Consider the following 53,743-nt stretch of genomic DNA (forward strand, 5'->3'; position numbering starts at 1 on the left):
AGGACACTTCGCAGGACATAGCGATGTTAAATTCGCCAGTTGCTAGCATACAAAAAAGAACTAACGTGCAATTAGTCATGGTTCTAAATTCTCTAGAACCCAACCAGTTTGGCACTAGTGCATTTTCCGACAGGGTTGATACTTGACCGCATGCTATGCGACGTACGCACATATGTATGTACATACATTTTTGTATTATTATTCACTAGATTATCAAAAGAGAAGGGACTGGTGGAGCTAAAATTGTAGAAACGGCCATTGTGTTAGCAACGGCGCACGCGCTCTTCACTCATTAAATGGACAATTAAACAATAAGAGTGAGTAGCAGGCAGCAATAAAAATTTATGTCAAATGAAGAATAGGTATTGAGAGAAAATTTTTTGTTTGTTATGCATGTTTTTGTTCACGTAGTTTAAGTAAGTACAAGTTATGACTGGCACAAATACAGTTGGATCTCCGCAGAGATACTCGGAACCAATAGGAAGACATAGCTATATTTTTCAGACTGACTTTCATATGTGCTATACAAAGAATTGTTCACTTCAATATCAAGCGCAATTACCGGAACCAGAACTCTTCTAGCTTGACGTAAAGCCGAGGCTCTCCGCCTTTACCCGGTGGCATTAAAAGTAGTGGTTCTTGTTGTTGCCTGTCTTCTGATTCCGAGGCACATTGGCATCGGAGAAAATCAAATCGCAAAGAAGGGAGTATCGGACCCAATTCCTTCTGTGGCATAAAAAAGAAACGGGGCTTGAGGATATATATATTTAGGCATATATGTATAAGGAAACTAAGAGCTTATTTAAAACAAATTTAAATTTCACCATCGGAATAGTTACCAGGCCGGCTCATATTGGAACGGTGCAAAGACGCATAACTAAAGCAGGGGTCAAACAATTGTACATTTTGGCAGACGCAATGTGATGTTGTCTAAAAAATTTTTATCGAGAGTGAGTTCAGCTCAATAGAAAATTTCAAAACTGCCAAATTGTACAAATATACAAATCGTGTGATCCCTGCTTAAGACGGCTTAAAAACCACAAAAAACACAAAAATACTTTTAAGGCGCAATGGGCGCGCCGGGTATTTGCTAGTCAATAAGTTATACTTTGGACCAAATAGGTAATTGAAATGTCAATTCCTCTTCCTTTCAGAGTGGTTTGAATAGAGAATTTAGCCGGAAATTGGATGGTTTCGTACACTACTTCGTATTTACTAGTTTATGGGGTCACTGATAACAAATCTTCAGTCGGGTTTCAAAAATCCAACATGGCAGATGTAATAAGGCGGTAATTTTTTTTAAAATGTATTAAATTCGATCGAAACCTGTTACTCGTGGGTAATTGAAGTCGCTAAATATGAATCTAATCATAAATTTTTAAAATTCAAAATGGCAGATCTAATATGGCGGAATAATTTTTAGAAATTTATTGAATTCGCTGGAAATTTGTTACTCTGGCATTTCTGAAAAATGAAAATAATTGAATGGATGTCGCAAAACCCCGTAAAAAGAGTATATTTTATCTTAAAAACAACACTTCACAGAATAAGATTTAATGAATTCCGAATCGAAACTCTGCGGAACTAGGTATTTAGTTTTTTTTTTTTATTTAAATATTAAAATGAAATAAGTTCAAGTGCAACTTTTCACGTCGAATTTACAGAGCTATATAAAATTCATTTAGTAAATTTTAGAAATTATGAAATAACTTTTAATTACCAGTAATAAATTCTCTGCAGGAAAAAAAATTATTCCAATATACGCATTGTTACACTTTTAATAAATAATCGAGTTCGCAAAAAAAAAAAACATTTCGTTACATAAAAAATGTTAATTAATTCATTAATTTTAATTACATCATTATTTAGTTATTTTTGATCACTTTTACTACTTTTTATTATTAAAGAAGATAAAAATATAGTATTTGTTGTACCTGAAACCTTTTAGTTTTAATAAAATTTTATGAAAAATGCGTTTAAATTTATTTTCGAAAGCTTGGCATATTTTTGTATTTATTTTGGCTTTTAATTAATAATCAAAAAATTTAACACTAATTATTGGCAATCTAAGGTTGCTAAATAAAAATGTNAATTCATTTTATTTTTTGACTGCCAAAGTAGTGGTTTTGGTCCATAGTTGAACTAGTATTTTTCTGTATATTTTGAACTACTATAAGACTGGTATATTTCTGACCAAAATCTGACAATTTTCATCTCGTAGGACATCCCCAAGTTTAAAAAAATACCAGTTGATTGCATGGAAAAAAGATAGTTGGCTGACTAGTTGGGCATGCGGCTCATATACATAAGTTGTGAGGTAGTTTACAACTAGTTCATTTGGCTACAGGGATATACATACTTCCGGCTTTATGGATAGAAACTGGCTGTAGAAACTGATATAAATAAATGAATAGAATTTCGAGAAGACTAAATAGAAATAATGAACTGAGCTATGAGCAAGCTACAGAAACAGTAGCACAGCTATTACCTAATTATTGTTAATCACAATTTCCACGGCAACCACACAAATCAAATGCCCTTGTTAGTTTTCAATTCCTAATTGACATTTCTAATGAGTAGCATTGCTGCTACTGAAGTTTGGTTGCCATTCATTACAGAGTGCTTGTTCATATATCGGGACTTGTTTAGATTTACAGAAACCACACATACGCACATATATATGTAAGTACACAATACCTTTTATTTATAAAAAAGCATTTAATGACTAGCTGTACTTTTGTATTTGTTGCTATCACTCCACCTCTGCAAAACAATTTAGGGGATAAAAAAAAAGCAAAAAAGTTTAAAATTAGCAAAACATACGCAAAGCCAGTAAAAATAGTAGAGTGCGTATCAAGTATAAGACGCAAACTATAAGCTATGAAGACTACATAAATATCACAATGAATACCCGGAAGGAAAAGTGCGACTTAAATTTATAGGTATGACTGGCAAATACCCGGCGTGCTTCACTGCGCCTTAAAAGTGTGTGGTTTGAGACCCGTATTGTAATTTTTCGTTTATTTTATCAATTTAATGGCATACGATTTTTCAAACAGGTGGCAACTTTCCTTAAAAACATTTTCTACAACGATGTTTCCTAAACCTCTTCAATTTGATACCCACATTGCAATATTTAATTTATCTTATAATTGAATTAAACTAAAATTTTCAATAAGGTGGCAGCCTTCCACAAAAATATTTTTAGCTGTAAGACTTCTTAAACCACTTTCTTTTGACAGCCATATTGCAATATTTATTATATTTATTTTATTATGTCAATTTACTTAAATTGAAATTTTCGAACAGGTGGCAACTCGCTCATGTTTTTCCCTCTGTATTTTAAGCTAGACTTCTGGCAATACATTGGTGAAAACTGTTTTCGATTCCATGCATTGGTTTCCGAGTGATGCGCGTACAAACCGACAGACCAAAAATCTAAAAATTGTTGATTTGGATTTCGTTGCTCTAATAACTACCCCCTACATTAATTTTTCTTTAATATCTATAGATAATGTACAGTCATCGGCCTGTTACGTTTTTTTTATATGTATAGTAAAGATGAAGATAGGGGAAGAAAGATCAAAATAAAGGCAATTATTAAGAAAAGGATATACATACATAGATAGATAGAGACACTGATGCTCAATCTGAGAACTATTTCGTGATTTTAGACATTTTCGGGATTCTCGGAAATTATCGATGTAATAATCGATATTTTTATCGTTTTTTTCGATATTTTTATCGAATTTGTTATCAATATTTTTATCGAAAGTACTATTGACATTTTTATAGATTTTAATATCAATATTTTTGTCGATTTTGTTATCGATATTCCTATCGACATTTTTATCGATATTTTCATCGGCCTTTTTATCGATGTTACTATCGATTCCGTTATGGGCAGAGTATAAATGTAAAAATAAAGATAAAGGAAAACAGAATGGCAAGAATGTAATTAGAAAGAATAGGGTAGAGGTAGGGATCTATATAGGAAAAAGAAAAAAATTATTACATTAAGCAAAAGCATATCGTCGATGTTTTTGCAAAACCGCCCAAATCGCCGTTGTGGCAAAATGAGATTTGGTAACTCTGAACTCCAAGCATCGAGATTAACACATTCAAATCGTAAAATCGTTATTAAAACAACAGATTTGTAAAATATTAGCTAGAGAAAATGCCGCCAAACAAGGCAAATCCTTCAAATAAAAACCGTTATTTCGCTCTCCTGTAAAATTTGAGTGCCGTAAGATAGCCGGTTTTGCAATTGGTATATACATATTGGTTATGAGATAAACAACATGTGTAACGTAAGATTCATTTCTCCAGCGTGGTCCAGGCGCACTTACTTTTTTTCGTTTTGGAGGAACCCTACAATTATTTTCAACTAGTTATTATTATGTATTATTATTATTTTTTTAACTGGAAAAGAAGAATCGATTTTCACAAAAATCTCCATTTTATGTGCACTTTGCATAAAAAAAATTTAGTATATGTAAAGATATAAAAATCAAAATTCGGGCTGAACAGATCTCTTCTAAATCTCATCAACTTTCATAAAGAAAAAATAATCAAATCGGCTGAGAATGTAAAGAATTTGGAAACATTATTTTAAATTTTTTCTCACTGCGCGCCACTTAGGTAAAGTAATCTGCTTCTGGTGAGAGCAACACATTCAAACCAACAGACGTTCGCGATGAGCTCAGAGTTATTCTCTGCCAAGGTTAAGGACTTCAATTTTCCTACAGGGAGTGTAGTACGCTAACAAGTGGCGAGCCGAATACCTGGTCGTGCGAAATACATAACTGCGGCAGTCTGAGCAATTGCTTGCCTCCGGTCACCTGCCTCATAAAACTGTTTACTAGCTTTACATATTTGCATGAGAAGTGACTAAAAAGAGTATACAAAATTCACATTCACACAAACACCACTACATATTAATGACCTAATAAATAAAGAAGTGTGCACTAAAAAAAAAAATGGAAAAAATAAAAGCTTGTATGTATTAACACTGATTCTTTTTAAATTGTTTACACATTTATTTATTTTGCTTCGTTTGCGCGCGGTGTGGATTTCGCTTTTAGCATAGTGGACGCAGTTTGTTGCTGCTGTTTATTTATGTTGTTGCCTACATGTTTTTATTTGGCAATGCTTTTATTTTTTGTTGTTATGTGTCAAATAGTTTTATACAAACTTGCCGTATATATATGTATGTATGTTCATAAGTATACTACTATACATATGTATTTAGGAGAAATGTAAAACGAGATATTAATAAAAAAAATAGGTGGATACAAACCATTCTTTGCACACATTCTTATGCATGTATGCAAGTATGCTTATTAGGGTGGTCCAAAATAAGTAAAGTCAGAATTTGAATGTCCTCACCCCTAGGAACAAAAAAAATATACTCATATTTCATCATTTTTAAATCGAAAAAATATTTAGAGGTCGCTCAAAGTTTTCCATGTTTTTTATATGGTAAAAACAAATATTTTCGGATCTCAAAATAAAAATGTGGTATATTTTTTCGATATAGAACAGCCACAGGGCGTGAGAGCTTAAAAAATCCGAATTTACGTTTTCACATGCATTTTTGGGCCACCCTAGTGCTCTTAGCTGTGTATGTATGTGATTAGCTGTGAGTGTTTATTTATTTACACAGTGAACAAGTTACCGCTGGCTATTCACTGATTCTCTTTTTATTGGTAATAAAAAAAACCAAATTAGAGCAACTTTGTATAGCAACGAATTCATAGCGGTAAAATAGTATGTAGAAGGTGATTTTTTAGCCAGCTTTGTTTGTAAATATGTATGTATGTATGTTTGTATTTATGGAATAGAAATGATACAAACCACTTGACAATATGACAATAAAATACATTTTTAGGAAACGAAAAAAGAGTTGTAAAATAATGCAGTGGCGATGAGTAGTAGATGGAAGCAAAAAAGGAAAAGAAAGTAAGCAAGCGAAGAGAAAAACAATGATTAACAGCTATAAACACTTAAATTTATGCAAAATGATTTCGTTCTTCTTTGTTCATTTTTTATGTGGATAATAAATGATCATTAACACGTTCGTGGCACGTGAATGCTACTGCATTCTGAAGTGAAATTTAAAAGATACAAATATTAATGATATTTTAAATTTATAGAATTATTTTATTACGAATTTTGGATTACCCTGACTACTCCCGTAGAATTTTCGATTTTGATTTTTTGCTAATTCTTTTTTTACCGTCCGCGAACGTGTTAAATATCTAGAAATCTTGCTGAAAAAATTCCGCGCAACAAATAGTGTGGCCAAGTGGGCGCTTTGGCTCAATTAGCATGCAATTGATAAATTGTGACAAATGTGTGGCAAAGCGGTGTGGGTGACGGAGGAAAGGTTTTTATATTTTCTCTTTTCTTGATTGATTTTGAAGTAAAAATTAAAAAGATGAAAGTAAATGAACAGCTTAAGTAGAGCAAAGAAGCAACTGAACGAAATTGATTTGTAAATGTGTTGACACTATTTACTACTTGTGAATGTATGTATGTACGAATATGCAGGTATGTGGGTAATTGAATTTGTATGCATTTCAAGCAGAATTGATTGTTTATTGAAGATTTCTCGATACTCATTAGAGGCAGGAATTTGTCAATACACTCATATATATGTATATATGTATGTACATACGTGAGGTGAAAGATGTTTTGAAAGCGTTTAAGATTGAAAGCGGTGGTGTTGTGTTATTGTACTTACTCACATATTTAGTTATGTAGGTGTGTATGTTTGTACCTATGAATTTGATGAATAAATTGTGTCATGCTATGTATAATGACGATGCGAAAAACTTGACTGAAAGTCGAAGCAGCAACTGCCAAAAATTATGAAAGGTACAGAATGAGCAGTGCTAGGAAATGTTTGGAAGCCGGAAAGTGAGCTGAGTTTTTGGATGATTTGTGTGAATCGACTCTTACTTGTGTATGTAGAATGGAAATTTAAAGTAGGAACAGATATGAAAATAAATGAGGATTGATATAAAAGTAAAGAAAAAAATATGATCGATTTTATATGCCTATATTATTAAGTTAAATTTGATAAATTTGTTGATCAGCGTTCTAGTGTTATAGCCAGTAGTATTTGTGCAGAAGCAGCATATGATTTTATGAAAAACTCCATTAAATGCTCATGCATCGCAAAGAAAATCTTCGAACCTCGGAAAATGCACTTTGCCACATAGAATTTCGCTGTATAAATTTTACTAATCATGGAACGCATATTGAGGACGAAAAAGTTAAAAAAAAGTAAAATTTTAGCTTTCACCTAGTTTTAAATTTGATCAATAGCTCTACAAAGAATTGTTTCTTTAATTTTACTGCGTTTAAGTATTTCTATCAGTGAATGTATTTAGAAAATAGATATGCAATAAAAATATGGTGATAGAAAAGATGAAGAGAATGCATAACCCTGCAAGCCATACGTTCAGATTAATCTGAAAAAATGAACTCAAATCCCGTTTTAAATAAAATGCACTGCGCACACGTCAACTTTTTTACGAAATTTCGAAAAAAAAATCGGTCAAGTACTGATAATATTGCTGCACTGTAAAGAAAAATTTTTGAATTTTCATCAAGAAATCACATAGAACTTTCGCACATAGAAAATTAGGCCAAAAAGAAAATATTCCGGAATTCGGAGCATTTTCCTTATACGGTTTAAGATTCTGGGTATTTTGGTTTGTAGGGAAGTTACATTGTGAAAAAGTATTTAGCATTTGAGAATTTATATGAAATCAGACAAACCAACTTTAATGTTGAATGTTGATGAAAATCAGTGAGAGCAAAACAGAAGTTAAAGTTATGCGCAAAATAATAGTTGCAAAATTCCTAATGGTATTGTTCGCAACTAATGTTTATTTTTTTATTTTTTAATAATTCTCATTGAAAATAAAGTTTTTTCCATAACAGAAACCACATACAAAAATAGTTCAAATAAGTTGATCAAAAAATTCAAAAAATTTTAATCGAAATTTTGTACTTTTTATTCAGAATTTTATGAAAATTTTCGAGTACACAGTTTTGTAGTACATTTTGTTTTAGTGCACGTATCAAGTCGCTTAAAATTATCGTTGATTTTTTACAGTTTTTTTTTGCCGAGGATGTTGCTTATTTTCTGCCATCCATATAACTCATTACCGAAATTTCTTTTTTTCTTTTTTTTTTTAACAAGGCTTTGGAACTTGTTATTGTGGTTTCTGTTATGGATTAATTTCTATTTTACTTTGATGTTATTAAAAATAAATAAATACACATAAGCTGCAAAGAAAACCATTTGGAATTTTGGGTCTATCATTTTGTCCATAAGTGTATTTCGCGTAAAAAAAAAAATATTTATGACTCACAAGAGGCGAAGTCGGCATAAAAAAGCTAATTTTTTGCATTGGACTAGTTATGAAATGACACAGAACATAAACTTATAGGCTTGAGCATGTGTTGAGCATGTGTTGGGGCTAAGTTAATTCTCAAACGTGCAAAGAAGATTCTCTTTCACTTTTTCTGCAATGTCATCTACTTGAAAGTTGTAAATTTTTACGAGGTTTGCAAATCATTTCGAAAGATTGGAGATAATTTTTTTGTTTTAACTTTTGTTTTGCACTTAAAAAAGTTTAAAATCGCACAACACAAAACCATTGTAGGCGCTGTGAAAACGCATGGAAATTTAAGTATTTTGGCAAAACCACATAGTGAAGTAAAAGGGAAAATGCGAGTATTTTTGGTTTAAGGTATGAGCTAGGCATGCTACACATATACATATGTATGTATATGTATGATAATGACCGCAATAAAATAACAAAAAAAAAATCATAATAAATATGAAGCAAAATTAACATGCCCTCAACTAAGGCAGAGTGTTAATTGTTGACAAATATTGCACTCATGCGCTGCTGAATAATGTGAAAAGTTCAAAAATCATTTTGAGAAAGTTTTGCAAATAAGCGAATGACCATAGAGAGCAAAGTGGCTACATTAAATGCAAGGTTTCATGAACAAATGCTTGCAGTCAGCAGCTACATAAGTATGTATGTATATAAATATACATACATATGCCCATATGTGTAAGTAGATATGCAAGAGTGCAACATGCAACAGCAAGTTGAACGAACTCATCAAGTGCTAATGAAAAACCAATTAAAAAAAAAAGTTTCAGCACATCACCAATATGCATGCATTCGAAAATTAAAGAAAGTAAAGAATATGCCACTCACGTGGAACTAAAATGTAAATGGAATGTACGAAATGAATGAATATGTAGGTAGTGTGGGCAAAATTGCAATGCAGTGACAGTTGCAGTGAGGTTAAGCTGTGAAATTAAATGAAGTTTTAAATATAAATGATATATGTAAACAAAAATGAAGTGCAGTGAAAATTATCTCCATTTTTATGATGACAACCTTAATAAAGTGCTTTCGCTTTCGTACTTATGCGTGTTCATTTTCAGAAAAAGTCATTTACATATTTCAGCATTGTTGACTTAAAAGGAGTGAAATGTTATTATCAGCTCATTTCAAGCCACTGATTAAAAATAAATTTGCCGATTTCGCCCTTTTCGGTGTATGGGAGAATGAAAGTGTAGGGCATAAGAAAAAATCAAATATTACCAAATAGGATTACTGAGAAAAACGATTAAGATAACGTAGCAAAAGTTTAGCCATTAAGCCATTTCCTCTGAATTGTCCTATGTGCTGCGGATGCGTAGGCGTATGAGTGATGTATTGGGGCGAGTAAAAAAAACGTTGAACATTTCGAAGGATCGATGTGAAAAGCATTAAAATAAAGTGAAGTGATAACAAAATTGTGGTAAAAAGTGCAGAAAGTTGGAGCAGATAAAATAAGGAAAATATTTTGTAGAAGAGATTGGCCGACTTCCAATACGTATGTAGTAATTCAACACTGCTATATTAAAAATCTATCAAAGCAACAACTTTGTAAGTGACAAGAGGATTGCACTAGTCGCGCATTTTAAAATCATTTCAGATTAGTGCTGAAGCTCTCTACACTATTATGAACATAATGCCGTTCGTCTTTGCAGAACAGTATGCAATGAAGTTGGTTTATTGAAAGTCAGCCAGTCTGATGTGTAAAATGCTGATTTTTTGAAAATTACTTTTTTTTTATGTTGTGTGTAGTTAGTATTTTAAGTGATTTCTTGCATTAAATTAATATTTTCTACCAGACATGGTCATGTAGTTCCAAATGAAAACTGCAAAGGCTGCGAATTGTAAGAAAATTATAATGATTTGATTTGAAAGTGTAAATAAAAAGAAAGCGAGTTTTTGTTTTTAATAATTTTTACATAAATTATTATTCATTCATTCGTAAATGTAGTTTTTTTTTGTTATAATTTTTCTGTTGGTATGTAGTCTTTTCAAAAGCGGGCAGTAAACAGTTGATAGAATAAAAGAAAATGAGCAATAGTAAGATAGAAACAGTAATATAGTTAAAGTGTATAAATGTAGGCTGTGAAATAAGTTATAGGTTTTACAAATAGTACAACAGAAAAAGTAGTAGGCATAAGATAAGAATAGAAAACTTACTTTACATGTAGAGTATTTATAAAGTAAGTGAATTATATACAAAAAGTAAATAGCAGAATAGGTAGATATCTGCTGAAATACGAAAAATAAGGCATGATAAAAAATAATTTACAAAAGATGAAATAGTAGTAGGATAGAGGCGTAAGAGGAAATAGTACGACATAGTGATAGAAGAGAGAAGTGGAAAAAATAGTATAAATAAGAAAGGAAAATAGTACTAAGAAAAGTAGTAGAAAATAGTAGTAAGGAAAAGTAACACAAATCAGTAGTAGAATATAATTGTAGAAAATAGTACTAGAAAGACGAGCAGAAAGGAGTATTAGAAAATAGCACTAGAGAGATAAACAGAAATAGTAGTGAAAATTAATATTAGAAAGAGTAGTAGAAAATAGTACTAAAAAAGAACGTATAGAACAGTTCAGAAAATTGTAGTAGAAAGTGATAGATGAAAATAGAATTAGAAAGTGATAGTGATCGACCTAATTGCTTGTAGTTTTGCATTGCCTATTTGTAGCACAACCGACTGACTAGTTAGAGTTGCAAAGCGTGTTGATCGTTTGCGTTTGGTGTGCGTGCATGTGTTTGTGCTTATTGATGCAGCGAATGAAAATGAGATATTGCATGTGTGTTGTTGCTCCGCACAATTGGATACATACATACATATGCATATTCAAATATACGTACAATAAATCTATGCCTCCTTGTGGCGACCTTGACAAAACACGTCCATTACATAACATCAACATCAGCAACAACGGCAACAGCAACAATAATTGACAACATACATACAAACATATACATAGGCTAACTTAAATAAGTGCTACGCAACATTATTGAAAATAGTTAGCAATACATATATATGGTAACGATGTGAGAGTGTATGTATGCAACTACATGACAATGTGGCGCTTAAAGCTTAAATTAAATNTATAGGCTAACTTAAATAAGTGCTACGCAACATTATTGAAAATAGTTAGCAATAAAATATATGATAACGATGTGAGAGTGTATGTATGTATGCAACTACATGACAATGTGGCGCTTAAAGCTTAAATTAAATCATTAAAATATATAGATGCATAGATACTAAAGCATTACGGTCATAAGTTCTCGATGAAAGAAGTAGCGAGCTGAGGCCTCACGCAAACTTTTGCCAATTTACATATACTTAGATGTCACTATGTATGTATGTATATGTGATTGAACTGCTCATTTCGCCTGCCGATCAACTCCTTACTGCCTCAGGCACTTGAAGATTCGTTGTTTGGTTTTTTTTGTTATGTAAATGTGGTTCCAATCGTCTTTTTCGTCCATTTTCTTCGTGGCTTATTTTTCATTACATACATTACAAAATAAATATTTTTGATAATAAATAAATTAAAATAAATTAATAATATATTTGTTTTTTTTTTTTTTGTATTGAATCGTTGCTACTCGTTTACCACCACAAGCGGTTACGTGCTGCTACATTCTTCATTTGTTTTTGATTTTTTTTCGACGCTATTTCCTTTCGTTGACAGCAGTCGCACACATTTGTGAATGCATGCTTTTTATCGTTGTCATTTTGTAGTGAACATTCTGTTTAGTTTATTTGTTTACATTACCCTAATTGTTGTTTTGGCTTTTTAGCGCAGAATGACACCCGACGCCACTCCACGCTTCAACTTCCGCTCCCAATGCTTATCGTCGGGCTTGCTTGTAGCCAGAGTAGGCAACTGTTTGCGCAACTGGTGAACTGTAGGCACCGTGCGAGTCCCAGCCAGAGTTGCCTGAAGACCAACCGCCGCCGCCGCCACCACCCGATGACCAACCACCAGAGCTGGCTGCGGATCCAGAGTTCTTGCCACCGAACAGACCGCCGAGACCGCCGAGCAGACCACCGCCGCCGCCGCCGCCGCCCAAACGGCTCAGACCACTTGAAGCACCAGCAGCCAAGGCTAAGAAGAAAGCAATAACCGAAACGACGAGCGCCTTCTTGGCCAAGAAGAGCAAACCAAAGAGGGCACCAACAGCCAAAATGGCGATCTTAGCGCCAACACCCAACAAGATGGGGAGGAATTTTTTCAACAGCTTCTTCTTCTTGGTACGCGACTCAACAACCAACTCACGCAAATCGGCCTTGATGTCATCGGGAATGGCACGCGCCACTGAGCGTGCAGCATTGGCGAAGTTAAAGTTCAATGAGCGTTCAGCGAAGAAGTTCTTGGCGTGATTCATGAAGTAGGTGCCCATTTCGCTGGTGCGTGCCTCAACGGTGGGTGCGGCCTCTACGGCGACGGCATTGTCATCGAATGATTTGCCTTGACGTCCTTCATTGGATTTGATGAGGGAAACACCGCCGACGATTTCGATTTGTGGATTTTCGAAGAAGGATTTCGCTTTGCGGAAGAGCTGTGTGTGGAGAAAGGAGAGGATGAGAGGAAGAGAGAAAGAGAAATATAAGTAGTTTGCTTAGGGTATGGAAAAAATATGGATATAATATAAGAAATTTATGAAAAAATGTGTGAAACATTTAATGAAAGCAACAACTTAAAAATTACGGCGATATTAAACTTATGTAGAAATAAATAAAAAATTTAAAGTAATGATAGAAATTTTCGAATTTTTTTCACGTAATCACGCAAAGTTCCAATATTTTTTTTAATTTTCAAATATTTTTTTTTTGTTGGAAAATTTTTAAAATTTGTTTTCTTTTGTTCACTTAAATTTTTTAGTTAAAGCCAGAGTCTCGGTGCTACTTTTTTTTTTGGAGGTTAACTCTAAAGAAGTCTAATGAAGAGATGTGGTGTTCTCCGAAATTGCAGCTATAACATCTACCGCTTAGAATTTGATGTGTTTTTCTTTTTTATCTAATAAACAACTGACAAATAATTTTTATATTTTTATATTAAAAATATTAAAATTCTAGATAAGTTTAGTTGAGTTCCAAGTAAAAAATTATTGGTAAGGATTTGAAAAAGAAGCGAAGCCAAAATTTGCTTGAGTAATTCAACCAATTTTTTTTAGATTTAAAAAAAATTTAGCTCAAAATGTTCAAACCTTTTAGATTTCAAAATATGAACTTATGTATAAAAAATTAAAAACCCATTTTACAGCTGAGAAAAAAAATATTTTCCTAATAATTTAAAAAACAAAAAAATAAACTGTATTGTACCAAAATTTCAGATAAAAATTGTAAAATAAAACAATTAAAAAATTCATTAAAAAAGAAATTTTAAAATTCGGTAGCAAACTCCTTGAGTAATTCATCATTGTTTATTTAGTGATAATTTTTTAACAAATAATGTCATTATTAAGGGTCATTTTCTCAAGTAGGTATTATAATTTATCTACCCTCTTAACAAAAATTTTGTTCTGAAAAATGTGTTTGAAGGGCAGATAAATTCTAAAACCTACTTGAGAGAACGGCACTAGAAGTACCTATTTTAAAAGTTCAAAGTAAATAAATTTAATAGAAAAACTTGTGAGGATTAAATTTGCAAAAAAAAAATTATTTTGAAATATTCAAAACTTTTAAATTTCCAAATACATAAAAAAAAAATAAATAATCTTAAAATTTTCAAAACTACACTCTAAAAAGTGCATGTAAAACTACTACTGAAAAGTGTATTTTTCAAGCAGAATCTGTTATATTTATAATATATTCAAGGTTGAATATTTGAACATGAGATGTTTAAATTTGCAAACATTTTGAGCGACTAAATAAATTTCCTACTAATAATTAACATTAAGTGCTCATATTTATAGCACAAACATATATCGGTGACAAATTTGGTAAGCAAAAGTAAACAGGCAGTGTTTCATTTTTTTAATTGAGTGTGTAAATTTACATATATTAAGAGAGGAAATTGCTTACCTCTCTCAATATACGTAAATTTAAACAAAAAATTTTGATAACAATTGGAAAAAGTGTAAAAAAATGTAAAATAAAAATATTGATATTGAAAAATTTTAAAGTATTAAAAAATTGATTTCCAAAAAAAATAAAAAATTTGAGCAGACTATCTGAATAATTCCCTACTGTTAATTATTAGATCTGTACGAATAATTTGTATTAAAAATATTTCTCTCTTATAATTTTTTGATATTCTTCAGGTAAAAGATTTGCAGTTTTAACAATTAACTCTAGAGCACAACATCTAAAACTTATCAAAAGTTCGATTGATAAAATTTAGTTTCAAAGGCGATAAAAGCGAAAATAAATAAATATCTGAGAAAAACAAAAAAAAAAAAATATATTTCTTTAAATTAGCCGCCTTCGAATCGCCACTTCTCTGCTCGCTAGAGCTCATCCCTGCTAACTTAACGAAAATTTTGTATGAGAAAGCAGCAACAAAGTTAGCTAGCAGCGATAAACGTTTGACGAGTTTAATTGCACCTCACTAATTTCGTTCGTTGCGCCACTCGCTATGTGTTGGCGAAACGTAGGCGGCTATTATTAAGTAATTTTGTTTCGATGAAGACAAATAATTAAGATTTACATATTTATTAAAAACTACTTCTGTATATAAAATTGTAAATTTATATTTTGTTCTTTACCAACACCATGTATAAACTAAGCTGTTATTAATTACAGGGAACTTCTTTTTGAAAATGTTTTCAACCGAATGTTAGACAAATCTTAGACATCAAATAGAATATAAAAATATTGTATTATATAAGATTTACGTTTCACATTTATGGATAAGAGAGCATTTTTTTTTAAATTTGATAAAATTGTTCAGCCTACTTTATCCATTTTTCGCTCAAATTTATATTGGAGATTGCTAATGTAATAAAAAATATTGGCTGAAAGCCGTTAATGCAAATATTTTTTTTTTACAGTTTTGCGGCCTAGTCACTTATTTATCACCACTTATTTTCAGGCACCAAAACTGCTGTACACAAAATTTGAACTTCGAGTGTTTTTTAAATTAGTAAGCACTAATTATTTTTTTCGATTTTCACTTTCATACATATTTGGTGATCTTTTGTATTTTTTCGATTTTCTAGCTGCACTAGTTATTATGCAACTAATGTTTTTAATTCTCAGTCTTTTTTATTTTAATTTTTTCTAATGTATTAAATATTTTCTATTTTATACATGCATGTATTTTCAAACACTTCGTACCGTTAGTTGCAGGCACGAGATAGAATCTGCTTCTAAACACTTATTAAATCCACTATTCGCTGGGATGACATTATTATCCTTAATGGGGTCGGCAAATGCACTGGCAGACAGCAGCAGGATAAAAGTGGCGGTGAGATACAAATTCATGTTGTTATAGGTAGGTAGTTGTTGTTGGTTAATGTCGAACAGGACAGTAAAAATATTTACTGTACGTATGTATGTATTCTGTTTTACGAGTTTGGCTACACTACCGTTTACACTATGTGTTTATTCGAATGGAACAACTTNGGTTTTTTTCGAATTTGGCTACACTACCGTTTACACTATGTGTTTATTCGAATGGAACAACTTGCGGTTTGATAATTTTTCGTCGATGTCAGTCTGTTTTTAAACAGTTCCAAACAATCATCAAAAATCTTAAAATTATGCAAAACACAAATACGAATATGAAGCGGCAGCAACAGCGAATGCGGCCGCGACAGCAGCAAAATAAAAAAAGCGGCCAAGATGAGTAGAGTACCGTTTGCTGGATTTGAGCGACGTCAAAACGTTGCCACCGACCTGCCCCGCTTGAGGTTGTAACACACGAGGCAGACCAACAACAACGCCACTTGCAACACAAAGCCACTTTGACATGGTGAGCAAGGCGTCACCGTCACCAGCGTGAAAGCGAGCAAAGTAACTCGAGCGCACAGCTAAAACAAACAACAGTTGTGAGCAATTGTGCGCCGGTAAAAGCCCTNCCAACAAAAAAAAGCGGCCAAGATGAGTAGAGTACCGTTTGCTGGATTTGAGCGACGTCAAAACGTTGCCACCGACCTGCCCCGCTTGGTGTTGTAACACACGAGGCAGACCAACAACAACGCCACTTGCAACACAAAGCCACTTTGACATGGTGAGAAAGGCGTCACCGTCACCAGCGCGAAAGCGAGCAAAGTATCTCGAGCGCGCAGCTAAAACAAACAACAGTTGTGAGCAATTGTGCGCCGGTAAAAGCCCTCAACGCAGGCAGACGCTACTCTCCCATAGTGGTCATGAAGTCAACGATGGCAGCCAACGACAAAAGCCCTCAGTGCCTCCATGCATTCAGCTGGCGACAGTGACAGCGACAGCGACAAGGCAGTGGCGGGCGTGAGAGTGTGAGCAGCATTTAAGAATGATGGCGTCGAAGAAGCAGAGCAGTGCAAACCCACATACGACACTGCCCAATTGCTAAGCGTTAAGCGCTCAATGTTAATAGCTTCCGCATGCGTACGCTTGTATGTGCTATAAATATGTGCATACGTGTGTGTGCGCCTGCGCATGTGCTTGCGCAAAGCCAAGGTGAGAGCAGCGCCAGCCGCGCGCACTCCAACGTCAAGGTTACACAAGCTGGTCGCGTCATATTTTCTACCTGTAATGGCCAACTCTCCTACGCTCAGTGCTGCTCAATGTTCTCTCCCACTCCCATTTGACAGTCTCATATCTTCCGCATAACTTTATATGTGCATATACATATATGTATGTAGATACCAAATTGTATTCTCGCCGATTATAGCGCTCAGACATGCGCATGCGCAGCACAGCTTCCAATACCCCACCGGCCATCTGTTACCTGCTGGCGCTCAATATAATCGCGAGGGCTGATTTGCTTCTGCTCAGTGATATAGCTGCAAGTTTTTGGCATGGTGTCTTTTTTAACCACGACGACCAATACACTTACATGCCATCACAACCCTGCTGAAAAAAATTATCAATTGATAAAATATAACCCACTAGTAGTCAGGTTTATTGAGGGATTTCTATAAAATATATTACTTGTAGTTAACTAAGTTGAAAAGTGAAAAGTATTACAGGTGTCATACAGCCATAAACGGGAGTTTGCTTTCTTTAAACAAGTTTCTTTTTAAAAATCGGCATACAAATTTTACTTTGAATTTACTTTTATTCTGAACTTTACAAATACTTTTTCGAATTCAAGACAGATCAAATTAAGTCCAAACTTTATATGATCTTATATGAATTTATCTCTGACGGAATTCGAATATGGGACCACCTACAGCAGAAAATCTAAACAAAAACAATGTTAAATAAAGAAGAAAAAGAAAATAAATAAACAAGTGAAAATATTGAACAAAATATTGTTTTTCCGATTGACATTTTATGTTCAAAAGTAGATAGTTACAAGTAAGTTGACATCTAATGCAGAGGTAACCACCCTTTAATATAGTTAGCTTTCCTCAAAGAAAGTATACAGATAATAGTGACTTCTTTTTAGTGCCGTCCTAATTAGCTTCAAGTTAACTCATAGCAAGATACATTTCCAACAGGGAACCTCCACAGATGATGATGTGCATGATGGGCAGGTGTTGGTCGCTGCTCGGCTGCTGCTTTTTACGCTGCCGCCATTGCTCCTCTTTATTACCGCCGACACGATTATTATTGTAGTAAATACTTATTGTTATTGTTATTGTTGTTGGCACTTTCGATCTTCGATTTTATGGTAGTACATATGTATGTATGTATATATGTATTTGTATAGGTATTGAAATTTGCTCTTTCAAGAAAAGAAAGTTTTGTTACTTATAGTTTGCATAAATAGTGACTTCGGCTATCCCTCCGCAAACAACTCCTTGCCTTGCCCCAGGTTCCGGGTGATGTAAAAATAACAATACCTGGCCAGTTTTAATTTCTTGTTTTCACCTTCCGTTTTAGCTTCTTCTTGTTTGTATTGGGTCGGTCGTTTGGTTTATAGGCACTATAAACATTTTGGCGTCTCGTAGATTATATAATCAAAGACGGCGAAAGGAAGTTGTGTAATATTTGGTGTGTCGCCGCTGGGCATGGGCACAAATGCGTCAACAACAATAGCAATGCTTATTACAGTTTACAACTAAAAATTTGGAACTTGAAATATACATTACATATCCAGTATAGATATGTACGTACAAACATGTTAAACACATTATATTTTCTCTACTTACCATCATTGTGTCTTTAAGCTGTGTTTTTATTACAATTATGTACGTAAGTACATATCTACATATGTACACATATTTATATATATATTCGTATATATGCATAAAATGTCTGGTCTGGTCTGGTAATATGTCGTTTAATTGTTTTCCAGCATTAAGTAAACTAGTAAAACACATGGATAATAATGCCGCCTGCACGTGTCAAATGAAACCAGCTGCAAGAAAGCTAAATTTATCTAACTCAATTATGGCATTTATATAAATCTAATTTAAATGCTTATAATTTAAAAATATGTAATAATATTCATTATAGCGTTTATGAGGAGAGTTGTGGCCGAGTTTCTTCAACAACTCACGTCTATTGCCTGTGAAATGTAACTATTTTCCCCCTTCCAATAATTATATGATTTTTTTTTAAATAGGAAACGGTGCAACGGAAATGGTTGCGGCATAAACAAGTGCTGCATGCATATGGTATTAATTTAACAAAAATATGCTAACAAAAGGTCAAAGAATAACACTTAGAAAAAGGCCTATACAAGAATGAAAGTAAAGGTGACTACGTACATAGATAAAGAAAAGGATAAAGGCAGAGGTAAAAATAAAAAACAAAAACAAAGATGCGTAAAGATAAAGGCAAAAATTAAGACCAACATAAATTTAAACACTTTACTTATATACATATATGTATATAAGGCCAAAGGTGAAGGGCAATATGTAGATGAAGAAGATGATAAACATAAAAGTAAGGACAAAGAAGAGGATGAGGATACCGATAAAAGCAAAGATGAAGATAGGGGAAGAAAGATTAAAATAAAGGTAATTAAAGAAAAAACGACACAAAGACTCAATCTGAGAACTATTTTGGGACTTTAGAGATTTTCGGGATTCTCGGGACTTATCGATAACATAATCGATATTTTTATCGATTTTTTATCGACTTTTTTATCGAAATTTTTATCGATATTGTTATCAATTTTGCTATCGATATTTTCGTTACCTATCGATATAAAAGTCGATATATTTATCGATTTTTTTATCGATATTGTTATCGTTTTTGTTATCGATATTTTCATCGATTTGTTATCGATATTTTTAGCTAGCTTGTTGGCGATATTTTTTATCGATTTTGTTATCGATATTTATCGATATTGCTAGCAATATGTATCGATTTTGTTATCGATATTTATCGATTTGGTTAGTGATATTTATCGATTTTGTTATCGATATTTATCGATTTTGTTATCGATATTTATCGATTTTGTTATCGACATTTATAGATTTTGCTATGGATATTTTTATCGATTTTGTTATGGATATTTTATTGGATGTTACTATCGGTAGAGTATAAGGACAGAAATAACATAAATGTAATTATGTAATATCCGGAACCGCGTGCTTTTGTGTCTCCCTCACCCTTAAATTAATTTTATTAGTGTAATTTTACTTAAATATTTACTTTATTTTTTAAAACTTGGGCCTTTTTGATAACAAATGTGACGAGTTCTTGTAACTCATTTATTTATATTTTTAATTTTCGTAATTGCATCGGCATCATCGAAAGGGGATTCAAGTACAGCTTCTCCGATGGCTTGGAAAGTCATATCTTTGGAACCCTAAAAGTCTTCTGCCTTCCGATAGACCAAGTGAAGAAAAGTTAGGTTCCACTTAACATTTACCAGTAACGTAAATTGCCACACTTGGTGTGCTTTAGTGAGCTCGGTTAGTCGCTAAAGCGATGACAGCATTACAGTTTCCAGCTTATTGAGTTTAAATTAGCAGGAAAAACCCAAAACATATCTATAAACCTCATAAAATGATCATTTATTTATTTTCTTTTTATTAGCAAAAGATGCCAGTGCATTTAAGTTATTTAAATGGATAACCAAAAAAAAAAAAAAGATATTGATAATGCAATATACAGGGAAAGTAAAAGTGAAACGCATTGGATATTATAAGTAAAAAGTACAATGGGTAGTTTCTTGAGGAACTGAAATATGTGTATGCTTGAACGAATGCTCATAAAATACTATGCGCCATGATATTCACGTTTTCAATGTGCAATCAATTGATAATATCATTGTTGCCACTTTATTAACAAATAACTAAAGTCAAAGCAAAATATAATTACACTAATTGTTATAAAGCAAATACATACGAGTACTTGCCACAAATAGCATCCAGGTAGGTACAATAAAATTTGCTGGCACGTATGTACATATATCTACTTCTGTATATGTTCAAAATCTACAACCGTTCCCAGTTGGAAACTCTATGAGTCTATTTTAGATTGTTATTTCATTTCATTTTCATTTATCTATACAGTTAACTAAATACGTTTTTGTGTTGCCGTAAAGGTTTTTGGGGAGCATTTAGGAGCAAAAATTCAAAATTAAGTGAAATATTTTAGCTTTTAATAGTTTAAACGATTTTCAATGTATTTTGCTTTTAAAGCACCTCCTTTAAAACTTCCGACATGCCTCAATTTCCAAATTGAAGTCATTGGCGCCGCGTTTGTGCACTTATCTCCCTCTGAAACCAATAATTGTAGTGAATTTAGCTTTATCGCAGATTTTTCTTTAAAGTTTTTTTTTTTAATAATTTTATTTTACTTGCTAGTTGCTCATTTCATTCAGTTTCATTTTCTAAAATTATATAAATTAGATTTCTACCCTGGCCATTATCTTTAGCTTAAAAATCGACTTTGATGACTTTGTTCAAAATACTTATGACATGGGTCCTATGTACATTACACTGCATCTATACAAAAAACAAAAAAAAAAAACGGGTTTTCCACCAGGATTTCAAAATTTATTATATTTCAAGATTTCCACCAAAATATTTTGGAAAAATATTAAGATTTACGTGAGCTCAACCGATTTGAAAATACCCCCAAAAATTGAGTTTTGTATGAATAAAAATAGTTTCTTAAAGGATTTTTGAAAACAAAAAATCCCCACAGATGACAAAGCAGTTTAAGCTTAAAAAATCTGCTTACAAATATTAGAGAAAAATTTCACAAAATCATAATAATGAGATGTTTGATGCTGTTTTTGAACTTTTTTCAAAGATTGGTTTAAGAAACCTTGAATAACTGTGCCAAAATTAGACAGGCTTAGACTTATCAAATATCGGTGGAATGATATTTTCTCCCCCCTTGATAAAAATCCTTTCCAATGATACATCATAAGTCTGAATCGGAATATTTTTGACTGAGGTATTCAAGTTTTTTGGTTTAACAATCTTTGAAAAAGTTCAAAAACTTCATTAAAAATCTCATTAGATACGATTCCGTTGAAGTTGTTTTTTTTGTTTTTGTGCAAATTTTTTAAGATTAAACTACTTTGCCATCTGAGGTCGTTTGTTTTTGAAAAAATACTTCAAAAAACTCTTTTTATTTAGAAAAAAACTAAACTTTTGGAGATATTTCCAAAATCGTGGATAATCGGTCTAGCTCACGTAAATTTTAATATTTTTCCGCAATATTTGGGTGCCAGTCTTAAAATATAATAATTTTATAATTCCACTAGAAAAACAGAGCTGATTTTTTTTTTTTTTGATGCAGTGATGCAGTCTAATGTAAATAAGTACGTACATATCTATATTGCATATGGTTCTACTTATAGCTTTCCTTGTATCCGGCAATCCTTTTCTTCAAGCTTTTGGTATTGTCCGGAGCTCCATACATCTGTCTTACCTTTTCTAGTTTTAATAGCCTAACAAAACTGTCTCGGAACTGCCTGTCCACTGTCGCCATTTCCTGCTTGGTTGGCATATACATGTGCCTATGTACATATGTATGTGAAACCTGTTCAACTTTCATTTTTCATCTGAAAAAGTCAAACTCTATTCAAATAAACGTAAAAAAAACAACAAGTATGTAAAATTAAATGTTGTAAAGGCCAACATACATACATACATACATATACCCATAAGTATATAAAAGGTCTGCAAAGAAGCTGCCATTGATTTCCAATGGCGACAAATGCAGTGAACACAAACCACATCATAATTTAGTCATTGGTAGCAGAGACCAAACAAAAAAGGAGGGTTAGAAAACACATCCACAACTACCGAAGTTACAATAGCAATAATGAAGCAAACGACGAAAATAGAAATGGTTAAAAAGTCCAATAATACGGTATTTACGTTACATACAAACATGCAGTCTGAGATGCTGATTTTACAATATCGGGCTTGGGACTTAGGGCATGTGAGCGCAGAAGCAGGGGAATTCCAATTGAGGCTGCAAGTAATGGCTGCAGCAGCGGCACTTGTGTGACACATTAGCAAACAATTTCAGCAAAAGTGCAAATAATGTCGCCACACCAAAGTGAAAAGAGAGAGAAATCGCTCGAAAATATGCAAAGGTATAGAGGCAAAGTACCGCACACACACACAGACACATGCATATTATTATGCCCGTATGAGGAGGATTGATGCACATTAGCTGTTGGGCGCGCGTGCGCTCTTATGAAATTTATCTTTGCACAATGCGCATAAGTAAACTCATTTAAGTGCATATCTACAAGCATATGTCCCAACAAACACCTAAATAAATTTACTTTGATCTGACAAAAATGATGGCTTTCAAGTTAGCAACCAGATCGCCAACTGTGCAGAAATTCATTAACATTTGTCATTGTTTTTCATTGCATTTCCTGATGTATATGTATTACTAAGATACTATTAAAATATATTTTACTTATTCAAACGAAGTAAATATTTTGTGAAAAACGTCTGGTAAATGCCGTTGCATATTAACTTAGGTTAGTTTCCAAACTATCCAAAAGTTGAAGGTCCAGAACATAAAGGCGAGATTCATATTTTTCTGGCTGGAGAGAAATATTTTTGTTCATACATAGTATGTACGTATATGCTCTAAGAAACACGGACGTCTGTATCACTGCACCAGACATCCAACCAATATTAGAGCCAACGTTCATATACATAAATAACGAAGACGCTTTTAAAAGCCAGTGGTGATCCCAATCTATCTAATACTACTCGAATAATGTACTCAAAAAATACGAAACAACTCAAAAATTGGATTTCGTATTTCATCTCTTATTTTTAATATACATCTCTTTTAAAATATAGTTTTTGGATACATAATTTCAAATCACGCATGTTATGTATGTTTCTGGCCCCGGCAAAGTCAGTCGGCATCAGTCTTTTGGATGTTTTGTGGTGAAAGCTGAATTTTACATCGTTCCCTTCCTTGCCCACCCTGGCATTGAAATTGCCAAGCTCTCGTAAGTAAGATCCCAGCGCTCATTAATCCATAATTCCATCGGGGTTTGAGACGTTAAATGATTTTGCTTTATGCGGATTGTGGTGAAAAAGTCATTTACGGTAGTGAACGATAGTACTTGGCAACGGAGCCCAACACCGAATTTGCGCTATTTGACATGGCAGTTGTTGCATACGCAGAACGGCCTCACTGCGCATTTCTTAGATGGCGATGATGTCAGCCGGACAGTGGTACCTTTCTCATTAAGGGCCCGGACATTCCAAGTGCATTCCTTCAAATCCTTTAAACGTTCGCAACACAAAACTAGAATCGTTGTTGAGCATACGTTTATATGTCGAGCCGCTAATAAGAAGACAAACGCCGGTTTGCAGCCGCACCTACTGACTTCAGCGAGTCCTTATATAAACCGAATAGATCGGAGTGGCTCCTCTGTTTATGCTTGCGTATATATACATATAAACATATGGGTGCCAGACGAAAGAGATTTAATAAGGTAGTCGCTGAAAATATCTTGAACAGGGTTGCCACCTGTTTTAAAAGGCGATTTAGGTCAGTCAAAATGGTGGTAAGAAAACTTTAGTTTGAACGTTCGAATTTTTGTGAGGTGTTTGGAGATGGTTGACAGCTGTTAAAAAAGTTAAATTCAAGTTATTTAATAAATGAACTATTAAAGAGTTCTGAGAGTTGCCACGTGTTTAAAAAATAAAATAAATAAAATTAAAAAAACAGAGATGTATACTTCCATGTTTTAGATTTTTTTTTTTTGAGAGGTATACCTTGCGAATATGGGAAAATATGTCGTTTTCTTACAATAGAAATTAAAGTTTATTTTATCTAATGTAACTTTATCGTACTCGTTGCTAAATCAATGCTTGGATATGTTCTTCTTCTTCTTGGTCAAACTTTATATAAATTTAAATCAATCTTGAGAAATTTCGCAAAAAGCTATCCGCACCATGCGCTTAACGAGCGATGATCGGCATCTGATTTTGATCACCTTCGATAAGCGTTGTGATAAACAGTTAGTGTGTGTCTTATGATCACAACGCATTTGCCCACTTAAATACTCTACTACCGGCCAGCATCCGCCAGCTGGTTGGCAATCTATTAATCGTATTAGTATTGATTCAGCGCCGATCTTAGCAAATACATATTTACACCCGTGCGTACTTGTGCACAAGGGTATATTAACTTTGTTGTATACAAATATGTATGAATACATAAATGCTCAGAATGAAAAAAAGATATCGATTAAGCCATGTTTGTCTATCCGGTCCGTCCGTCCGTGTACACGATAATTCGAGCAAAAATTTAGATTTTTTAAAGAAATTGAAAATGGGCGAAATCGGACTATAACCTCGCCCACTTCCCAAATTGTTGAAAATTAGTATGTGAAGAAGAATTTTGGTACAAAATAATGTTATTATGAAAGTTTTGGAAAGTGGGCGTGACTCCGCTCACTTATAATGAAATGATAGTTATAACATTCTCTTAACAACAATAAATAAGACTGCTGTAGACTTTCAGGACTTGGCCGTGGCACAGCCATTTTTATTGCTACAAAGGTAACCAATTTATCGATTTGTACCAAACTTGGTTCAATTAAGTCCAACTCAGCACATTATCGAAAACGTTTGCAATCGGGAAAAACACCCCTGTTTGTCATGCAAAGTATTGATACCTGCGCTGGGTATATAAAGTTCGGTTTCGCCGGAACTTACACATACTTCTTTACTTGTTTTTTTTTTTTTTTGTAATTTTTCTTAAGAAATCAAGTATCTAAATAAAAATAGTGAAAGCTGTGATTATTATGCAAACTTACTCACATTTATGTATGTATATATTAACATTTTACATATTTATATAGCAAATATGTGTGCTTCATAATAGTAAGATTGCAGACATTTCTTTATAGTGTTAAATGTATATGCACGCTTATGTACATACATACAGACATACATATGTGATGCCAGTATAAAAATCCAGTGCGAATGTATTGCTATAGAGTTTTAAGTGGGGCAAAGCGTTTGTGTAGGCTGTTTCCGTTCGATGCTCTATACACATATTAGGCAAAAAAACGAAAGTTATCTTAATCGAGACAGATAGAAATATTTGTGTTCCCTAGTGCTCGCATTTACCGACTGTGGTGTAAGTTGATTGCTCAAGTTGAGCAGTTGGTAAGTGAAAATAGGGCTTATACAATAAAAATTTAGTTTTAAAATACCATCTTTTTCCTACCCAAAAATTTGTGCCGCTTTGTCCCGCAGAGGAAATGCTGGACCAAACTTAGCGGACAATGGTCCAGTGTCCTGCTAGATTTGGATGGAAAGCCGCAAGTGTGCAAGAGCATGCTACAACACGATAGCAGCGTGACTGTCTTCAACAAAGGCAAGTTTTTATGGTGCTAAGTCGATCATGCTTACCAGCTTCTCCGCCATGTGAATTGCACATATCTCAGCCTAAGATAAGCTACAGTAATTATGGGGCAGTTCCTGTTCATATTTGCAGATCGATATCTTTTCGGTCAGCACTCCACCCCAAGTCTGGGCAGAATGAAACCATGGCATTGTTCTTATCCTTTGGGCACTCTCCACATAGTTGTCTGTAGTTGAAATGTCGCGAAGTATCTTTAATGCTGCTTAGGGTATCGAGCGAGCTGTTTGACGTTGAGCCTTTTGCAGGTTTCGTGTCAATTGCCTTCCAGCATACCCAACACAGGTGAAAGAAGGCCAAACCACCACTGTGTGTGTACTAGGGTGGTAAAAAAAGTAACGTCGGAATTTTAATGGTCACATCCCCTAGGATTGTTCTATACCGTACAAAAGTATATAATTTTGAAGTCAAAAAATACGTAGAGGTCACTTATATGGGGAAAGACAAGTTTTCGCAGAAATGGTAATCAAGAAGCCCCAACCTTTTACGATTAGAGTCTTGAAAGAATTAAGCGCATTGTGCGCCTTTCTTATCCACTCTTCAGTATTTCTTTTCTAGGAAAGTTTAGAGTCGGAAATAAACCCTCAAAACTTCGGCAGATTGTATAATGCCACTGACTGTTGAGATTAACTAACTGCTTAACAATTGATGTAGCTTTTTTGAATATATAATATAGCTGGCTCAGTACTCCAATCTATTTTGACGGTATCCATGTTGAGCATCCCTGAAATTTTTAGAAGTAAGGAAGCGATGTCTCTTCTATTTTGTCACATTGATTCAGTTGGACATTAATCACAGCATGTTGGGACCGACGGAAAGAATGTTTTCAGTGTTTTAGATGTGGATACCTACTATCTTAGGTGTATGGGTCGACTCGTATCAAAAATGAAAATTAAACAAAATGATTTAATCACGCAGTGAGAACATATAACCCATTCACTTAGTACGCTCCTGAAGAGTAACCGAAAGAGCGATGAGTAAGATAGGGAGTGACTCGCTGCTGCAGAAGAGAAAGACGTCGTTAACGAGCGAAACGCCTTTTTTCGGGAAAAGAAAAGGGAGTAGAAGCGCGTGAGTGCGATGAGATTTAGAAGCTTGCCGGCAGGAAAAAGCCCCAAACTTGCATCAAAATTTCAGGTGAATTTTGTAAGGTTGCAGGAGCGCGATGAATACCTACAATAAAAAGATCGGTGACTTGCTGACTGAGCTGCAGAGTATACTGAAATTATGAGGGAAGTACTTCTTCAGCATTCGTTAGAGCGACGACACCGAAACTACAGCTGAGGACGATATATAATTACGTTAAAACAGCTACTTATAAGAATTGGAGAATTCGCAACTTGGAACCCTCGCCAAAATTGATAGTACACTGAACCAAAAATCCATCTCTGGATCTAAGAAAAACTTTCCTTACTTTAAGGTCGAAAATTCTTCCGAATGAGTAAAAAATTCTCCCGAATGCGTAATTTTTCTTTGGAATGTGTAAAAACGTATACGAAAATGTGGAATCGTGGATGTAATCTATCATTTTGAAGAAATATTGGGCATGAAAAGAGGATAAAACTTCTTTAGTGCTGTTTCGTTCCCATTTTTCTTCATTTTGTTTGCTGTTTTTGTTCAATTAAGAGAAGTTTTTTTTGGGTAGGTATTTCAAAAAGGGAGATGACTTCGTCTTAATGGTAGTTAGCATTAAAACCAATAACAACCGCGTTCTTGAAATTCCTGGGCAAAGTCACTCTTCCAAACAAATGCTACTTTGGACTAAGTAGGCGATTCAAAAGTAAATTCCACTCTCGACGAACGCAAATCACATCTTTTATCCCCAGTACTACTATAAGGCACAGAAAAATGAACGATGGCAGTATCGGCCTAGGTGGCTCTAGGAGTTTTTAGGAAAAAATTGCAGCGAAATCTATGTACCGCTCGCATATGTAGACGCTCGTGCATTGTAAGTACAGCTATAATCAACACAAAATCGATTCCTATTACTTAGTTTTACTCGTTTTTTCCTAGTGATAAGGTTATTTCATGTTAATGGATTCTGGCGCCCGGTACTGTGGAAAAGAATTCAGCCACACCTAAGTTTCCAATAAGGGTCAGTTTGCCGACGAAAGAAAACCAAACCCGCCTGACATCGCTGTATTTCTTTGATTCGATGTTTCGTAATATACATCGATATTTTTCGATGCATCGATTTTTTCATGGCATTTTTCAGATCATATTTCACAACAAAATATTTTATCAGGAAAACTGTACAAAATTTTAAATTAATCACTTCAACTAATAATGTTTCTAATCGAACTTTTTGGAGTCATTTAAATTTTTTGGTTAAAGTAACTTCTCTTTTTTGCATAATTGGAAAAATAAAAGGCCGTTTCGATGTGCTAGAGATGCCAGCTTTTAAAAAAAAGTCGATGAATCGATACATCGACTATTTATCGATGTATTTCCGACATCCGTACTACTTACTGCGCCATTCAAGAAGCAGGAGATGTTGATATTGATATTTTATCTGTCGCAATGCAAAGCGGTATGGACATAAATATGTATATAGTTGATACATGCATAAGAAATAAGCCTTGTAGAAATATTTCAGGAATTTAGGTTAATAATTAATTTGCATCTGAATCGAGCGGTCGGTCAGCTAAATTCATTGAGTCAACAATGCGTGAATATGCGTGATTATGAAGAAAAGTGAAATTGCCCATAACGGCGCACAATAACAAAAATCGTTTAAAGCAAAATATGTAAATACATATCAGCATGAAAGTATAATGATTAACTTTCAATCAACAAGTAAGAGTAAGCTTGTTCATTTGGTATAATTACACGTATCGTTTTAATTATCGTTCACATGCTTGCCATAATTATGTAGTTTAATAGCAGCTAAATTGATTGGCAACTACAAATTGCTTCTTGTAAAGCTTTTAGAATAATGCTTAATTTATTGAAACTCAGAACTCAGCTTACATAACAGTTAATCAAAATTATAGGAGAGGACTATTGGCTTGGCTACTTTTAGTTTACTCCACAGCAGGCGCGTCCCTTTACAATTCGAATTACATATCTACATATGCTGGAATTCGATTAAAGATTAGATAACCCGTTTATATACACGATTGCTAGCAACAAGAAATTACCATCGTTAATGACTCTATCAAAGTCATCATCATGAAATCTATGACTTTCGGGGTTAACGCTGAATACAAAGTCGATGTAAAATAAATAAACAAAAAATTACTCACATATTTATGTACATAGCTACCTAGGCTTTCTTCATTGAGCATCTCCTCATCAAATAAGCGAAGCGAATGTTGCTAATCCAATCAATCATAAGCCATCAAATGCTGTTAGACATTACTGCAAACGGTTACGTAAAAGTTCAGATAAAATTTATATTGAGTAACTTCCCCATAAATTAGTTTTGTAAGGAACCAAGCGAGAAATTTTTTTTTTGTTTTTTTTAAGGTTTGGAAAGGAAAACACATAATACTGTCGTGATTTTAAATATTTACAGAAAGGGAAAGTTATTGTCAGATATTCGTGTTTATAATGCGGCCAGCAACAACGACTGTAGCGCTGGGCGATATAGTTGAGTCAAAATTAATTTTACAGTGTTTCGTTATTGTTCGAAAAATCTTTAAAAGCTGAGGAAGGTACTCGTTTGAACGATGACTTGAGAATACTTTAAATCAGTTTTTGGTTTTAAAAAAAGTTTTCGTATATCTGAAATTTGCCGTTGGATAGGATGCAGGTGAAATTTTGGTGCGATTTGAATAACTTTCAACAAATTTCTGTTCCGTACCAAGGTTAGCGCCAAGTCTGGTAGAAATTGATAAATCCGAGATACACATTTGTGGTCACAAATGGGCGGCGCCATGCCCAAAATCCAAAAATTTATAACAGTCTAACTTTCTGCTAAGTGGTTATTTCAACCATCGATTTTCAGTCAACTAGCTTCAATAATTACTGATTTATCCTAGTTTTCGTGTTTCTGTAAATTACCGTTATGTGGGAGGTGGGCGTGGTTATTGCCCGATTTAAAAGATTTTCAACAGATTTAGCTGGACTCTAAGCAAGGCTCATACCGAGTAAGGATTGGTGAAACGACTAACGAGATGCAGCATTTCATCATAAGTGGGCGGGGTCGCGCCCATTTTCCAAAAATTTCATATTATTATTATTTTGTATCAAAATTCTACTTCACATACTAATTTTCAACAATTTGGATCCAATATTTATGAAATATCGCATTTTTTGTATTTTTAGAAAACACCGTTATATGGGAAATGGGCGTAGTTACATTCCGATTTCGCCCATTTTCAATACCCACCTTGGTTAAAGGGCAACCTACATACCAAATTTCGTTGAGATATCTAAATTTTTGCTCGAGTTATCGTGTACATGGACGGACGGACTGACGGACAGACAGACATGGCTTAATCGATTTTTCTTTTCATTCTGATCATTTATGTATACATTTGTCTATATCTATCTCGATTCGTTTTACCTGTTACAAACAACCGTTATGTGAACAAAGTTATAATACCCTTGTGCACNTCCATCGAAATAGAAATATAAATTGAGATGGTCCTGTAAACAGCTTGACTTTAAATCAGCGATGGGCAGAGAGAGCTTTTAATCTGCTCGCGTCTATACAGAATGTATAGAAAGCTTAAAAGAGCTTTACCTGCGGGCAAGGCAGCGCCTATCACCGCTTTAAATTTAAATTGAGGGTTGAAATTGAGCAATTTGGGGCCTCGAGCACCAGTGCCAGTGTATCTAACGATACTTACACTTACTTGCCCATCACTCCGCAATTTCGAAATATGGAATTGAATAAATTAGATGATTTCATTCCACTGTACATACTTCATTTCTATTTTGCCAAACGAGTGTCAATAAATTGTGCAACGAAGTGATTTTCTTTCATTAACATTTGACGAATTAACATTGAGTGTTGCTGGCATACACGAAATCCGTTCGTTCACATTCACACTCACTTTTCAACAAGTTTATTGCCTGTGTATGACTGATTTGTTGTTTGTTAGCAAATCAACAGTTGACCATAGACGACCATTAAGAAGACATAATTTCGTGGTTTTCACATAATGGCAATAAAGGAGTTTGCGCAAATTCCAGTTTTAGAAAAGTCACTTAGTCGGTTTTTTAAACAAAGTATCTGCATAACTACATACATATGTATGTACGTATGATATAATGTACTGCATATGAATAATTATCTATTATATAAATGTGCATACGTATTTACGTATGTTTAGGTGTTCTTAATTGTTAATTAAAGTATTTGCATTGAGTAATTGTCATGTATTTCTTAAAACTTGTCAGAACTAAAAGCAAAAGCAATTTAGTTATCAGAAAAAAAAGAATTCCATAAAATCTCTTAGAAGTGGTGAACAGTTTGAATACAAAAAAAAAATTAAGTATAAATCACCAAAAAATAATTGAAATAAAGTTTAATGCTATAATTGCTTAAATCCAGCATTAACACAAACACAAAAATAGATATATATATACATATGTACACAATTTATAATATATATATGTAGTATTTTTAGTGGCAGTTTTGCTGTTGGTTAAAAAAAAATGTATATTTGAAAAATATTCCTGTACTAGTATTTTGGCATTGGCGTAATAGCCGAATGTGTTTTTGTACGTATAGAGAAGGGCTATTGACCCCCAAATATACATACATACATATGGGTATTTCCTGACAAAAAATTCAACCAATATCAAAAAATAAAAATCCACCTAGACTAAATTCGATGAAGCCATTCTTTCATATATGTACTAAAACAGTATAGACTAGCGATTATCCGCCGTGCTTCACTGCGCCTTCAAAAGTATTTTTGTGTTGTTTGTTCCTCCCAAAACTCATATGGCTGCATTCATAAGAAATCAAATGAATTTGAAGAGCTTTATGAAGTGAGATTTTCAAAAAAGTTCTCGTTTCATGCAACCTTTATTTTTTATGAATAATGGTGTTAGTTAATTTATTTTTGAAAATATTTAATCCTGAAAATATAATTTATAATCTTATATGTAACTCGATTCTACACTTTCTTCACAGGTGTTTTCTTTCAGTATCCTTCAGTACCTTGTCTTTAACTGAATGCAATTTTTCAAATAGGTGGCAAACCGGTTAACAAAATTTTTGGCAGTAAACTTTCTTAAACCTCTTTAGTTACTCGTATCGTTAATCTCCTTCACTTTAACAATTTAAAAATTAAATAAAATTTTTCAAACAGATCGCAACCCTCCTCATAAATATTTTTGGCAGTAGAATTTCCTAAACCTCTTTGTTTTCATACTTATATTTCAAAATTTAATTTATTTTATTAATTAAATCTAATTAAAATTTTAAAACAGATGTCAACTTTCCACCAAAAAATATTTTCGACTGTAAGCCTTCTAAAACCTCTTTCTTTTGACAGCCATATTGCCATATTTACTTTAAACTGTGCTTAAATGTACTGATCTTGATGAATCGAAAAAAACGTGATGTATTTACTGATTTAAAAAAAAAAATATGGCAACCCTACTTAAAACTATACTAAGCGAAAAAAATAGACGTGGATATAAAAACAAAACCTGTCTAATCAAAACGGCAACACTGGCATAACGTTGAACTTGTTTATTGCCTTTTTAGGACACCTAAAATATCTGATCTTATAATTTATTTAACAATTGCAAAAACGATCCTACGAGATGTGTAGGAGAAAAAAAAGTTTTTTCTACTGATAATGGCCAGTCGCCTATCAATCACAATCGTACGTTTGCATTTTAGGTAGTCCAGCGAAATATTTAAAAAATGCGAATTGCAAACGGCTTGTGTGTTTTTATTTGAATGCAAACTATGAAATTTCTATTAAAACCGTAAATAAAAGTGAAATCCCAAGGTGAACTTAAAATAAAAGTCACTAGCTAAGAAATCATATTGCAATTTAGGATATTTATGAGAATTCCATTGATAAGATCGAAGTATCAAACTAACAATATATCGCATTTTTTTAATATTTTAACTATGCCACGTCTCTTTTTCTTCGTAAACTTTATAAAGAGTGAAAGTAAATTTATACAAAATTATGGTAAGTTGCTACTTAAAGACCGACTGAATTAAAAATTATTCAATGAAAAGAAAAGAAAAGAAATACTCAATCTTTTTTTCGGTGCGCAACGGAAATAGTTGAAAAAAAAGAAACTTTTAAATCAGCAACTTTACTAACAATAGAGTAAAAATTAGGTAGATAAAATTAAAGACGACGAATACGTGCAAAAAGAAGAAAAAAACAACAAATTACACTAAAATGTTTGGACCAAATGTCAACACTAAAATATTAAAAAACGAAGAAAAAAAAACAAATAAGCGATGAAATACCTAAACATCTTACAAATTAACCTTAAACAAAGTATCAGAAGCGCAGCGTAACAAAAAAAATGCTAACAAGAAAACTTTCACCGATTTCTTAAAAAGCGTAAAATGATGCGATGCGATGCCGTGCGTTGATTTGGCGACACCGTGATGAATCCGAGAGGGGGGGTGAGAAGCGAAAACGGGTGTGTTATGCTACGACACATGAAAAGCGCACAAATTTGTGTACAGATAGATACTTATATGTTTATACTTACTTGCATACATACATACGTATGTATGTATTAATAATCCATGTTCGAACGCCTTGAAGTTATTCTGGTCAAGCGAGAAAAAATTATCGGCAATGTGTTGGAGCGCAGAAAACAACAAACCATGTAACTGGTGAATAGGATTTAAGGGCAAGTGGGAATCGCCACTTGAGTCAGCAAAAAATAAATTGATTGTGCAAAAAAAAAACGAAAGGTTATGCAAAGAAAAAAAAACTGGATGTATGCGGAAGAAAACTACAAATGCTTTTAACGGCAATAACAATAATTTTGCTTACCTACTTGATTTAGTTGAAAAGATACATACATACATTAGTACAGCGTAGTGCATATAGGGGTTTCTTTTCAAAAATTTAAATACTGCAGAAAAATAAATTTTTTCGGTATATTAGTGACTTATTCGAAAGAGCAAATAGGAACATTTATCGAAAACGATTTCATTCATTTGGATACCTCGACTGGCTTCAGAATAGCGCATATTTTTAACAGAGTTTTTCAGGGCCTTGGTGACAGTCTCTGACTTTATCACACGAATGGCCCAAGTCGTTAATGGGTTGTTCGCATACGGTCGGCCCTTCACGGCACTCCACAAAAAAATGGCGTCAAATCGCTGCTCGTGCTGAAACCAAATACGGCCCAAATTCATGTCTTCCATTTCTGGCAAAAAAAAAGTTTGTCATGCCTCTTTAGCGCTCAGCGTTAACCGAAACGATGCGCCATGACAAATGCAAATGATTTAACTGGGAACACCGTTATAAATTTTCGACGCTCTTAAAATACTTCATAACTTACGGGTTTCATCTTTTACCAAGATAAAAGAAATACAAACACAGACAATTGTTCATTTTTGATTGCATTACATTTATTTTCTACATTACTAAAATAAATAAATAAATAAGTTATTAAACAAATAGCCTACAAATCGGTGTAAATTATTACATATCTGCTAAAAGTCTAAAGAGTTAGATAAATTCAAGCTCCCTGCATTTTTAGCTGATCTTTCCGCCATCCGCGATACGCCAATCCCAAAGCATCATAATTGCTACTGCGACGTCTCATATGATGATGCCCCTCTCCACCGCTCAAATACTGTACGCTGTGACTGCTTTCACCTCCGTGCTGCGTTAGCGATTTCAGTCCTACCAATGCGGCCATCATGAGCGCTGCCATTGCAACGCCGAGTGCCTTCAATGCCATTGCACCAATTCCACCCAATCCCATTACAGCCATCAATTTACCAAACATCAATGCCATTGCCAAGATGATACCTTGCCCTTTGTCCTTCTTGCGACCCTCTGTGCGGGGAAATGAGAAGAAACAAATAATAATAATAATAGAGGAAAATAAATAGTAATTACAGTTGCAATTGATACAGACAAGTTTGATCTTTAAGTTGTACCCAGAATTGCAGCGGACGACGGTGAAGCGGTCGACGGTTAACCGCTGTCAAAATTAAGACGCACACATACCGAACAAATTTTTATTTTAATAATTTTCAAATCAAAATTACAACAGACGGAAGCCGTCGTGCGCGGCTATTCTGTTTACTCTGACGGATTTCACTGCGGCAACTGTACAGCTGTTCCTTTACAGCCGACCGCTTTACCCTCGTCTGTTGTAATTCTGGGTAGAGCTTTACGCACAATTTATGTGGCAATAATACTAATGTCAATGGTATGGCAAAAATAGTGATTTATGTGTCGATAAATACATATGTATGTGCTAGGAATTAGAGTCCGACCGATTCCAATTTTGTTTAGGTACCGCTGCCGATGCCGATTAATCGGCTTATGAGGAAAGAATCGGCTAATGCCGAACTCAACTTTAACGCAAATACATATCTTGGAAAGCAGTTTTAACAGAAGTGCCCTTATTGCCATCTAATTCCTCAATTTGAAAATTAAAACGTAAACAAAAAATTATTTAGTGCATAGTGCCTTTTTAGTGCTTTTTTTCTGAACTAAAATTACTTCGAGATAGTTAAAACCTGAAATAATTTGCAATATTTAAGGCTGTGGCAGCACTGAATATACAAGAACGTACAAATTTAAATGGACTAAAATACAACCATGATTGATAAGAAGCTGAAATTGCAAACTCACCTTGTTAAATTCTATTCGCGCTGAAAATGCTAGTACGCAAGTAAGTTAAGTATTTCTTTTTTTCTTTTCTAATTATTTGTACAAATTTTGTTTTTTTTACCACCTGAGTAAAACACATCGTTTCTTGGTGCTGAATCCAAATCTGGCCTCACAATTGCTCTAGCACTAGAATTTTGAGATATCCTAACCTCAAAGTGCCCAAAACACGGTTTTTAGCGATATTTGAGGTTATATAATGAAAACATCAAATTATTTGCTCATTTATAATTAGGGCATCATTTTCGTTTGATGCGATTCGATTTTTCTTTCTCGAGATATACCAGTTTTAATGAGCGGTATTATGTTATGAAAAGAGCATCCCTTGATTCAAAAAAATTTGGTGCTTTTAGTGTGGTAAAACTCTTTTTTTCCAAGTTTTTGGTGCTTTTTGAAAATCAAAAGATGGCAACACTGACCGACGGATCGAAGATGGACGACGGGAGTACTGGGGCAGGCGTACTTGGACGAAGATTCCAGAAAAGTCTGCGCTTCTGTGGTTTATCTAAAGGATACACTGCAGAGCTATTTAGGGCCTGAGAAGACTTTCAGATTGCTGTCCACTGGCGGAAGTCAAAGGGAATGAGACAATCAAAGAGATTCATAAGTTCCTCCAGGGGAACTCCGAAAGACTTTTTGAACTTAGACGGGAGAGTCTTGGAAAGCGCACTGACATCCTGAGAGGATATTGCAAATTAAACTAACATTGGAATAAAATGGGGTTTCTCTAGATACGTACTACAAGCTTTGTGGACCGGGTTTAGGGTTTATGTGAGGGCAATCTGTGAGGTTGTCTTCTTAATTTCGATACTTTCGGTTTCATTTTAAATGTGATATATTGCGACAATTAATTTATGAATGCTACATATATAGCTCTTTACCCGTTAAAGACATTTAAATAATTACGCGTTGATTGTAAATTTTTTTTTGCAATTCAGCCTAATGCAATTTTTTTTAAACGATGCCTTATTTTTAAGCATCTCTTTCGTCAATTTCAAAAGCGCACTTTTCTTCTCTCCTTCGACTCCATCCAGCCAATACCCACCTTGCACGCCATCAGCTTGACCGTCGCCGTTCCGTTCTGCTTGGCGCACCAAATAATTTTCACTTTCATCGGCTAGCAAATCGGAAAATTTTATATTCAATTCATGATTGCGCAAATATTCCGATACGCAGCCCAAGAAGGAGTCATCGCTCTCGAGTGCAGACTCGGCAGGCGTAGCTTCACCTACACGCGCACTAGGCACAATCTCCAGACCGCGCATCAGCACTAACGGTTTATCCATACGATTCAAATTGTTAATAGCGTTGCGTATAGCACGCGAGCCACGACAATAGATTGAATCCGAGTCCAACGAATTGGTGAGACAATCAGACGACGCCGTGTTGGCGGCTTGGACGGCAGGACGCGGTGTATGCGCGGCGTGTTCACGTGGCGGAGAACTCAAGTACGGGTCTGTACTGGGCGTAGCAGTATCCGTTTTTGTATTTAATAATGTGGCATTTGAGGCGGGTGTGTCGAATAGTATGCCAAGCAGCAGCGCACAACAAATACAATGAGGCAGCCACATTTCCAAAGGAGCCAAGTTAACAAACCGAAATGTTTTGTTTTGTGTTTTATCTCGTCTCGTTGAGAGTTTTACGCGACCGAAACCGCTTTTGCCAATAGAACTGCTGCGAACTTGTGATAATTTAATACTAAATCGTTAGCAATGTACTACTCCAGATTTTATACTCATTTGACCGTTGCGATCCTATTCCACCGGAACATAGTAATGGGCTATGAAATGAAAATCTAAAACAAAACGAAAGTCCATATAATTATCTGTTACAATTGTCCATTCCAAATTGTGCCAGAAATGAAAAAGAAAGGCCGCGTCAACCTTTCAATCATACAATCCATTTCACTCACCGGCTCATACTGACTTTTTATGAGCACTCGTTTTGACATTCCCTGCACTAATGTGTGACGCAGTGCAGTGTAATTTTCCTCTTGAGTGGATCAGAACGATTTTCCATTTTGAACGCTTAATTGGCCAAACCGCATGCGCGTATTCGTACGTACAGTCAGTCAAACAAATTACCACGTGTTTTGGATTTTTTAAATATTCATTATATTTTTCGAGCTATATTAAATACTGGACGGCTTTAACCAAACACATATAAATCACAGTTTCAAACTTGATACAAAATTTAGGTAAATTCAAAAAATTTTCATCAAAATTACAACTTTTTAATCAAAATCTTTAGAACATACATTTTTAGTCCAATGAAGTGCAGGTTTCAAACGGCTAAAAAATCGCGTTGATTCTTGACATTTTTTGTTTTTTTTACTGCTTTTGGTTTTTTTTTTGTATATAACGCACGCAATTTACAAAATCTGGTATTGATTTTTGAAATTTTGTTGCTAACAGTCTCTCACATTTAGTTTCATAAGAATGTCATGCTTATATGGAAAAAAGTGCAAAAATTTATCACAAACAAAATTATCAAAAATCAAGGAGATTTTTGAGCCGTTTGAAGCCTACACTTCGTTAGACTAAACTTGTATGAGCTATAAAACCGCATACCCAAAAATGTTCTAAAGATTTAGATTAAAAAGTTGAAATTTAGATGAAATATTTTTTTAATGTCCCTAAATTTTGTATAAAATTTGAAACGGTTATTTATATGGTTTCGGTTAAAGCTTAGAGGGTAATTTTATAGAAAGATAGCAACAAAAAAATAATTTGCTCGAAAAACATTAAAAATGTTAAAAACCAAATCAACACGTGGTCATTTGTTGCGAGTCACTGTATGTACGTCTCTTATGCCAAGAAAAGAAAAATGTTCATATCAAGGTCTTAAAATACGAGTAGCACAGTAAGCAGTCATTCGAGTCAATGGCGGTGGCTGGTTGGCCAACAATAAAGTGTGGAAAATTATAGGCGCTGTAAAACGCTTTTTAAAGAAGGAACAGTTGCTACGTGTATTTCCACTTGTATTGAGGGTACGTAGTTGCTGGCCTGCGAAGTGGGTTGGCTAATTATCGGTTGTCTAGCAATAAATTACTCGAGTTATGGTTTAAGCATTTTGGCTAACACAATTTCTATTCATTTTTAAATGAAAGCACTCCCCTCTGTTTAAACGAAATAACTTCACATTCTCCGCAATTTCTCAAACTTAATGGCATTATTAGCGATGCTTGGCCTTGGTCATTATAAAATTAGTTGTACATATTTAGTTGAGAACGCTAATTTTGCGTGTAAAAGTTTGAAAGAAATTGGAAATTCTTAAAATAGCGCATATGTATGCATGTGTATGTATTGAACTCAAATTGGTATCGCTTATTCTTCGAAATGCATAACAACAAACTTTAGTAGCTGGGGTAAAGCTACACTCTAAAAAGTGTATGTAAAACTACTACTGAAAAGCTTTTATTTTTCAGCCAGAATGTGTAAATAAGATGAGGCTTTTGAACACGAAATGTTTAAAATTGTTAACATTTTGAACGTAAAAATACATTTCCCACTAACAATAAATATTTAGTGCTTATATTTAATCTTCTTTAAAAATTGTAGGTGCAATTTTTCCGCCGACGACAAATTTTATACCTAAAAATAAACAGGCTGTGCTTAATTTTACTAACACGGTGTGAATATTTGCATACGTAAAGAGGGAAAACTGGTTACCTCACTTAATAAGCAGATATGCGTATATTTAAACAAACATCTTTTAAAGTGTACAAATCTTCTGCAATAAAAGTAGTCAAACAAGGCCAATGCGTGGGAAAAAGTAAAAATGTAGTGACAGATTTTTGTCGGTTTAATCGCCCCGTTGTCGATACAGGTCCTTGCATTTGCCTTAATATTTTCCCTTTTTTACCTCTTCAAAATCTTAAATTTAAACTTCATGTGCTTGGTAGTTTACATTTCCAACTAAAATTTTTGTCGAAATTTTTTAATAATAAAATTTTTCCTCTGCAACCGTGTCGCAGGTTTTCGGTAGCAGCTTCGGCTAACAAGCAATAATTTTATGAGAATTTTCCTTACGACCACTACTCAATAGAATTCAAAAAAGCGGTCACGCCGCACGAAAGAGTTTCTAACACATCTGTCATTTGTAGGAGCCATAGAACTTAAGCTCCCTCCATATATGCATAATAACTTCAGGACGTAAATCACAAAATGGGCGGAGGCTAGACTAAACAATTCATGGAAACTAGGAGTGCCAGTTAATGTCGAAAATCGAGCGTTTTTCTAGTTTTTTAAGAGCCGTGGGTAAGTATTCAAACTTAGCACGTCGATTAACTTATAAGGTTCACAATTACTTACCGGAAAATCTCCTGACAAAAGAGTGCCAAAATAGGATAAATGAATGCGAGGGATCAATATTCGCAAGCCACATGAAATTTTAGTAAATCTTTACAATTTAAAGATTTTTTAATGCAGTTGTTTCACACGCATGTGAGTACCTCACGCGAATCTTCCCTCAATTAACTGATAGCATTTTTGAATGCTTTTTGCCGCTCCAACAGTGGCAATGGCCGAGTGGTCGAAGCATTAGACTGCCGCTCAACAGATCCGAGTTTTTTTCTTTTTTTTTGGTAAATTTTTTTTTTACATAATCTTTAGATTTTAACATTTTAAAAGCAAAAACAAAATTTTTTCCAATGAATCTTTATGATATTAAATCATTGGTTTATTTATAATGAAATTGTTATTGAACATATATTTTTTCTCTTCATTTTCGTGTTTTTTTTTTAATAAAATGGAAAGCAATTATCTTTGCCCCATATTTTTCTTTTTGTGACAAGCTCAGAGCCAGCTGACAAATTAGTGACTTTTTTTGAGACTAGAGCCATGAGACAGCTTACTGAATACTAAATAGTCTCAAAATCCATGTTCACCCCAAAAACTCAGTATTACTGAATCCTGCGTTAAATTTAGGATGTGAAGCTGTTGTGAAATCTGAACATTAGGGAGAGACCGAAAAAAAGGGAAGTAAGTGGGCCAAACTGGAGAAGTGAAACTTACGTTACATATCTAGTTTATCTCATAACAAATATACATATGTACACACATACAAATGTATGCAAATACAACTGCTTTTGCTTAAGGTTATATTTTTTGTCTTTTTTTGTCTAGATCCCTACCTCTACTCTGTTCGTTCTAATTTATCTTTTTACCATATCGATAACCGAATCGATAGTAACACCCATCAAAATATCGTTAACAAAGCCTAAAAAAATATCGATAACAAAAACAATTAAAATATCGATGACAAGATCGATAAAAATATTGTTAAAAATATCGATAACAAATCGTTAAAAATATCGATAAAAAATTCAATAACAAAATCGATAGTAAAGTTATAACAATATCGTTAACAGAGCCGATAAAAAGTTTGATTATTATATCGATAAGTTCCGAAAATATCGATATAAAAATCGATAAAAACTATCGATACTAAAATCGATAAAAATTTCAATGACAGAATCGATAAAAATATCGATAACAAAACCGACAAAAATATCGATTATAATATCGATAAGTTCAGCTTATTCCGAAATCCTCTAAAATCCCGAAATATTTTGCAGTTTTAGTCTGTATCCTTTTTTCTATAATTTCTCCTATTTTAATCTTTCTTCCTCTATCTTTATCTTTACTTTTATCGGTTTCCTCATCCTCATTCTCATCTTTTTCTTTATATTTATGTTTGCTTTTACTTTTGTTTATTATTTTCTTCATCTTTGCCCTTATATATGTAAGTATATAAAATAATAGATTGGCGCTTACACATATACTAGTGTTTGGCCGAGATTCTCCTCCGATTTGTGGCGTGCACCTAAATATTGTCACACAAAAAGGAGGGACCTACAGTTTTATGTCGACTCCGAACGGCGATTGTATTTTAATGAGAAGCTATTTTTCATGGCAGAAATACACTCGGAGGTTTCCCATTGAATGCCGAGGGGCGGCCGCTGTGAAGAAAAAACCTTTTTTTCTAATTTTTTTTTTGTTTCGAAGTTGATTTGGAGGCGCGCACTGCTTACCACTACACCACAGCAGCCCTTTTATAAGTAAAGTGTTTAAATTTACCTCAAGTTTTTGAATTTATATTTATGCATCTTTGATTTTATATTTTTTTTTACTTTTGCTTTTATCCTTTTCGTTATCTATGTATGTACGAGCTCACTTTTACTTTCATTCTTGTATTGGTCTTTTTCTATTATTTGAAAGTTTTTGTTAAATTAATACCATGTGCATACATTCAAGAATCACTTGTTTCAGCCCCTACCATTTCCGTTGCAGCATTTCCGTGTGCAATTTCCGTTGAATTTGCAAATGTACTCCCAACCAACCAACCGTCGCTAAAGAAGTTTAGCTTCGAAAGGAATTAGCGGCTCTCTATTACTTCTAAGAATATTTGACGTTCTTTTTGAATCGTCGTTTGGTGAAATTAACTAAAAAATCCATGAGACATTTACCACTACCACTCTGAAATTTAATGTCGTGCTTAATGGAGCGTTTGTCGGCATTGTAGTTAAGATAGCAGAAGCGGAGGATGCGGTGAGACTTTGGAGCTCCTTGAAACTTGGATCATTGCGATATTAGAATGGAATGAAGGAAAGCCGGTTGCAGCTGGATACAGGCGCCGGTGAACTTTTTCGAAGGTTGGCAGAAGGTTCGGGGGAGAAGTCTTCTGCAGGAAGCTCTCAACCTCAATTTTATGTTTTAGAATCACGGTAGAGCTCTTAATACAGAGATATTTAGCTGGCAAGCAAGCTAGGAAGCAGGCGTGTATTGGCTGTTCAAGCGGCTATCAAGGCTTTGGTAGGAACTTGGTTCTGATTGTTTCGTAGTCAGACTTATACGAGTATTACGGGTATTAGGCAATGTAAGCGTGACGTACTTTCATTGAAAGGTGTGAATTGAGCAACAAATCAGTTGATGAACTAAATTGTTTAATGATTGCATTGTATTTGTTAAGGCGGGCTTGCTGCTTATGCCGCGCTGTATTAAAACGTAAGCTTGTTGCGACTTAGCCTAGCGTAAGCTATATCTACGCATATGTATGTGTGTGTTTGCACCATATGCCTACGAATACAAAAAACAATATAAATCAATGTACAAGAAAACTTTTTTCCCAAGATTTGTGTCGGCAACCTGCTTAGTACTCGTAGTATATTTGATTATCTTTTCCATCAGTAGATAGACCTCAATTTGATATTAATGATAAAATTATTTAAATTTCTGTATGGTTTCAAATAAAACAAAAAAAGAGTACACACCTAAAATACTTAAATAAGGAAAATCACAACGAAAATGGATAAAAAGCGAAAGCGGCAAACGAAAAAAATGTTGGTAAAAATTAAAAAAATAGGAAAAAGTGTAGGCGATATTAAAAACAATGGTACAGCAGTAGCCTAACAATTCGCATTATAACAAATAATTTGCATTTTATAACAAAAAAAAAAAAAATAACAAAATAGCAACCCACAATAGTACAATTTGAAGGAATGAAAGCCAAAAATGTAAAATTATGAAAATGAAAGTTATGAAAACGTGCGATGAGCAAAATGTTACACAAAAGCTACTGGTCACAGATGGCTACTAAGCAGCCGAGTCCATTATATTAAAGATAATATTTACGTATGTACATACATGTGTAGTTATGTATAACTACATAATTGCTTAAACGTATAAGTTCGTACACAAACCAGAAAATATCTACGCTGGAAAATTTTGACAAATGAGAACGAAAGTCTTTACGGTTACGACTTCAACCGCAAAACAGACAGAATAAGAAATTATGTGTGATACTCCAGGACCGATAGAATACAAGATTGCGCTGATTGATGTGAAATTTGGGGAGAGTAACGTGGATAGCAGATTTACGGGTGGAGAGAGCTAAGTGAGATATATCAGTATGTATTTATAGGCAATAAACAAAATCTGCTATGGCGACACACTTCTACCAAAATTTTCAAAAGAGAGTTAGCGGTATCACAATTAGCCCCACCTTCTGTATTCGTTTCACAATAGGAATACTCAAAGGAAGACGAGGAAATGTTTGTATACTTTGTATAGCTTGAAAATATTCATTCATATCGATATGTTTCTATATACATATTTATGTATGTATGTATTTATAGTCGCTATGTATACTCGTTAGCACATGTATCTAGAATTACATAACATTCCACAATAACACATATTTTGTGAAAAGTGAAAATTTTGAAGGCAAACGCACCACCCACCAACTTCTGTATGAGCAAGAAAACTAAGAAAAATGCCACAATAGTCAAGCGTTTTAACAGGGACTATATTAACATATGTACATATGAAGTGAGCTTGAATTAAATTATATAAACTATGAATCCACAACATCGAAAAGGCCAAAAAAGCTAAAGCATACACATCCAAATACATGAAGTTGCTTTCGTGGATGCGTTCCAGTGTTGCCAGAAATAAATATCCATTTGGGACCAGAATCACCAGAAAAAAAGGCTAGAAAGGGCTAAATAAAAAATTTTAAAACTAAGAAAAGAGCTAGTTTTATTATTCATTAAACATTTATTTCATTTATTTTAGTACGAATTTTCAAGTTTTTTTTTATGTACACAGGCAAATGCAGTTTTCATTCTAAACAAACATTCCGAATTTAATACTCGAACAAAGAAAAAAATACAAAAATATTTAGATACATTACGAGTTCAATAGTTACACTTGTTTACACAAAACAAGGACTTCGCAAAAAAGTATTTTTTTTTATACTAACTTAGGGTCGCTAAACGCGAAAGTGTTTTCTTTTGCAGTTATTTCCAAAAAAAAACTTTAAAAGAGCGGATACAACTTATCTTTTTTGCATACCTTTCGAAAGATATATTTAGTCTCATTCCTTTGATATATGTTTTGTGTCAATCGGCATAGTACTTTTTGAGTTCCAGGCGCATAAATTCTAAAGATGACGAAGTATTCATTCCAGTTGGTAAAAAATGCAACAAGGAATATGTGAGGCATACGAACGGCCAAATTGTACAGAAAATTTTAAACATTTGACAAATTTAATAAAAGCGGTCAATTTCAATTTTTGCTACAATCACTCTTTCAGTTGAAAATGTGTTTTCCCAAACAAATAGCAGAAACGTTGAAATTTAATGTTTAAAATTAAGTTAAGATTTTTGGAGCCTCGAAGGGCTGTTTCAAATTTAAAAGAGCAAAGAAAGAGCAAGGGGCTAAAAGCAAATTTTTGGGGCAATTTAAAATATAAAGAGCTAAGTCTAACCCCAAAGCACCAAAATGGCATCACTGATGCGTTCACACAGCCGCACTCGACATGGGACAGTGCCCCTATGATATTGTTTGAAACAAATGTGAGAAAAATTGGATGTTAAGGTGCATATATACATATAATTAAAATTTAAGACTACATACTCATAAAATGCTACACCGCGCTATGCGCGCACCGAAGTACCAGAACAAAGTAGAACACGTTTTGCTCGGAGTGCATATACTTTTTAAAGTTTAGGGTTATAGGTTTTGGGTATCAATTGATGGTCACTATAATGGCTTCGATTTATAATAGTATTTTACAATTTTTATTGAGCTTGAGGCCGTTTATATGAAAAATTACTGTGGAATGATGTATGGAAGCTTCATTCTAAATTCTAGGAAACGATACTGAGTACAAGTTAAAAGTAAGTCATTGTATTTAGTAATACTGAGTAACTGGCTATTGTCGATTCTTTTGAGAATCGAACAATTACTACTTTCTGCATCAATATTGCCCAATACTAAAAATAACGTACGTATGTATGTATTTTAACAATTAAACGCAAGCATCGGATGAAATTCGAGTTGTTTAACGGCATCTGCAATATATACATATAATAACAGCCTAATTAACAGTACTTACCCACGAAGAAAAAAAAACTTAAAAGCTTAGCATTTACATACATGCATACATATAAGTGAAAAAGTAAAATATCCCGTTGAGAAAAGTTAATATTTGGTAGAGTACTAAGTGATCTTGCCTAACCATTACAATATGTCCTACGAAAGTAATGCAAGCGCATATCTATTCGGTAGCCGCATCTTTGCATACAAAAGGACACATTTTTTTGTATTTTATATTTTTTTAACACAAAAATATACACTTCCCATTCAGTTGAAATTTTCTTTCATAAAAACATAGTTCGTCTCCTACCCCGCCAGCTATTATTAACTCGTTTACTTTATTCAGTCGTGAAACTTTTTTCCAGAGGTTTATTAATTTTCCAATTGGGATGCTGTACAATATACATACATATGTATGTATTTGTTTCGATAAACTTTCGTGCCGGCATTGAACAATGACTGCGTAACCACCTCGTTCTCTCTCCGCGCGGCACCGCCCGCACCTACCAGCATCACACTCATACCACACGCTCACACAAGCACAATACTTCATCGTCATCGACATCATGCAGTAGTCACGCCGCCAACAATCATTCAACCATTCGACCAACTTTCACTCTCATCGAATGTGTTTTCGGTTTCGATTTCATTTCTTTTTACAAACATATTTCCATACATGCATACACAGATGATGTTCATGTGATGTTTTTGTGGCAGCGTTGCTCCGGTAATGTGTAGACATTGTTGTTGGGATTCTTTCTTTTGACGAAATTGGTTGCACGTAAACTTATCTATGTATAGAGTTTTATGTTTATGCACATATTTAAAAATTTTTAGAGTTCAGCGCTATCTTCTTTTCTTCAACTTCCCTTTTTACAACGCTTTTTACTTATTTAACCTGGCTGTGGTGTGGGAAATTATGCCATACCCCAGAACATATACATATGTATTTGTTTAATATTCACTATAACTAAGGCTATAAACGGAGGAAGTATGTATATAGTATTATCGTTTTCGGCAGCTTTCCAATAGTTAATCAAATACCGTATATGTACATCTTTTTCCAAAAAAAAAAAAACATTTTTTTACAATCTTGTTTCACCTGTGAATAATGAAATCTAACAACTTCCGAGGAGCCGGAGACTTGAAATTTTAAACTTAGCTCAGAACCCGGAGACAATGCAATGTGAATTATGAATGAATGATGAGCGATATAATTCATATTTGGAACGAACATCACCTGCACGAAAAAGCGTAACTCCACAAAAACTTTGCCCGATAGGTGGCGCAGGAGTCCAGATATTTGGAAAATCCGTGTTTATGGTACGAATTATTTCATATGGAGAACGTATAGTACTTAAATGGAAAGAAATAACTCCACCAAAAATTTAGCCGTTAAGTTGTGTTTGGGTCGATTTTGTTGTATAAACCACAAATAAAAGCTTGCCTTTAATTTAAGCAATTTGATATGAATCTGGCATGTATGGGGTTTACCTAATGTGACCAACTATTTCATAGCTCACATAAGTACCGGGCCCGAGAACCAAAAATAGTACGAAAGCAATGAGAAAATGGCCAAAGCAGAATATACAAAAACGTTGACAGTGTACAAATTAAAGAAACCAATTTTATTAATTAGAAACGAAACTTTATTTAATAACAATATAAGCCTAATAAGTCTAAGTTCGGACGAAGCCGAACATTAAATACCTGACGCACTTATTAAATATAGCTTTCCACCTTTCCTGAAACTACCGTTACATGGTAAGCGAGTTGGTTTTACCCCTATTTCAGCGATCTTCGCTAGTACGTTTAGTTCGACTTATGGCCGGTTGCACCAATCAATTTAAAATGTATCACCCTGTTAAAATTTAAAATGACAAATTTTCCGAACAAAATTATAAATTTTAAAATTGATTGGTGAAACTGGAGTTTAATGAGATAAACTTGTGTTGTCATAAATTAGCGGTGCGGGGCCCATTTTCCCATAATCCCATAATAATCTTATTTAGTTGAGTAAATTTGTGTTCTTAAATTTCGAAATATCGAAGTTTCCGTATTTCTGAAATTTACGTTGTGTGAAAAGGGAGCGTAAGGAAGTGAAGAGTACCGTTTTTAACTGAAATGACTAACCTTTTAAAATTCTTTTAATCTGTTGCCGAAAAGTCAACTTAAATATTAGTACAAAAAAATGCAAAGAATTATATTTGACTGTACTGCAAAGTACGAAGTACAACAGTTCAAAAAGAAGTACTGTACTTTCGAAGGAAGTACGGTTGGTCATATTACCCATATTGCCATACCCTACCAAACCACTCAAGCAACTTTTTCCACCACATCAAAAACGGGTTAAAGTATGATCATGTAACTTGGCTTTGAAAATTGTACGTACATAAGTGCAAAGGTAATATAAGATAAATCAAGTTATTGAGTTGCATAAGCTTATATTTACATAAGTACAATGACGAACAGTGGGCCAAATATGATTTTTGGTTTAGGAAAGTCGCAGAAGTTGCCCGTTTATAACCTGGCAATGAAAAGTTGTTTGTTTGTAAGCAATATTGGGCATCGAGAGCATAAACTAAATAGGAAATTCGGTAGCAGACTTTTAGAATACGCCAGAAATACGAACACTTCTGAATGGAGACACCAGTGGATCGTTTGACGAAGAAGAACTCAGACCAATGTCTAGGAGATAGAAGATTCGAATTTCAGTGTACTTTGCTTAATGTACAAGAAGTAAGATCCGGCTTTTTACGCCACTTGTCTAGAAATAACTGACCAGACTTTCAAAAAGGCACTAGCATATCGACACACACACTTTTTCGTCGATTTCAAAACCGGCTTTCGACAGCATGAAGCCAATTTAGCTATTCGATGTTATGCCTAAATTTTGGATCCCTTCAAAAATTAAACGCCTATTAGAGCCCTCTCTCGACGAACAAAAATCACGCTCTGCAGCCCCTCATCATGGCTGTTCTTTTGTATGGCGTAAAAAAAGTGGATGATGCCAAATGAAACTTATAAGTCTTTAGGGTCGAGGGAACTGTTCTACGAAAGATCTACGGCCTTGTTCAAGTGGGCGACGGGTATCAACCGGAGAAGATGGAATGACGAACTCAAGGAGATTTTTAAGCGCATAAAAATACAACAATTGCGCTCGCTTGTCCATGTTTTACGGATGGATTACGACGACACTCTGGTGAACAGATCCTTCGACTCCGCACCCATGGGTGGACAACGAAAGCAAGCGCAGAAGATATAAATGAAATTTTCTAATAAGGGCCAACCTAATGTGCATATGTATTAAATAGAAAGCCATTCATAAGGAAAAACACGGCCAAACCCTTTCATGATTGTATGCATCACAGTATTATTAGAGTGTTGGCGTGAAATTCGAAACTGATAAAAGCTATAATTAACAACTGCTGCAGTGATTGCAGGCAGACGATGGTAAATGCTGCTTACTACTATATACATGCATACGTAAAAATATCATATATTTGCTTGCATTAATCCCGGGATCCCGAAAAATTTGAAATATCGCATTGATAGTAAGAACTTGTTTAGGAATTTGGATTACGATTTTAGTAAAATGCCGTTTTGACTACAATTAACAAGAAGCTTGAAACTGTACTTTTAAAATTGCAGCCCGAACATTTTTTGAAGAAGATTTAAATGAATGTAGTCGTGCGTCATGTTTTTTTGAATTTTTTTGTTTAATTTTTTTATTTTTAATCTGAATTTTTAGAAAAAATTTTGGGTGAGCAGTAGCGTGGGTAGAAAATCTGTTTTTTGTGCTTCTACTTCTAATAGCAAAAATATGGTTCACTATGCCCTGCAAAAAAATCTGTGCGAAAGATGATAAATTTTGGTCAATATCTTTTGCTTTCCCAAGTCCATTAAAGTTAAATGTGTTCAAAAAAATTTTCTTAGCATACCTCGATCGTAAATATAATGCTCTTCAATAAAAGGTTGTGATACCAAATTATGTAGGACTAATACTTTCAGAGGTAATTGTAATATTAGTAAAAAAAAATTTTATTAATTTATGTATTAATTTTTAAATTTCTTTAAGTTTTTTAAATTTTCTTTTACTTTTTTTTATTAGATAGCCGATGTACCTGCATACCCAAAATTTTTCTAAAAATTCAGATTATAGTGTATGCATTTCTCAATCACACGATTTTTTTTAAATATAATTTAAAAAATGTATTACTTTAAGATTTGCCTGTATTAATAAATATGTGAGTTTTACACTCAGTTCATCGTAAATTTTAAATAGTTTTATTCATGGTATGTTTAATTGCTTTCAGTTATTGAATTTTTACTCATGTTCATAAAAGTTATGTCTCAATGTGAATACCGGGTTAAATACCGGGATCGTGGGGTTACTTAAAAAATATACCGAAATCCCGGGTTAAAAATTTTCCGTATACTTGGCATCCCTAATATACATACATGAATAGGACTAATCCTAGAAATTTGTTGAAAAACACCTCAGCTCAGAATTTGGTTCAAAAACGCCCTATCGCAAACGAAAATATATTGACAATGCGCTGAGATAGGGCATTTTTGAAACGAATTTTCTGAGAGAGGGTGTTTTCGAACTGGCCGCCGAGATAGGTCGATCTTCGACTCGGCCATCGACATATAAGTACAAATGAAATTTTCAAAAGTTTTACCTTAAATTTTTTCGAGTATTGTTGGCATTTGAAATAAATATGGTCATTCACACTCTATGTTTAGTTTCTTTTATTTGAGCCGTTCATTTTGAAATTCGCATAAGTCATTTCATGCCGTTTAACTTCAGTTACCAATTACCGATATCTGAACGCGCTTGTTATTCGATCAACTTCATTAGCCAAAGGTAAACAGTTTTGTGATTGGTTTATGACCGTAGAACTATTTACAGTTACACACTTCAGTGATCACTGAAGTCAAACAGCATTAAATAACTTATATCACTTTCAAAATAAACGGCTCATTTGGTGTTTTGTATAATTATTTTTGTGTATTTTTTAGCTTTTCCTCGCTTACGGGTTTTGACCATTTCGACGGGCAGACTAATTGTTGTGGCAATAACCGCATTTGCCACTGTGACTGCCATTCACGCTGCCACTAATGTTTACGGCTACCGCAATCTCGTGTGTCGCTGCAAATTGATGCATTAACAATGGCGTTTACTTGGTATTTTTTTAATAGCTTTCTGTTTGACAGTTTTACAAATTATTTTTAGTTAGCGATCACAGGGGCGCATACATATTAGAGAGCTGCATGAATTAATTCAAACTTCTAGTCAAACAGAGTACAGTAGATTTTAATATTCTTCTTCACATACAAAACACTCAGCGTTTTAAATTTTCTACTTTCAAATGTATGAATGTGAATGAATGGATAAAAACATTCAAATCAGTCAAGTTTGTTCGTATTGTCTGCAAAAATATGTGCGAGTTATCTTTAAAGAGAGTATTCCGAGATTACTCTAAATCGGGTACAATTGGGCATTAATTAGTCGCCGACTCATTTCTAACGGGCATGTGCGGTGCTGGCATAGAGAGAGGGTATTCGCTTAACAATCGTAGCTGGCGCAAAAGTTACCAGGCGCTTTTTATACCCGTTTGGGTATAAAGGGGAACAATTAGTCTCTCCATAGGACATGCTCGAACAAAAGCGAACAGTTCATTCCATATAAAGAGATCAAAAGTGGTATTAGTCGCATTTTCGATTGCTCTCGGAGTCATCCCGGACTCGTCGCTTTTTTTGCAGGGTTTTAATAGGAACGCAGCAAATAGAATGTACATAGAAAAAATATATTTGGATATTTGTTTGAATATTGTTGTGTCGACACACATATCGGAACAGGTATTCACTCAAATTCAAAAAAAAAGGTGAAGCCAAAATCATTAATTCGTTTTGTATATAGATCATTCAAAAGCCGTTTTGAATGAATTCATACAGCCCTCTAAAACATATGTAGGTACTTAAAGTTATAAATACATATTATTATTTTGAAAAAAAAATTTAGTCGGGTTTTTATTCTAAATTTGTTCGGCTTTAGAAAGAAAAAATTTTGATACGACTGACTCTCCAGCCGTCAGTGGCCAATTTGAACCTAGATTAAATATTTCAAACCGGACGACTATTCCAAATTCAGCGAAAAGAGCGATAAAGAGGCTCGAGATGGATTGGGGAAGAGTACGGATGAAGATGGATTGGGGAAGAGCGGAGGTATAGAAAGGTGTAGAAGGGTGGGGTAGGTTGGTATAAAAAAGGTATGTGATTAAAAGTTAAATAAAGGGGATCTAAAAAAACCAACGGAAATATCCACTTGAAATAGGCATTTATATTAATATTGAGACAATGCCGAGGAATTGAACAAGAAAACATACATACGTGAAAAGATATTTGGCTGACTATGAACGAGATTCGCTTTTTTACAAGTATGTAACAACATAAAAATTGTATCNAAGACAATGCCGAGGAATCGAACAAGAAAACATAAGTGAAAAGTTATTTGACTGACTGTGAACGAGATTCGCTTTTTTACAAGTATGTAACAACATAAAAATTGTATCAGCTATGCATAAACTAAAAAGCATTAAAATTTTCATATATGAAAAATCCCTAAAGACACTTTATCCCTAATCAAGGACGAAATACCTAACCTGGCAACAGTGGTCTTAAGTTCTTCATATTTTTTATTTCGGCTGGAACCGCCTAATCGACTTTGGCCGAGTCCAAAACAGTCATGCCAGTCATTTCTCTTCTGTGCCAACTGACGCCAATTGGAACTGCCAAGTGAAGTCAAGCCCTTCTAAACCTGGTCTTTCCAAAGCAGAGAAGGGCTTCTTCTTCCTCTGTTATCGGCGTCACGACCCGCTGCACTATGTTTATATCGTTGTAAAGCTCATCGTTAAATCATCTGCGGTATTCACCATCGCCAACGCGTAAAGGTCCGTAAATCTTTCGCAGAATCTTTCTCTCGAAAACTCCAAGAGCCACCACCATACATACATATCGTCGATGTTTTGCAAAACCGCCCATCGACCAGTTGCAGAACCGTCTAACCGCCCGATTCCCACAACACTGACAAAATTCATCATATGACTATTGTCACAATTACTGCACCTAAAACACTTACTCAGTAGGTCATAACCAGGCATGGGCAGAGAGTTAGCAGGTGCTAAAAGAGCGTAAGCTTCGCGTGTACGTATACAAGCGAGAGCGCAGCGATGAGAACACCACAGCGTGCAAAATGAATTAGGCACACTAACACATTCTTACTTTTTGCTCACGCTTGTTTGTGGTAGTGCCCACCTCTGGTCATAACAATAAAACTGACAATTGTCAAGAATGATAGAATACAAGATTGCGCCGATCAGAGAGGATTTTTGAGAATAACTTTTGTGTGACGTCACACTGGTGCAATTCCGAGAGAGAAATGCCAAAACGTGAGAAAGAATGGAAGAAGAATAAAAAATGTTGCAAGGAAAACGTAAACAAGTTGCACAAGTGTGACATCATGCAAACCACGATTCTGTCAAATTCGTTAAGAGAGGAATAGCGGTCTGAGATCGCGCAACCTTTGTATTCTCTCAATCGTGGACAATTGTCATACGACAGCTTAAAATAAATTTGCGGCATAGTATTAGGCGCAGTANTATTCTCTCAATCGTGGACAATTGTCATACGACAGCTTAAAATAAATTTGCGGCATAGTATTAG

The 53,743-nt window shown here is 34.2% G+C and overlaps 2 protein-coding genes across 2 annotated transcripts; both read right to left on the bottom strand.

Moving 5' to 3' along the window:
* Positions 1-11,522: 11,522 nt before the first annotated feature.
* On the bottom strand, positions 11,523-15,977 carry Osi6 (DUF1676 domain-containing protein Osi6). Its single transcript, XM_017625654.1, has 2 exons — positions 15,691-15,977; positions 11,523-12,971 (listed from the first exon to the last, which is right to left on the bottom strand). Exons 1-2 carry the CDS (start codon positions 15,835-15,837, stop codon positions 12,261-12,263), a joined length of 858 nt encoding a protein of 285 aa, XP_017481143.1. The 5' UTR covers positions 15,838-15,977; the 3' UTR covers positions 11,523-12,260.
* An 18,991-nt stretch (positions 15,978-34,968) lies between these two features.
* Positions 34,969-38,029, bottom strand: Osi5 (Osiris 5). Its single transcript, XM_017625653.1, has 2 exons — positions 37,180-38,029; positions 34,969-35,291 (listed from the first exon to the last, which is right to left on the bottom strand). Exons 1-2 carry the CDS (start codon positions 37,703-37,705, stop codon positions 34,969-34,971), a joined length of 849 nt encoding a protein of 282 aa, XP_017481142.1. The 5' UTR covers positions 37,706-38,029.
* Positions 38,030-53,743: the final 15,714 nt, after the last annotated feature.

Source organism: Rhagoletis zephyria, unplaced genomic scaffold (genome assembly GCF_001687245.7).
Source record: "Rhagoletis zephyria isolate East Lansing unplaced genomic scaffold, Rhagoletis_zephyria_1.1 Rzeph_scaffold_04157, whole genome shotgun sequence".
Classification (NCBI taxonomy): Eukaryota; Metazoa; Arthropoda; class Insecta; order Diptera; family Tephritidae; genus Rhagoletis; species Rhagoletis zephyria.

Coding starts and splice junctions, on each gene's coding strand:
- Osi6 (XM_017625654.1), bottom strand. CDS start 15,837: ATGAATTTGTATCTCACCGCCACTTTTATCCTGCTGCTGTCTGCCAGT. Junction 12,972..15,690: donor TCTCGTGCCTGCAACTAACG/GTACGAAGTGTT, acceptor CTCCACACACAG/CTCTTCCGCAAAGCGAAATC.
- Osi5 (XM_017625653.1), bottom strand. CDS start 37,705: ATGTGGCTGCCTCATTGTATTTGTTGTGCGCTGCTGCTTGGCATACTA. Junction 35,292..37,179: donor TCAAGCTGATGGCGTGCAAG/GTGGGTATTGGC, acceptor TTCCCCGCACAG/AGGGTCGCAAGAAGGACAAA.